Source organism: Diadema setosum, chromosome 10 (assembly GCF_964275005.1).
Source record: "Diadema setosum chromosome 10, eeDiaSeto1, whole genome shotgun sequence".
In the NCBI taxonomy this organism is placed as follows: Eukaryota; Metazoa; Echinodermata; class Echinoidea; order Diadematoida; family Diadematidae; genus Diadema; species Diadema setosum.
This window is the reverse complement of record NC_092694.1, coordinates 17800891-17852476: the sequence shown is the minus strand read 5'-3', so window position 1 is coordinate 17852476 and position 51586 is coordinate 17800891. Positions and strand designations below refer to the sequence as shown.

General features: G+C 40.4%; 1 protein-coding gene across 1 annotated transcript; it reads left to right on the top strand.

The window, feature by feature from the left end:
- The first annotated feature begins 21645 nt into the window (after positions 1-21645).
- Positions 21646-51113, top strand: LOC140233603 (tudor domain-containing 6-like). The gene is made up of 7 exons (XM_072313702.1): positions 21646-28433; positions 29000-29122; positions 33729-33970; positions 36235-36345; positions 38540-38785; positions 39237-39491; positions 44708-51113. Exons 1-7 carry the CDS (start codon positions 21923-21925, stop codon positions 45560-45562), a joined length of 8343 nt encoding a protein of 2780 aa, XP_072169803.1. The 5' UTR covers positions 21646-21922; the 3' UTR covers positions 45563-51113.
- Positions 51114-51586: the final 473 nt, after the last annotated feature.

Sequence of the window (51586 nt, the reverse complement as noted above, 5' to 3'; positions counted from 1 at the left end):
GTGCCTCATTTTGGCAACTCGCCTTAACTCGCCATAGCTCGCCATGTCAACTCGCCAAAGTGTAAACGCTGCTTAAAATTGCGTGTTGTCGTAGAGCTGATTGCGTTTGAGTGAGAAAATTAATGACACCTAATTTCAACTCGAAAGGTACCAATGTAAAATTTTCACAAAACTCTACAAATGAGGTATGTAGAGCAAGCTTGAAATCTAGATTTTCATAAAAACAGGTGCATTTAAGCAAAAAAGACATATTCTGGGAAATATGAGTTCGTAAAATCGAGAGTCCGTGTAATAAAATAATGTCCTATACCTGATTGTGCGCTAGCTCTGCGCGATGCCTTTAAAAACGCTCGTTTCTTATGGAGAATGTCACCGCACTTTTTGTAAAAGAATTGAGGCTGGGCTCGGCCGCGACTCGGCCGCGGCTCGGCCCAGTCTCGCACTGTAAACGGTGTCACTACTAGAAAAGGCCGGGCTCGGCCGCGGCCGAGCCGCGACCGAGACCACCTCCAGAGCGTGGCCAAATGCGCGGCCAATTTTGGCCCCGCATTTCGCCTTTTGCGCGTGTACACCGAAACGGGGCTCGGCCGCGGCCGAGCCGCGGCCCAGCCCCGCACTGTAAACGGGGTCTTCGTCGTCTCATACGAACCAACATGACACGTTCAGCATGTATCGAAATCTTATTTCTAAGAACATCTCTGAGTACAATGTGTATTAATAACTAAGCTGGTGTGACTGCGTACCTATACATTATATAATGTGTCTGTGTGTTTGTGTATGTGTGTGTGCGTGTGTGTGTGTGTGTGTATGTGTGGGTGTATGCATCATTGTGATTCTATACGATGTACCTCCGCATACGCACATGGGTTGTAATTTTTCTAGGTGTGTGATACCATATTCTGAAGAAAAAGCGCTTCAGCGCATATACTAGGTGTTTCAAAAAACATTTCCTACTTTTGATTCTTAATAATTCAAAAACTATATATCAGATAACACTGTCATTAGCCAGGGGGGGGGGGGGGCGATGGGGGCGGTCGCCCCCCCCTAAGATTTGGACCGGGAATTTGGGAGGCGGAAAAAAAAATGCGTGTATACTATATGCATGCACATGAAGCTGGTCTCCTTTGCAACCTTTCATCAAATAAGATATTTTTGTGAATATTTCACTCAAAGTGTGCACCAGATCGTTGAATTTCAATTCAAAATATGCAAAATCTCTCGTGCTTGGGAGGGGGTATCCCCCTCCCAAACCCTCCCCCTTTGTGCCTCTTTCCCTAGCTTAGTACACTTTTTAGATTTACAAAAAAAAAAATTATGAATAATTCTGAGTGAAAAAGACTTATCACTTATATTCCGAAAACTGAAGGTTCCCTCGTGTATACGGGGAATTTCCCCTTTTAATCGACCCTTTCCTCCCTCAGTCCCCCCCCCCATAAGTAGTTGTTTGTTTTGGGGGGTTTTCTTGAGTGTGTGTGTGTGTGTGATTTCCCAAATGTTGATTCCATCAAATATACGTATACGAGATATCTCAATTTCAACCTTAAAAAGGCAAAAGCTCCATCGGAAGGGAAGGGTGGAGATAACACTCGCCCACGCCTTCTCCCTGCTCGCCCGCCCTATCCCCCCCCCCCCCTTTCCGCCATGCATAGAAGTAGACTGTGGCTATACCCAGATCGCTTTACAAATATTTCAATCCTAAAAACGGGAATTTGGGAGGCGGAAAAAAAAATGCGTGTATACTATATGCATGCACATGAAGCTGGTCTCCTTTGCAACCTTTCATCAAATAAGATATTTTTGTGAATATTTCACTCAAAGTGTGCACCAGATCGTTGAATTTCAATTCAAAATATGCAAAATCTCTCGTGCTTGGGAGGGGGTATCCCCCTCCCAAACCCTCCCCCTTTGTGCCTCTTTCCCTAGCTTAGTACACTTTTTAGATTTACAAAAAAAAAAATTATGAATAATTCTGAGTGAAAAAGACTTATCACTTATATTCCGAAAACTGAAGGTTCCCTCGTGTATACGGGGAATTTCCCCTTTTAATCGACCCTTTCCTCCCTCAGTCCCCCCCCCCCATAAGTAGTTGTTTGTTTTGGGGGGTTTTCTTGAGTGTGTGTGTGTGTGTGATTTCCCAAATGTTGATTCCATCAAATATACGTATACGAGATATCTCAATTTCAACCTTAAAAAGGCAAAAGCTCCATCGGAAGGGAAGAGTGGAGATAACACTCGCCAACGCCTTCTTCCTGCCCCCCCCCCCCCCCGCCATGCAAAGAAGTAGACAGTGGCTATACCAAGATCGCTTTATTTCAATTCTAAAAACGCAAAAGCTCCGCGAGCGGGAGGGGGAATCCCCCTTCCCCTAAGCTCTACATCACTAGACCTTATACATACACACAGATGGTGCACATTCGGAACAAGAGCTAAATTCCGTGATTTTAACACTTCGATGAAAAAGTATTGCACCAAAAATTTGCACCAGATCGCTGAATTTCAGGTCTGAAAACGCAAAATCACCTTCGTGTGGGAGGGGATATGCCCCTATCTACACCCTCGCGTGAACAGACAGCCTTCATGACATTCAGTGTAAGAATAAATACAAGAAGATTATTTAAATGATACCATTTTATAGGCAAATTGTTCAATAATAATCTACACTAAAATATACTGCAACCTTAAACAAGTGGGACTGTTTCAACTCGTTAAAACACGCAAAAACATGCATCAAATATTATTGCACCATTTGCAACATCAAAATGCAAAAAGTTCTCACCCCCTCCCACACCCTCCCCTTCCCCTTAAATTCGCTCGCTCCGCTCGCTCGGGTTCAGTCGCGTTCATGATATTCAGTGAAAAGAATTAATACAAGAAGATTATCTAAATGATACCATTTTATAGGCAAATTGTTCAATGATAATCTACATCAAAATATACCGCTACCTTAAACAAGTGTTACTGTTTCACGTCGATAAAACGCGCAAAAACATGCATCAAATTGCACCATTTGCAAAAAGTTCTTACCGTGGGAGGGGGGACACCCCCTCCCACACCCTCCTCTCCCCCCTCGCTCGCTCCGCTCGCTCGGGTTCAGTCGCGTTCATGATATTCAGTGAAAAGAATTAATAAAAGAAGTGTATTTAAATTATACCATATTATAGGCAAATTGTTCAATGATAATCGACATCAAAAGATACTGCAACCTTAAACAAGTGGGACTGTTTCAACTCGTTAAAACACGCAAAAACATGTATCAAATTGCACCATTTGCAACATCAAAATGCAAAAAGTTCTCACCGTGGGATACCCCCCTCCCACACCCTCCCCTCCCCCTTCGCTCGCTCCGCTCGCTCGGGTTCAGTCGCGTTCCTGATATTCAGTGAAAAGAATTAACAAAAGAAGTGTATTTAGATTATACCATTTTATAGACAGATCGTTCAATAATAATCTACACTAAAATATACTGCTACCTTGAACAAGTGGGACTGTTTCACGTCGATAAAACGCGCAAAAACATGCATCAAAAATTGCACCATTTGCAACATCAAAATGCAAAAAGTTCTTACCGTGGGAGGTTGGACACCCCCCTCCCACACCCTCCCCTCCCCCCTCGCTCGCTCCTCTCGCTCGGGTTCAGTCGCGTTCAGTGAAAAGAATCAATACAAGAAGTGTATTTAAATTATACCATTATATAGGCAAATTGTTCAATAATGATCTACATCAAAATCAACTGCCACCTTAAACAAGTGGGACTGTTTCACGTCGATGAAACGCGCAAAAACATGCATCAAATTGCACCATATACAACTTCAAAATGCAAAAAGTTCTTACCGTGGGAGGGGGGACACCCCCCTCCCACACCCTCCCCTCCCCCTTCGCTCGCTCCGCTCGTTCGGGTTCAGTCGCGTTCATGATATTCATTGAAAAGAATTAATAAAAGAAGTGTATTTAAATTATACCATTTTATAGGCAGATTGTTCAATAATAATCTACACTACAGAACTGCTACCTTGAACAAGTGGGACTGTTTCACGTCGATAAAACGCGCAAAAACATGCATCAAATTGCACCATTTGCAACATCAAAATGCAAAAAGTTCTTACCGTGGGAGGGGGGACACCCCCCCCCCCCACACCCTCCCCTCCCCCCTCGCTCGCTCCGCTCGCTCGGGTTCAGTCGCGTTCAGTGAAAAGAATCAATACAAGAAGCGTATTTAAATTATACCATTTTATAGGCAAATTGTTCAATAATAATCTACATCAAAATAAACTGCCATACACCTTAAACAAGTGGGACTGTTTAGTTCACGTCGATGAAACGCGCAAAAACATGCATCAAATTGCACCATTTACAACATCAAAATGCAAAAAGTTCTCACCGTGGGAGGGGGGACACCCCCCTCCCACACCCTCCCCCACCCTCCCCCCCCCCCTCGCTCGCTCCGCTCGCTCGGGCTCGGTCGCTTCGCTCCCTCGCAGACTAACCCCCCCCCCCCAAGATGAAATCCTGGCTACGCCGTTGAGTGATAGCTGAATAGTGTACAGTTTTGTTGGAGGTGGTTTAAATATGAAAGCATAAATTACACAGTTATCAGGTTCTAGATTTTGCTCTATTTTCAACCCCCTCTACAAAACTTTCACTTTGCAGGGAGATTGGTTCCTGTGCAAAGTTCAATTTTTGTACAGCGGGTTAAAATTTGACCAAAATCTGAAACCTTACTTAAAAATCAATCCCTGAGTCAATGAAACTGATTTATGCTTTCACATTCAAATCACCTCCAACAAAATATTGTACACTATTCAGCTATAACTCATATCAATGACAATTATATCGGATGAACAGTTTTTTAACAGATCGTTCAATAATAATCTACACTAAAATATACTGCTACCTTGAACAAGTGGGACTGTTTCACGTCGATAAAACGCGCAAAAACATGCATCAAAAATTGCACCATTTGCAACATCAAAATGCAAAAAGTTCTTACCGTGGGAGGTTGGACACCCCCCTCCCACACCCTCCCCTCCCCCCTCGCTCGCTCCTCTCGCTCGGGTTCAGTCGCGTTCAGTGAAAAGAATCAATACAAGAAGTGTATTTAAATTATACCATTCTATAGGCAAATTGTTCAATAATAATCTACATCAAAATCAACTGCCACCTTAAACAAGTGGGACTGTTTCACGTCGATGAAACGCGCAAAAACATGCATCAAATTGCACCATATACAACTTCAAAATGCAAAAAGTTCTTACCGTGGGAGGGGGGACACCCCCCTCCCACACCCTCCCCTCCCCCTTCGCTCGCTCCGCTCGTTCGGGTTCAGTCGCGTTCATGATATTCAGTGAAAAGAATTAATAAAAGAAGTGTATTTAAATTATACCATTTTATAGGCAGATTGTTCAATAATAATCTACACTACAGAACTGCTACCTTGAACAAGTGGGACTGTTTCACGTCGATAAAACGCGCAAAAACATGCATCAAATTGCACCATTTGCAACATCAAAATGCAAAAAGTTCTTACCGTGGGAGGGGAGACACCCCCCCCCCCTCCCACACCCTCCCCTCCCCCCTCGCTCGCTCCGCTCGCTCGGGTTCAGTCGCGTTCAGTGAAAAGAATCAATACAAGAAGCGTATTTAAATTATACCATTTTATAGGCAAATTGTTCAATAATAATCTACATCAAAATAAACTGCCATACACCTTAAACAAGTGGGACTGTTTAGTTCACGTCGATGAAACGCGCAAAAACATGCATCAAATTGCACCATTTACAACATCAAAATGCAAAAAGTTCTCACCGTGGGAGGGGGGACACCCCCCTCCCACACCCTCCCCCACCCTCCCCCCCCCCCCTCGCTCGCTCCGCTCGCTCCGCTCGCTCGGGCTCGGTCGCTTCGCTCCCTCGCAGACTAACCGCCCCCCCCCCCCTAAGATGAAATCCTGGCTACGCCGTTGAGTGATAGCTGAATAGTGTACAGTTTTGTTGGAGGTGGTTTAAATATGAAAGCATAAATTACACAGTTATCAGGTTCTAGATTTTGCTCTATTTTCAACCCCCTCTACAAAACTTTCACTTTGCAGGGAGATTGGTTCCTGTGCAAAGTTCAATTTTTGTACAGCGGGTTAAAATTTGACCAAAATCTGAAACCTTACTTAAAAATCAATCCCTGAGTCAATGAAACTGATTTATGCTTTCACATTCAAATCACCTCCAACAAAATATTGTACACTATTCAGCTATAACTCATATCAATGACAATTATATCGGATGAACAGTTTTTTAACTATTAATGATCAAAAGTGGGAAATGTCACTGAAACATGCAAGTTATGCATTCCAATGTCTTTTGTTAAATATTTCAGTATCTTAGCAATGATTTACAGATGTTGTCATCTCAAGAATACTGGTTTGGAAGGATTTTTTGTGGGTGTCACCGTGTTCCCAAGTAATCTGAAGAAAAATAGAAGAAAAAATCGTTAAAAATATATGGAATGTTTCTAGATATTCGTTTCACCGCAAAAGTGATGTTGAGGGTATCATAAATCAACACAAATCAACATGCATTTGAATTTCAAATCCTTCGGAATAACGAATCTTCGGAATAACGAAGCTTCGGAATAACGAATATTCGGAGTAAAGAATTTTTGGAATAACGAACCTTCGGAATAACGAACCTTCGGAATAACGAACTGTAACCTAATTATGGGATATTGCGACTACTCCGTTACCTTTCATCCCAGGCAGAACTGCCCCTGAGTAGTTGTCTTGGGCCAGGGGTTCGGGGTGCCCTATGGGGAATTGTCCTGGGGAATTGGTCTGGAGGGTAATAAGTTTGATCTCAGATCCGGAGGTTTGATAGGCTATCAGGACTATGAGTAATCTACCGATTGATGGTTATTTGGTTGGTAATTGCCCTGGGGAAATTGTCCAGGTGATATTTATCGGGGGGGTGGTTGTCGGGGAACGTTTTTTTTTTTTTTTTTTTTTTTTTTTTTTTTTTTTTTTTTTAGACGGCACAGATTGGGGCATGGCGCGTATTAAACCTATGGGAAACACGTTGGGTTAGGGTTAGGGTTTAAGGTTAGGGTAATAGGCTTAGGCTTAGGCTTAGGGTTAGGGTTAGGGTTAGGGTTAGGGTTAGGGTTAGGGTTTGATGGTTAGGGTTAGAGTTAGGGATAGGGTTAGGGTTAGGGTCCCCAATCTGTGCCGTCTAATCATATTTGCCCTACTACTGGGAATAACCCTGGAGGTAAGTTCTCGGGGCTAGCCCTGGGATTGCCCTGGAGGGTAATTGCACTGGGAAAGGTGAAGATTGCAGTCGTAATTCCCCAGGGTAATATTGATTATCAAGTAGGGCCTAGTAGTTGGTATGCCAAGGGTACTAATGCCGGTAGTATCCCGACTGCAGTTGTCCAATGGGTTATTGTTATTAGGGAGCTTTAGATTTTAGACGCGCGGACGTTCAAAGGGGAAAAAAAAACATGGTCTGAGCGTGCGCAGTAGCACACGTCAAGCTACTGCGCACGCTCAGACCATGTTTTTTTCCCTTTGAACTTCCGCGCGTCTAAAATCTAAAGCTCCCTATTTTTTCGGAAGGGGGGGGGGGACTTATCGGGGTGGGGGGTAGTTATCAAGGGGTTAGTTATCGGGGGGGGGGGTAGTTATCCGGGGGTAGTTGTCCGGGGGTAGTTTAGTTATGGAACCAGGGAGTAGTTACCCGGGGGGTACGAGGGTAGTATGGGGGGGGGGGGTGGGGGCGGTATGCGAGCGGAGCGAGTGGGGGGGGGAGGGTGTGGGAGGGGGGTGTCCCCCCTCCCACAGTAGGGAGAATTTTTGAAAATCTCTGTGTGAAAATGGCATTTTCTTGCATCTAAAACACCACTATTTTTGGTATAGAGGTCATTGCCATAAACAGAAAAAAATAAAATTACAAGTTTTAAAAAAAAAAAGATAAGATAAAAAAAATGGTCCCCGGATTTTTTTTTTTTTTTTTTTTTTTTGGGGGGGGGGGGTTGCAACCCCCCAACCCCCTCTAGATCCGCTTCTGCCATACAGGGGAACTATCCGGGGGTAGTTATCCTGGGGTAGTTATCCGTGGGGTAGTTATCCCGGGGGTAGTTACCCAGCCAGGGGGTAGCTATCCAGGGGGTAGTTATACCCAGGGGGTAGTTATCTTGGGGGTAGCTTCCAGGGGTGTTAATCCTGGGGGTGGTTATTCGTGGGGTACTTGTCCTAAGGGGGAATCGCCGGGGGTGATATTGCCCTGGGTAGGAGGGTATTTGTCCGGGAGGTAGTTGTCCTTGGGAGTTATTGCCACAGAGTTCTGTGGTTATTGCCCTGGAGGGTAATTGCCCTAGGGGAGTAGTTGTCCGGCGGGTAGTTGCTCTAGGGGAAATTGTCCTATCCTTGTGGTAGTTATCCGGAGGGTGGTTTTCCAGGGGGTAGTGTTCCTAGACCCCTTTGTAACACAACACTATAGTGTCTATTTAAAAGATTCATCTGAAGTTTCTGAATATGTAAATGAATCTGAATAAACAAGCACGGCCGAGCCAACCTTTCCATTTGACATGTTTACGTGGAAGTGATGACAAAGCAAAGCCCCCAGGCATGGCATGGCATTGTCTTGCCATGTCAAATCCTATATTCATATACAGTACATGTACACTGTCAAAGTGCTATTTCTTCGCGTGTCCGTGTGTGATTTTTACGGCCTCCATAGCTAGGAAGTCGGTCTGAACATACATGTACAGTTGAACCTCTCGTATCCGGACAAGTCGGGACCGGGGCTCGTCCAGATAAGGAATTTGGCCGGATACGGGAGACTCAATGCTTTATACATGCAGAGTCTACATATACATACACATGTACATGTACTGATGTAGCCCATGGTAGTACCACATGTAGTAATGTTTATACTGCAACCTTTTCATTGTTACACTCAGTAACAGACCCCAAAATAGAGGTTCGTGTTTGCAAGAATGAAATCATTTTCTTTCATTCTTGGGATGATTTACATAAATAATTATTAAGAAATGTATCCGTTGGGAATCCCCCTTTCCTCCCGTAATTATTACAAAAGATAAAAGAATCACGGCGAGATTGCGTCCGGATAATAGAGAGATCCGGATAAAGGGAGGCCGGATAATAGAGGTTCAACTGTATCTGCGATATTATTCAGTTTCTAAATGAGCTTTTTTTTTGTTTTTTGTTTTAAAGAATATTTTATTCTTCATCAATGGGAAACATAATATACAAACAAATTTATACAAGATTCTCTGGACCAATTTCATAATCCTTTACATCAATAAATACAAAATTTATACCAAAACTTTACATCAGTTTAAATGTTTTGATACACTCTGATCCATTTTGTTTTCACAATCCATACAGTACACAATCCATATATAAACGTCTCTTCTTTTCTAGTTTTACACAGCTACTAAAATTAATCCCTCATTCTCTTAACAATTTTATTTTTTCATTACATTATAAATTCTATTAACTAAATCACTTACCCAAAAAATAATTCCTTTTCAGCTTTCGTTCAATCCAACCTAAAATATCAATATCCATTGATTGAAGTTTATTGTTAAAAAAAAAAAACAAAACAAAACAACAACAACCCCCTCCCTCGCAACCCCCCCCCCCCCCGACCGCGTGTTTTTTTTAGACGGCACAGATTGGGGAAACTAAAAATCTATCGGGGACCCTATCCCTAAACCTGACCCTAATCCTAATCCTAACCCTAACCATCAAACCCTAACCCTAACCCTAACCCTAACCCTAACCATAATCATAACCAAAAACCCTAACCCAACGTTTTTCCCATAGGTTTAACACGCGCCATGCCCCAGTCTGTGCCGTCTTAAAAAAAAACGCCCCCCGACCCCTCTGCCTTCCGTACCGTCGCGAGCGAGGATCGATCATAGATTACTAAGTATTGCGTAGGACTAGGAGCACTGGCGAGGGAGCGCGGCAGGCGCAGAGCTAGCTACATGCATGCATGGCAGAAACCCGCACATTATGCGCTAAGTGATTCGCACCTGTACCAACCTACGTACTAGAACTACAGCTAGTCGCGCTTATCTCGATGGCACACGTGTGGCCAGCTAGCTTTACAACGTTTACGGAAGGCTCATCTTTACCTCGACCCGACTGCTATGTGAGCCGAGGGGGTCCATCAGAACGGAATGGCAGCTCACATGGGCTGTCAATGTGACAATGATGACTCTCTAGCAACTTGGTTAGACCGTTAGGTAATGAGATTGAGCGATGCTGTGCCAATGTTGTAATGCACCGCGGGAAAACTGTCAGGCATTTCATTGCTCGTGAGGTACCTTGCGGCTTGAGTGATAAAAGTGTAAGTTTCTTGTTCTTCTTACTGGTATCACCTGCTGCCTTCTCAACCTTGAAGATTCTCGCAGATCTTGGTGACGCTGACAGTGTGTATATGATTAAGTGGGGTAGGGTGCATGTGTCAATTTTACAAGGTGCAAGTAAAAACTGCCTCAAAACCAGTAACTAGCTGCTGCTGCCTTCCGTCGCGTTGTCAGCAGGAGCTCGAGATGAAAGGCATGAAATTGTGTCGGGGATTTGTGATAACTGAAGAGGGAGACCACCACAGTATTGCTGGTACTTTGTAGGAGGCGTGTAGATTCATGTTTCATTCAATCCAAAGACTGAACCCCGAGGCACTCCTTCATCGTGTAACTGTTCACACATTATTATTCAATATGACAGTCATAAATGTATTCATGCTGGTCGCAGTTAAGAGTTATTGTATATTAAAGTCAAAGACCTAAATTCTAGGCCCTACTAACCTTTCTAACATAACAATAACAGGCCCTCCTAGGATTTTGGAATAGGAAAGAATGAGTTTTGGTGGTGTAGAGTCTGGGATTGAGCATGATTGAGGAGGGATGAGGTAACCAGGTTGATTGGCTTGGGTAGGTGTTCACACATTGGGATGGTCATGTGGATTTGATCATTTGGTGATAGCCTTGCGGTTGAAAGAACTGCAGTGTAACGGTTAGAACTCTACAAGCTGGGTGCGGATCTTGTAGAATATCACAGGATGGAGTAACTGCGACCAGCCCCAACACGCAGTGTTGGGGCTGCGCATTGTAGCAGATATGATCATGACAGGCGAAGTATAGCGCCTAAATATCAATATGAAATCGCTAAAATTCTGTAATATGAAGACTTACAGGTGAAGTTACAATGTTGAAGACTGACTGCGTTCAACTTTTGGTCCTGCCAATATTCCATTTCTGCTCGAATTGATGAGTTAAATACGACTCGGTCGAAAGGAACTTGGGAGAACGACATCTTATACAGTCAATGGATTTGAAACTTGTGCGCATGCGCTGGCCGTCAGTTCATCTGTACAGCTGTAGCTTTATGGCAAGGCCGTATCATACTATTGTGGCAAACCCTCTCGCTGTATATTGCGTTGCTTTCCGGGTGGGTACGCGCGCGCAGGCCTTGTCAGAAGGCTAAAAGCATTGCGACTCCGCCCAGCACATGAATATTTACGTGCGCAGTGTACTGCATACTGATTTCGAAAATGGTGAATGGGATGGGGAGCTAGGAGATGGACCTGTAAAAAAAAAAACGTTATTTCAAGATCATTGGACCAGTGTGAACAAGAACAAGGTGAACGTATGGTAGGAATTAGATAAGAATCTTATGTATACTATAAAAGTAAGTTTTTTTCTAGTGAAATTCGAAACTTACGGAGGCGCGAAAATCTGTGACAGACTGTGTATGTTTTTCAAGCTTACCGATATAGCACTCTATTGACTCAGGACGCTCCCACAGTGTGTAACTGTGTACACGGAGCGTCCCGGGGTTAAGGATGGAGATGCTCATGTCACTGTTGTACTCAGTTTCTCTGTACTGGTAGGGGCCGGGGCCTATAGATTCTAGAATAGATCTAGAACACCTAACTGTTAATTAAAAAGTATAGTCTGATCTAATGTCCATCCCATATCCCAGCTCCTGTAGCGTTGAATTTAATGATAAATTTACACTTGATGGAGGTCTTAAAGGTAGGGAATCCCACTTGCATGCCTTAAATGAAGAGTTGTATAAATACAGTGGTATGTTGAAGAGAGTATCATTTTAGAAACTCCCATAAAGTATTGAAAGTGGAAGGTAACATTTAGTACATTTTTATTGACTGTTAGATTTTGAATTGAATTTTTTTCGTGGCTCACTGTAAATTCCAGTACATTACTAGGCTACCTTTGCAGACCCATGCACTGCATGTGTGTCCGTCATGTATATTTTGTGAAGAAAGTTCATCAAAACTTACAAACATTTTTATACATTTTTGTCACACACTATATGTTATTACATCAGCTCTTATACTTTTAGATTTGTGTTTATAGATAAAAAAATACAGAAGACTGCAACAAAAAGGCTTAAGTGTCGCTGACACACAGAACTACTGAGTAGTTGTGTTTTGTGCATTATTCAAATTGGTCTATAACTGTTGACTTCCAAATTTCTCAGCAGTGGCCTAAACAAGTCCCCTGAGGTTCATATTTAATGTTTTGCTGCATTTTGGGAGGTCTGTAAAAGGTATCCCCCACCTTTAATTGGCCTAGCTAGTTGTAGCCCATTTCCGGTACCGGTATTGTTCGAGATGTATCTGATTGCCCTCCGCTGGATCATCTCAATCTTGCTCAGTTGCTGATATTCCTTTGCAGTGTTGATGGATCCCATGTGTACATCATTTTCGTAGTTCCCACGTAAGGTTCGCTGATGCAAAAATGATATTCCGAAACACGCAAATTCCCTACACATTATAGATGTTCGTATACCTATAGTGTGAAAATGAATGATATGATTCATAATCCGAAAGAGCACGAATGTTGTGATTGCGTTAATCCGGACGTGAAATCAAGTTGGATAATCTGGAAACGGATTACAAAACTTATCATTATCATTATGATTATGATGATTATTATTATTATTGTCTGGAACCTGTTACTATTTGATTACCGAACATTTGTTTGTTTGTTTTTTCCGTTGTCGGATTAGCAAACCTTTAGAGTGCCAACCCTTGTTTTGTTTTCCGATAAACGAAATTTCAGAGTAACAAACTGTAATCATTTTATTTGGGCATTGGGGATAGTGCAGAAATATGTATAGACGGGAGGAAAATCTTAAGGCAAGATATACGTTGGATTCTTAGTTTGACAATGTTTAATCATTTTCGTAGTGTTCATTATTCAGGAAAAAAAAGTACATGGTTTGCTATTCCGATGGGTCGTTATTCCGTATACGAAACACACATATTCCATATGCCTACATGCTTTTTTTTTTTATTTGAAAATGTAATTATGAATTATCAATCTGATTTGTAGCATTATTCTGAAAGTTCGTCAATCTGAAACGAATTACGTGGCACACAACTAATTGGGCCTACTTATTTCACTTTCGGATAAATGAACATTCAGATTACCAAATCTTCTTAAATTGTTTTTGAGTGAAAAACCCTTCGAAAGAACAATTTTTTTTTTCATTTTCTTTTTTTTTTCTGATTTACGAACCTTCGGAATCGCGAATCTTCTTTTTGTCCTTTTTTTAACACACGAACATTCAGAGTATCGAACTTTAACGAACAGTACGTAATTTTTTCTCAGTCTGTGTCCATATAGAAGGGAGTGATTTTTTGAAAGGCAAGAAATAATTTAAATTCATGTTTTTACATCGTTTCCTCTTTTTTATCGGGAGAGAATGATATAGCATGGCCGGCGGAACAGGGGGCTCGGCCTTCTTTTTTTTTTGCACCCGCAGGCCTACATAGTGGGCTTCTGAAAACGTGGCGCCGGATATGTGATAGGCTACATCAGAAGGAGGTATTATTTAGTTCAAGAATGAGATTTATTAGTTAGTTTCGTTAATTTCTTGTGTGCACGGTATTCCCTAAAGAATTAAAAAAAAAGGGTTCGTATTCTGATAATTTGTTATTTCAAATTTGAAAAGAGCAAAATCCCTATGCCGATGTTTTTCTTCCAAAAATTTCATTTGCAGCATTCATATTCTTTAAAAAAAAAAAAGTTTCGTTAATCTGAAAACGAATTGTAATTCATTTTCAGATTAACTTTGTTATTTCTTTATTGGCTTAAACGAACTTTCAGAATAAAGAACTTTCAAAGAAACAAACAGTAGTAAACATCTTTTTTTTTTTCTCTTTCTACAATCGAGCAATGGGCGGACAATTCAGAATCCAGAAGTACTTCTGAAAATAAGTTATAGCTTACTTATTTCTTTTATTGGTTAGTACAGATAATTTTGATAATAAATGAAAAAAAAAATAGCCTTAATTGAGGCCAGATAAATGAAAGAAATAAAGAATCATAACGTTTGTAAGCCTGGCTGGGTCTTTGCCCTGGTGCTTCGACTTGACTCTGGTCTTCGTGTTTATGGGCAAGTCCAAGATGGGCGTTGCAAATTAAATTTCAGAAGCTTTTAATTTATGGCTTGGAAAAATGGTGTAGATGGCCGTTGATTATATTGATTTTCATCGTGGTGATTTATACAGTGCGCTCCCGTTATAACGAACACGGTTATGACGAAATACCGGTTACAACGAAGTAAAAATTTCGGTCGCTATGTTATCCACTCTTTGTATTGTTATTGTTTATTTGTTCCATTATAAAACAAAATTTCTATAGATAGCGAAAGAAAACTGCTGGTCCCGAGGACTTTGTTATAACGGGAGTGCACTGTAGGAGAAGAATAATCATGCAATAAATGGCAAGTAACCTTGACAATTATATTTTAGAAGATAAAATATGTGCTGTTACATATGTTACTCAGAAGAAAAAAAAATTGCTCTTTTTTTAAACATTTTTTCAACCTGAAAAATCTGAAAGTATCTAATTTTACAAAGTTCTTGTAATTCAGTGTGATAAATGTCACATTACTCATGACTATCAGAGACCAAAGTTTCATGTCGTGAGTCAATGAGGCAAAAAGCTGCAGGATCTAATTGAAGACAGACATGATGTGTTAAGTATGGGACAGTTCATATGGGATGTTTTGTCCCACATTCATATAGTGTGTGGAGAACAATGCTTGTGGGTATTTTGTTTAATTATTGAAGAAAAATCAGTTGCAATTCAAATATTGATCCAGATTGTCAAGAAAACAATATTCTCAAGATATTTACCATCATAATCATAATAGTTTATATTTTTATTTAGTATCCAACTTGAGTATGCATGCCCTTGATTTTTTTATCAGAATAGTTACTAGTAAAACATTAAGGGTTTACTTCCATCACCTAGAAAAACACTCGGAGAGCACAGACCTCCACCAAGCCAACAACTCATGTCCACCCAATTTCCTCAAATAAAAGTCTTTTGTTTATGTTATTGCACGGCGCCTTGCCTGAGCAGTGTGCACACTTAAGTGTGTCTTTCATTTAAACCTCCAGTATGTGCAGCTTGAACCCCAAGTTCATTGACCTTTATGCCAAAAGATGAAAAATCCATTAAAAAATCCATAAAAAATTAATGGATCTCAGGATCACTTCCGAAATTGAATGAGGTGTTCCATGTTGCAATATTGACTTTCCCTGCAAGTTTCATTTTAATCCGTACACAACTTTTTGCGTTATTTTGCAAACAGACAAACCAACGTGGATGATCACTTAACCACCTCCTTCTTCCTTGGCGGAGGTAATAAAGGGCATTTTGCCATAAATAGTTGCGATAAAAAACAACTTGATGCATTCAACATTATATAGTACCTGCTGCTCAGAATGTGATGTCTGTTTAACAATCAGGTTGTTGATTTGAGTCATATACACCTAAGTTATGCCCATGATTTTCATCAGGTGGCTAATACCAAAACACAGAATATATCTGTGTCTATTTTACATGATAAATAAAGGGCAATTTGTTTAATGAATTACTTGAAATGAAACAATCCGATGCAAGAAACAGTAATTTGAAGTAACATCTTCATTGTCATCACATACATGTGTTGTAGCTAGCTTGGGCTTAGCAATGTGTGGTTGATAGCACTCAATATATTAAGTGAAAGTGTGTATATCATGTTCTTTTTTGTTTTAAAGGACAAGTTCACCTTCATTAACATAAGGATTAAGAGAATGCAGCAATATTAGTAGAACACATCAGTGAAAGTTTGAAGAAAATTGGGCAATCAATGCAAAAGTTATGAATTTTTATGCCTCCGCCACGAAGTGGTGCCGGAGGCATTATGTTTTCGGGTTGTCCGTCCGTCCGTCCGTCCGTCCGTCCGTCCGTCCGTCCGTCCGTCCTTCCGTCCGTCCGTCCGTCCTTCCGTCCGTCCTTCCGTCCGTCCGTAATGAATTTTGTGGACAAGGTAACTATCAAAACCTGTTGAGGTATCCTAATGAAACTTGGCATGTATGTGTATTAGGGGGTGAAGTTGTGCCTATCAACTTTTGGGTGCACATGCTCAAGGTCAAAGGTCAAAAGGTCAAGGTCAAATACATAAAATTTCACTATTTCCACCATATCTATTGAATGCCTGAAGATATTTTCTTAAAACTTAGTGTATACATGTATTACCCAATTATAATTCTCTGGTGAAAGTTTGCGTCATGAGGTCAAAGGTCAAAGGTCAAAAGGTCAGGGTCAAATACATGAAATTTCACTATTTTCGCCATATCTATTGAATGCTTGAAGATATTTTCTTGAAACTTAGTGTATACATGTATTACCCAATTAAGATTCTCTGGTGAAAGTTTGGGTCATGAGGTCAAAGGTCAAAAGGTCAAGTAAAAATATCAAAACTTCTTTTTTTTCTCCGTGCCTTGGAAAATTGTTCAAGGTATCTACATGGAACATAGTATATACATGTACTGACTGGAAGTGATTATCTAGAGAATGTAGGGTTCATGGGGTCAAAGGTCAGGGGTCAAAGATCAAGTGCAACACTTCAAAATTTTACTATTTCCCTCATATTTATGCAATGCCAGCAGGGTTATTATTTTTTTTACACTTGGTGTATGCATGTGTAACCTAATAGAAATTCTCTGGAAAGTTTTTTTTTTTTCTTCTTTTTTTGCCTCAAAGGTCAAAAGGTCAAAGATCAAGTGAAAGTGCTGAACTAACTTTTTCCTCCATATCTCGAAGTGGCTCAAGTTATCTTGAAACTTAGTACATATTATGCATGTTCTACCTGAAAGTGATTATCTTATGAATTTTAGGGTCAAGGGCCAGATGAAAATGGTAACAATTTACTATTCAATTCAAAAATTGCACTTTTTCTCCACACCTGTACCTTGAAAATTACTCAATGCCTAAATGTATGAATGGGTCAAAGTCAAGTTAAAGTCCTTAAATCCCTAGATACATGCTCTCCTATTCATCCAATTAAACCTAGGTCAAGGAAGGTGAACATTCAAGACATTTGTGACAAACTTGTCATTTCAATATTTTGCCAATTTTGTGAAAATGTAATCACACATTGTCCACATGTACTATCTAGACCTATTGGGAAAATCATGCATTATGGCGGAGGCATACCAGTCGCCAAAGCGACATTTCTAGTTTAAACTTTTGTGTTGGAACTGCTGGATGAGGAGACTACTAAGGCTCGTGATGTCATATGAGTACAACAGTATAGTATAAAGAAAATGTAAAGAAAATTCAACATATTTTCACTTTTTTCGCATAATAAAAGAGCACTTGACTTGCCTCTTTCTAAAGGCAATGGGAATTATATTACCCATAACATATGTCAGTAACGAGTCAAGGGAATGTGTACTTTTTTCAAAAGATGAAATTTTGTGAAATTCTCTTTATATTTTCCTTATATTGTTGTACGCATGTGACATCATACACTGCAGTAGTCTTCTCATCCAGCGGTGACTGCACAAAAGCTTCAAAAATTCATAACTTTTGAACGGATTGTCCGATTTTCCTCAAACTTTCAATGATGTGTTCCACTAATTTTGCTGCATTCTCTCAATCCTTATGTTAATGAAGGTAAACTTGTCCTTTAAGGATAACTAGAAAAGCACTCTGAGAGCGCAGACCTCCGCCAAGCAGCTACTATCCACCAATGATCTTGCTCTTCCCAAAGAGATTTTTCTCCTCTTCACCACTGGGGAAAAGCTCTTTGGGCTCTTCCATAGAGATCAGTAATTTCCACCCATAGGTATACAGACTGTACATGCTGAAAAATTGCCCGATTTCCCAATATAGAAGCCTTTGTTTACGTCATAAACCCTCAGCTGCGCGGGGCGCCTCGCCCTAGCAGAAACTAGAGCACGCACTTCAGTGTGCATTTGAAAACCTCAAAAATGCGCAGCTTGAACTTGTTCGTTAACCCTACCTATCAAAATATCAAAAATTCTTCATAAATTCCAAAATAATTCTCGGATCACTACCAAAATTTGATTACTTGTTACTTGTGTCATTCTCAAACTTTCCTGTAAGTTTCATCCAAATCCGTTCACTACTTTTCGAGTCATTTTGCACACGGACAAACAAACAAACTAACAAACCAACAAACCGACGGTAACAAAAACATAACCTCCTCCCTTGGCGGAGGTAATAAAACCCAATTATATTGTGTGAATTTATGGAATGCACGAATGTTAGTGGAACCTAACAGTGAAAGTTTGAAGAAATGTTATTGATTCATAATAATTTTTGGTGCAGCCATCACTGTGCAAATGGAGAGACTATCAACAGTTCATGATATTATGTAGATGATGACTGGCGGGGGAGGGAACATACTGAATGTTCCACCCGAAGGGTCTGAAATGACATTGAGGGAGGTTATAAGTCCCGAGACGAAGTGGAGGGACTTATAGCCTCCCGAAATAGCATTTCAAACCCTGAGGATGGAACGTTTGGTACATGTTCCTGACAATAAAAGTCATCATCTGTTATATCACATGTATGGGTTAGTCAAATCACACTGTGCGCGGGTCCTTCAAATCACACTTTCGTATACATTACAATAATCGGTCATCCTATTGATTGCGTGAAAAATATGATTGTTCAATCGTTTGGTGCCGTTTGTCATTTGTTACGTGAAAATGTTTTCCCATGGGAGAACATTACAAAAATGTTCTGCCCATGGGCAAACATAACCAATGTGCCTCCATCAGGTGACTGTGTTTAGCCAATCACTAACCGGTATTTGACTAACCCATTTAATATTATACATTATGTGCACTACATAAAGGAAATTCTATATGTTTTCCCTTTCTAGCATAGTGGTAGAGCACTTGACCTACATGTATGATGTAACTTAGAGAGCTTTCAAAGAGCAGGGAAAATATTACCCTTAAACATATGAATATGTCAATTTGAAGTAGAGGGAATGTTACTTTCATTAAAGAATCAAATTTTGCAGAATATGTTTATATTTGCTCTACATCATTGTCAATGAGTAGTGTGAGAATTTTCTTACATATATTTTTTTCTTTTTATATCATGGGTAATGTCATGAACTGTATGTAGTTTTCTTATTCAGCAATGTAGGCATTTTGAAACTTTAAGAATTTATAACTTTTGAGTGGCTTATCCAATTTTCCTCAAAATTTGCTTTATAGACACAATGTAAATTATGTATTCAGGGCAAGTCCAAGATAATGCACGCATTACGTATAGGACATTTATAAAAATTGCTATTTATTCAAAGGAAAGCAAATTATATTTTATTAATATGTGGACATAAGAAGTTCATCAAATAGTTTAACTTAGTATGAAAATTTAGGGATTATGCGAATGATTATGCAAATTAGCTCGTGTCCTGTTATGAGATGTCCCAGACGTAACAAATTGAGGTCATTTTTTTAGGTTTTTTCTAAAATTTCTAAGGTTATTTGAATGCCCTTTTTGGAAGTTGAATACCACAGAAAGAAGAAAAAATAGTAATTTAAGAAAATTTTATGCAAATGAAGCCCTTGAAATTTGCATAAATTTACATAACATATTTTCCTCCCTGGAAATCAAAACTTCAACTCATAAGCTTCAAAATGATACCAAACATGTCAATATTCAGCAAAGATGAAATTTTGCCTTCTGAGGGGACCTTATCTTGGACTTGCCCTTCAACTAATATTGCTGCTGTCTTTCAATTTGCATGTTACAAATTATGAACATTTGTGCACTGAGAGACCTTCCTAGCTACTGTATTCACATACTATGTTCTTTAAGTAACGCATTTGTCCCATACGTAACATTATTTATTTGCCTAATTAAAAGGATAGATTTCTATTTTTTAGCTCACCTGAGCCGAAGGCTCAAGTGAGCTATTGCGATCGCCCTTCGTCCGTCGTGCGTCGTGCGTCGTCCGTCGTGCGTCGTGCGTAAACTTTTTACATTTTCATCTTCTTCTTGAGAACCGATTTTCACCAAACTTGGCAGGTAGCATCCCTAGGGGGATAGGATCTCAATTTGTTCAAATGGGCACCATGACCCACCTGGGGGGCCCCAGGGGGGCCCAAACCCCCTAGAATTAAGGAATCTTTAAAAATCTTCTTCTCTAGAACCAGAAGTGATAGGGCTTAGTTAATACTATGAGTTAGTACATTGATGACTGTAGTTTCAAGTTTGTTCATGGGGGAATCAGGGGTGCCCCCCTTGGGACCCAGGGGAGGGGGCTTGGGAGGGGTCCTAATGGGGCCTAAATTGTACTTTTTCATCTTCACTTTGAGATCCCCATGTCTGATTTTCACCAAACGTGGTAGGTAGCATCCCTAGGGGGATAGGATCTCAATTTGTTCAAATGGGTACCATGGCCCACCTGGGGGCCCAAACCCCCTAAAACTAAGGAATCTTTAAAAATCTTCTCTAGAACCAGAAGTGACAGGGCTTTGATAATGCTATGAGTTAGTACATTGATGACTGTAGTTTGTTCATGGGATTGGCGGAATCAGGGGTGCCCCCCCCCCCCCCCCTTTGGGACCCAGGAGAGGGATGGGGATGGGTCCTAATGGGACCTGAATTGTACATGTTCATCTTCTTTTTGAAAACCTCATGATGAATTTTGACCAAACTTAGCAGGTAGCATCCCTAGGGGGATAGAATCTCAATTCCTTCAAATGGGCACCATGTCCCTCTTGGGGGCCCCTAGCCCCCCCCCCCCCCCCCACATTAAGGAATATTTAAAATCTACTACTCTAGAACCAGAAATGGTAAAGCAAAGTTGTTACCATGAGTTTGTACATTGATGACTTTAGTTCCAAGTTTGTTCATTGCAGATCCAGCAGGGCTGCCTGACCCCCCCCCCCCCCCACCCTGGAGTTGAGGAGGGGGGATCCAGTTATATGCAGACCTAAGTTTCCAATGTTCTCAGGTATGAGTGTGTAAGAATGCATGGAAGGTGAAATTGCGATACACAGGTGAGCGCGTGACCCCCGGGTCTCTTGTTCTCTTTCTAGATGGTATTTATCTTCTGTAAACAATAAATTGGAAATTCCCAGAATAGCACTCCAATAACTGTACAGTAATTTGAGAAAAAAACCTAAAAATGTCCTCAATCTTTACCTATGGGACATCTCATAATAGGAGTTTAAGATGTGATCGAAAGTTTGCCAAGGTGGTTGAAAACATGTCAAAATTACCCACACTAACATGCTGTACTCTATGGTTTCATTCCCCTTACAGTGAGTGACAGGACAGTGGCAGTGCCTGAACTTGCGGATAGATCCATCGTGGCTCTTGCAGAGAAGACAGTGATATTTAAATGGATTGCACTGCGGTATGACAAATTAATCCACAAAACTACAAAGTGCAGGCAAATGGATGACAACTTTGGTAAACAAAATTAAACTTGGGTCAAAACTATGATAGTTCAACAGATGGGTGATCGATAAGATTTTGAAATCTGCCAGCAAGTTGTTTGTGAATTGGCACAGTTTTATCTGAGGCATTTTCCCGAGTTATCATCATGATGAGTCGCCCTAGAGGAGCTCAGCCTGCATTGCTGAATGTGGGAGACCAGAGGGAGGTGTTTGTGACAGCTTTTGAGGTGGATAAGCAGGAGAATGCATTCAGGTTTTGGGGACAGTTTGACAATGAAGCAGTTGAAATGCTGGAAAACTACATGTTGGAGGCTCAAATGGAGGCTGAAGCAAGCTCGCACCCACAGCCTGGAAGTTTGTCACCAGGTGATGTGTGCCTGGCCCAGTTCATGGAGGACGGACAGTGGTATCGCGCACGTGTCGAGAGTGTCACTGGCAATGATGTCATCGCATACTTCATCGATTATGGCAACACGGAGATAATTCCCAGGGGGCGGGTTAGACTCATGCAGGAAAAGGTGCTGGATTTACCACCCCAGGCGACAAATTGCAAGCTAGCAAACACTGAGCCAATTATTGACAATTCTTCGCTGAAAGCAGGTACACACAACTACTTACGCAAGCAACTTGAATATCAGACATTTTGGGCTGAAGTGATTGCATGTATTGGTGGCAACCTGGAAGTCAAGTTGTCAGATGTCAGGAGTAGAGTAGATGTGGCAAAGCAAATCATAGCAGATGGATTTGGCCGCACTGCAACTGGAGAGAGCAGCCCCTCAAAGAAACACGGATACAAACTCATGTCACTCAATGTGGGCAATCGAGAGCGAGTGTATGTGAGCACTGTGAACTCGCCAAATCAGTTTTGGGTGCAGCAGGAGAAGCTAACCAAGGACTTGGATGATCTTATGAATGATATGCTCTCTCATTACTCCAAGACACATAGCACAACTAAGCGAGGACATTTTTCACGAGGAGATCCATGCGTGACAACATTCTCAGATGACGGGAGCTTCTATCGTGCTCTTGTGACAAATACCATGGGATCAAAGAACTATGAGGTGTTTTTTGTAGACTATGGCAACTCTGACGTCAAGACAAAGGATGAGATACTTGAAATCACTCCAGAATTCTTGTCCCTGCCTGCAGTTGCTATCGAGTCGTGTCTTAGTGATGTTGATCCCAGCTCTTGTAACACAGATCAAGCTGCAGCCAGATTTGAAGAGCTTGTTGCAGAAAAGATTATCTGCTGCAAGGTGACACGCAAGATGGGAGACAAGTGTTCGCTGCTCATGATTGATCCCACTGGTGGTGAAAATGCAGACATTGCTAGTGTGTTGGTGAAAGAGGAGCTAGCAGGAAGACCCAACCAGATGAGTAGCCCACATTCAAAGACTAGCCCACCCTCAGGTCACAGCGCCAAAAGTGGATCACCTCAAGCCCAGTCAGCTGCCAGAGAGCTAGACTTTCATTCTCCTAAGTTCAAGAAACCGCAGATCAGAGTTGGCGACAGACTGGATGTGCAGTTGACTTCAGTTGCCAGTGGAGCAGAGTTTTCATGCCATCTTGTGAAAGATGCAGACAAATTTCAGGCATTGATGGACAAGCTGGGCAAGACTTACTCAAGCAAATCCCTCGGTGAGCACAGTGTTCGACAAGTTGCAGCAGGTTTACCATGTTGTGTGCAGTTCTCTGAAGACCAGATGTGGTACCGAGCAGAAGTGACGCATGTCAGAGGCCAGGATGTCGAAGTGTGCTATGTCGACTATGGAAACAACGAGATAGTGACGGCAGCCCAGCTAAAGAGCCTCAAACCAGAGTTCTTCAATCTCCCTGTGCAATCCATCAAGTGCAGCCTTCATGGTGTGCCGCAAAAGAGTGCAGCAAAGTCACAAGAGGTGAAAGACTTTCTTGATTCAACAGTGGCAGAGCTGGATCTGTGTGCCAATGTTGAAGGGGAATACAATGGGGTATTCAGCATTCAGTTAAGTGATCCAGCGACTGGTGATAACATCAATGACATGGTCAAATCCATGGTGACTGAAAGGAGCTCTAGAGTGCCGTCGCCAAAAGAAAAAGTGCAAGCAGAATACCGCAACCAGTCTTTGAAAGAGGGAGAAGTTTTGCAGGTCTTTATTGGTCATGTGGATGATGATGCCCAGTTGTACTGCCAAAAGTCAGCCACGGTAGAAGAGCTAGAGGAACTCATGGACCAGATGGCTCAGCACTTCACAAACCAGCATGGACGTGCTCCTTCCCTTACACCAGGCATGCCATGTGCAGCAAAATATCCAGCAGATGAAGCATGGTATAGAGCCAGAGTCACCCAAGTAGAGAGAGGTGGCAAGGTGACCGTCACATTTGTAGACTATGGCAACTCAGAGGTCATTGATGCTTCCCAGATTCAACTTCTGACATCAGACATGCTCCAACTACCAGCTCAGGCCATTCCATGTATTCTAGACGGTCTCGTTGGAGGCCACCTTTCAAGTACAGATGTTGCAAAACTTCAGGAACTCATTGAAAGTGAGTGCTCAATAGAAGTGACTTCAAAAGACAGGAAAAGCGGCTGCTTTGTTGTGAAGATGACAGGACCAGAAGGGAACTGCATCAATGACATGTTCAGGAAAGCTCAAAAGGTAGAAAGGAAGCACAAGTCAAGTGACGAGAATATGATGTCACCCCCTCGAAATGATGGTTATGCTTCTGACAGAAGGAAGCGCAAGTCAAGTGACGAGAATATGATGTCACCTCCTCGAAATGATGGTTATGCTTCTGACAGCAGACATGGATCTAGATCTCATTCTCAAATGCAAAGAAAAACGGATGGTATTAGTTCGAATGCTAACTTCAAGGGAAAGCTATCTCCTCGAAATGATAGATTTCTGCAAAGTGAGAAATCACCCAAGGGCAAGAGTGATGCATTTAACAGGGGAGGCAGTGGTGATGCCACTACCAATAATCTGAGAATGTCAAAGTCACGTTCTGATAGAGGATCTATTTCTTCCAGTACTTCTGACAGATCTGATCGAAGCAATCGTTCCAGCAAATCTGGTGGAAACAGCTATCGTTCTGATGATGATAGACGTAAAGGATTCCGAGAACGTCCTGCCACAAAACGTCCTGACCCAAACCTGCTTTCTGCCACTCCGCTGCAATTCACTGAAATCAAGTTTCCAGCAAGGGGTGCTGTAGATGTCTACATCTCCCATGTCAGCAATCCTAGCGAGTTCTGGTGTCAAACAGCAGAGTCTACTCCACAGCTGCAAAGAGTGATGTCTGAGTTGCACGCTAGGTACGGAAGTCTAGGACCAAGTGACCGCAGGTTGAAAAACACAACAGTGGGGACGCCGTGTGTTGCTCAGTTTTCCGAAGACAAATGCTGGTATCGTGGTGTTGTAGTCAACAAGCATGTGAAAATGTTGGAGGTATTGTTTGTAGACTATGGGAATAGTGAGAAAGTTTCTCTGGCAGGGATCAAAGAGATAACTCCAGAGTTGATGAAGCTTCCTGTGCTTGCAGTGAAGTGTAGCTTGGAAGGTGAGAGGGAGTGGCAAAATGCACACACAGAGGCAATGAAAGAGACAGCGGACAGGACAGAGCCATTCAAATGTGAGGTCAAGAAGACAGACTGTGGAGTCTATGTGGTGGATCTCCTGTGGGAAGGGAAAAGGATGACAGATGTGTTGACCAAGATGAAGTTGCCATCACCCGCTGTTGCTCCTGTCTTAACACCAGCTCCCAAGCAGGCCGAGTCTGAGATTTCCAAGTTGACAACACCAACTGTGTCCACACAGAATTCGACTACCACATCAACCCTTCAGCTTACGTATACCATAGCAACAGAGCTCGAGTGCCTCCAAGTTGACCAAGTTGAGGATGTAGTGATCAGCTATTGGGAAGGCCCATCCAGATTCTGGTGTCAACTCGCCAAAAAGTGCGCCAGCTTAGATGAGCTGATGGACAGCTTGCATGGAGACAGGTCAGGTGGGAAGATTGATGCTTCTGTCATTAAGCCAGGGCTTGTGTGCTGTGCAAAGTATGCTGAAGACGGAGCCTGGTATCGAGCACAGATTACACAGGCAGAACCTGTTACACAGCCAGAAGTCCTCTTCGTCGACTATGGCAACAAAAGCAAGGTGACATTAGCTGACCTCAGGGTATTACCACAAGCAATGACATCACTGCCAGCCCAAGCTATGCAATGCTCTCTATCAGACCTCACTCCAGCCCAGGCAGCATCACCTGCTGCTGTGGATAAGTTCACACAACTGATAACAGACAAGCAGCTTGTTGCTAAAGTCATTCAGAAGGAGGCCGCAAAGGTAACGGTCGATCTGCATGACACAAGCACTCCAGAGGATGTGAACATCACCGACGAAATCAAGAAAGTTGTGGCAGATGTGGAAGAGCCACCAAGCTACCCACCTCCAAGGATTACTGAGAATTCTGACGCAGTGTATGTAACTAACATTGATGCTGAGACAGGTACTGTTTACATACAGCTTGCATCATCAACGGAACAGTTAGACTCAGTTACCTCCATCATGCAATCTACATATGAATCCTGTGGTTCTGATGAGTACCAGTTACCAAATCCTGTTGTGTCTCAAGCATGCTGCACTAAGTTCTCAGAAGATGAGCAGTGGTACAGAGGAGTCGTTATGGCAACAACGGCTACCACGGCAACTGTTCACTTTATTGACTATGGGAATCGTGAAGAAAAACTCTTCAGTGACCTCAAAGCACCAACAGAAGAGCTGCTTAACATACCACACATTGCCCTAGAGTGCCATATGGATGGACTCCCACTGCTACCATGGCAACAGGAAGCTGCTGATCACTTGCTGAACATCACAGCAGAGAAAGAACTTGCCTGCAACTTCACAAGTACCAGTCACCCACACTCCATTAGGTTGAGGGATGAAGCAGTGGATGTAAATGCAGAAATGGAAAAGTTCTTTGGAGAGAGTAAAGGAGGTGCATTGAGACAGCCAGCTGTGTATCCACCCCCTTCTGTCAGTGAACTAACTCAAACAGGGTATGTAGTCAATGTTGATGCTGCATCTGGTACAGTCTACCTCCAACTATCTTCTGCAACTGAGCAACTGGACACAATCACTGCACAGCTGGAAACAACCTACCAGTCAAGTGGAAATGAACTTTTGCTCAGTGACGTCTGTGAGAACCAGGCATGCTGCACAAAATTCTCAGAAGACGACCAGTGGTATAGAGGAGTGGTCAGATCAAAGACTGCAACCAAAGCTCATATCTTCTTCGTCGATTATGGGAACAGCGAGGAAAAGCAGCTGACTGATCTAAGGGCACCACCATCTGAACTTTTGAAGATACCTCAAATTGCACTTGAGTGCAAGTTGCAAGGAATCCCCCAGTCACCATGGCAGCAAGAAGCAGTGGACTACCTCCTTGAGGTCACTGCAGACAAGGAATTGACTTGCTCTTTCACCACTGTCAGTCCACCTTATCTTGTCTCACTGGAAGATGGTTCCAGAAACATCAATGAATCTATGCTGAAACTAAGTGGAGGTTTACAAGAAGAAGCACAGGTGCAGTCAAGATCGTTTCCACTGCAAGAGGTATGTGCAGGGACAGAGCCTGTCTATGCAGTGAATGTTGATGCAGCAACTGGTACTGTATTTGTTCAGCTAGCCTCATCTACCGAGAAGCTCGACAACATTGCCTCCCTCCTTGAGACAGCATATGGCTCATGTGGCTCACAGCAACAACTCGTGAAGCCTTCATCCGGCCAGGCATGCTGCACAAAATTTTCTGAAGATGCTCAGTGGTATCGTGGTATCGTTCGACAAATCATGTCTTCAACAGCAGAGATATTCTTTGTCGACTATGGAAACAGTGAGGAGAAGCGAGTGGAGGACTTAAAAACACCCACAGAAGAACTGCTCAAAATTCCTCAAATTGCCATCCAGTGCCAGCTAGATGGTGTGGCTCAGTTGCCATGGAAACAGGAGGCTGTTGATCACTTCTTAAACATCACTGCAGAAAAGGAGCTCCAGTGCACGTTTAACACCAGTTCAGAACCACCATCAATCATCCTCCGTGATGGTTCCTGTGATGTAAATGCAGAGATGATCCCTCTCCTGGCAGAGAAGGAGGGAGCAGCACCCACAGAAGGTCAGGATTCCAAGTTCAAGTCATTAGCACCCACTCTGCTCCACCAGAGGAAAGCAGAGGTATACATCACAGCAACAACCTCGCCAGGTGAGTTCTGGCTCCAGCCGTTGGCTGGCGAGGAGGCGTTGTCACTTCTGATGGATGAACTGCAAGCCCATGGAGAGGATTCATCTACTCAACTCCTGAAGAATCCTGCCATCGGAACTCCCTGTGTAGCAAAGTACTCCAGTGATGAGGGATGGTACCGGGGCACTGTTACAAGCCTAGATGGAGATGCCGCCACGGTCCGGTTCGTTGACTACGGCAACACAGATGCAGTTACGTCTGCACACTTGAAGGTAATTAGCCCTCCGCTCTTGCAGCTTGAAGCTCAGGCAATCTGTGGTGCTCTTTCTGGACTCTCTCCTGTGGATGGTCAAGCCTGGTCAGCAGAGGCTGCTGAATTCTTCGAAACTGTAGTTGCTGACAAACTACTGCTAATGGAAGTTGTGGCTGAATCTGATGGTAGGTCTACAATCATTTCTTTTTATCTAGCACAGTTTTGTCATCCAAATAAAGTATAGCTTGCAAAAGGAATGATTTTTTTTTCTAAAATTTGAGATAGTATTCTTAATGCATGCTAATTCTCTCTTTTTTTTTAAATACATTTGTTTATTTATCCTTTACAAAAAAAAATCAATGGCTAACTGAAGTTCTTTGTGTGAGGCAAACTTTTTTTTCTTGAGATTTTAGGATGCATCTTTTGCATGAAAGACAAGATTTAGGGACATCCATGACCAACCAGTATAATACCACATTGAACAGCATGTGTGCTTTTCATAATATTTAGATCAAGCAGAAAGAATCTCTTGCCATTTTTTTTTTCTTTTTGAAAATGCCTAATATACAATAGTAATGATAGTGAATTATCATTAAAGCAGCCACAGTTTGCTGAGTAGCATTTCTAATGTATAATTTCCCCAGTGTTCAATTTCAATGCCATTGGTGAAATTTGATTTCCATTTAATTTCCAGTCTTGAATAATGTTGATCTCCCCCTCCTTTGACATGTTAAATACTTCTTCCCATCAGGCAAGCTGGAGGTTAAACTGCTTGACATGGGTATGAACGTCGGTGAGAAGCTTGTGATGGAAGGTCATGCAGTGTCAACTGTAGAGGGCGTCAGACAATTCCCCTCTGTCACCAGTGAGCCAGGTAAGAATCCTCCTAAGCTTCTCTTGTCTTGTAAAGATGTAGTGGAAGAGATAGTTTGTACATAGTCTTGAAATTACAATGCATGTCAAAATGGATCAGGGCCTCGTTTTATCAAAAGATATTTATAAGCAATTATACATTTCCTTTCCACGCATCATGCCATAGACTTATGATAGAAATCAACTATATAATCAGTTATAACTCTTCATAAAACAGGGCCCAGGGTTGAAACTTTACCAGCGCAGTTCTACACAAAAAATTCCTGAATTATGCAAATAATATAATGAAATAATTGGAATTCTAATAATAATGAAGCAAAGGGTGCGTTCGAGCGCTCTAAAGCGAACCAAAGCGAACTGAACCAAAGCGTACCGTACCGAACTGTGCCAGATTTGAAGCGTTTGAGCGCTCTGTCGAGAAAGCGTACCTCACAAGTTATTTTTAGAAAAGGTCACACATTTTTTAGGAAGAATTTCATCCACCTGGTGCTTGAACCACTTACAGCTGTCAAGAACAAAGAGAATGATGTTTTTGCATTGTGACGTATGCGCATGATAGTCGCATGCTTTACAGCAAACTTTTGGTACGCTTTTGGAGCACATCGGGAAGTGGTCCACTTTTGGCTCGGTACAGTACGGTACGGTACACTTTAGGAGCGTTCGAGCACTCCTCTGGCGCGGGTACAGTACGGTACAGTTCGCTTTAGGAGAGCGCTCAAACGCACCCAAAGATTAAGAGGATTAGCATATCCTGCATCCTTTGGCAGAGAGATCACACAAAGGAAATGCAAAGTCTACTATTATGAGTTTGGAGTCCTACCCCTCATAAATAGCAAGCCTTCCCAAATAGTTGCCATCTTTTTAAAGTATCCAAGGCTAAACCAAATGCTTGTCGCAACTAATATTACATGGAATAGAACATACATAAAACAATTGTTCATCTTTCAACTGCATGCATCTGCATCTAGGCATGAAGCAGGATTCTTCCAAGTATTAGATCATGCAAATGATTTTACAGGTTCTGTGACCAGAAGAAAAATGGGAAGGTTACCAAAACAAGTTATAAACCAATTGATGCATTTGGTTGGACCCTTTTTATCTTGTACCTCATTATTATTAATAGAATTCAAATTAAATTTGATAACAGTTTTTGCATAATTTAAGAATTTTATTACATAACACTTCATACAAGCCTTCAGAGGTTAGCAGCTTCAAAGTCAATCACAAATTCTGTCAAGTGAGATTCATGTCAGGCACCAAAACAACTTGTGAACATGAATATTTATGATATGTCATATTCTTATCATCAGCAATTTGAGCTGCCACCACGACCATTGTATCAAAGTTAAAGCCTAAACAGGTTAGTGATGTTGTAGGGGCAGTATGTGACTTCCCAAAGTTAATGACAAACCCCAACGATGTCAACAAATTAATAGCATAATTTGTGTTAGCAATGCTCTCCTCTTTAAAGCGGGCAAAAATTATTATGTCATTAAAATCTACATTGTAGAACTACTTCTCAGATAGGCAATGACGAGCTTCATGACTTCAATAAATACCATTGGAGCTGAACTTAACCCAAGGGCTAAGCAGTTTAAGCAATGAATATGACCATTCTACATGAAACATAAATACTTAAAAACTTTATGAATCGGAAAAGAAAAATATGTATCCTTGATATCCAGTGATGTTTAGTAGTCAGATTGCATTCATATTTCTTTAACATTCCGAAATGTTTCCTTCTTGAAATGCTCATACCTGACAAACAAGTTCAGATTTTTCAAATTAATGATGGGTCTAAGATCCCCGGTTTTCATTGGAATTGAAAATATATCATGGACAGAAATATAACCTCCCCTAAGGAAATTTCTGGAATTGCTCTCTTCTGGAGCAACAAAAGAACTTCCAGATTAATTTGCTGCTTTTTCTCTCTCCAAAACTGGTAATTGAAGAGGGAACAAATTTTGATAAGGATAATCGTCAAATAAAATTCTTGAAGTACAAATTGTGTCTAAAATCATGGAAGCAGATGTAATAAGAGACCCACGCCTCTATGAAAAATCTGGGTCGTCCCACATGTGAAGAGAAGCTTACTAGTTTTCTGCAGATGCAGGGTGCTGCGCTGCGGAGGGTGCCCAAATCTTTGAGGGAGGTCCTTGAGGTGTTGATGCAGCCACAGATGGGGGAGAAGTATGACAGTTAGACCCATGTCAATCTGCTGAGTGATCCCAGAACCTTTCCTTTGCTGGTAATTATGACAGTATGGTTCCATCTGCCTGTTGCCGAACGACCAATGACGCAACCAGTCAGAGAAGTTTACTCTCTGGCTCATGATTTGTCAACACTCTTCAGTATCGCTTGCAAGTCCTTCCCAAACAGCATTCTTCTACGGGAATTGACCTGCTGCATCTGCTCCTGTACTTCTGCTTGAATGGTAGCTTGAGCTGACTGGCCGTTGCTCTCTAGACACTGTTTGTATAGGATCTCTCAAATGATCTCAGCTTGAGGGAGCATTCCCTGAATCACCATCTTTTGCAGCTTCTGTGCCCTGCTGTCTGCTGAATGGATTTTTATTTGTTTTTTATTTTTTATTTTTTTAGATGTGGGACAGAATTCCTCCAGGCCTTCATAAAGGTTGTCTGTTTCCAGCTCTACGAGCTGTTGGCACTGCATCTCGTGTGCTGCACTGCCTACACCAGTTTCTCTTACTCTGCCTCTGGGTCATAGCTGGGAAGATGACTAGGGGAAGAATTCTGGTCAGTTAACTCTGTAAAAATGCTTGGTAAATTGTCTTCATGGTCACACTACGAAGGACCCTGAAATTTTCCCGTATGCAGCGCATGATGGGCTGATTCACAGGCTTTGAAGACAGACACCTGTCCATCTCAAAACCGAGAAAGTTGGGCCAAAAATTGTTGGATCTCACTCTCCTGCACTGTGAGTTTGGCCCACAGCTCAGCCTGATCTGTAAACCCCTGGTGCCGGCTGCGGCTTTGAGCCATTGTCTTCCATATCTGACTTCTGCCGCTGTCAAAGCATGCAGGACATTCTAACCCTCTGAAAGCGTGAACAATGTGATTATGTAATAGAATTAAAGCTCGCTGTAATGTAAAGAGTAAAATAGGGGGAAAAAAAGAATGGAAAAGGTTTCAGCTAAATAGGGCATAGAATTAAAAAGTTATAGAATGTGTTCACAAAAGAGTGACAATATCAGTACAAAACACAAATGCAAATTGATTTAAAGATGAAAATAAGGCTTTGTGAGTCTCCCATAGACCAACACCCAAATCTTCACTGGATTCCCTGTGTTGACATGAATTCAAAAAGGTAAACTGATCATTTGCATCATAACATTAAGTGTTTTTCATATACCTAGCTGCATTGATTTCCAAGGGCAAGTGGTTTTGAGTGCTAGTCTATCAACTGAAAGTAAGATTTTAGTGATGCCAGTGTGCACAGAACAATGAGAGATTTATAAGTTGATGACAGTAGTGCCTCATTTAATTTGCAAACATGAATGCAACTGATCACCATTACCTTGTGAAATTATGTGAATTTCAATGTTGCAAAACCTTCTCATCTCATCTCATCTCATCTCATCTCATCCAATTTTGATAAAGCTTAAACCATTATTATTGATTGATTGTATATAATAGAAAGGTTTATTTATTAGTGTCATACTTCATAGCCCAGGGGCTAAATTGCATATAACATTATAAGTACATACAAATTCAAACCTTTAGACAGTTACAAAATGAAGTATACCCATATGATAAAAATAAGTGAGAAGATGTCGTAATTATACAAATCTAATATCCAATATAAGCATACATGGTAAGAACATATTACACACTTTCAAAAACAAACAGAACTGAAAAGTTACTGTGGTGACTGGTTTGCCTCTGCCATATCTCATTATTCCTCCAATGAATGTGCAGTGCATCTTACTTTAGACAACAATATCACATGATTGATTAAAAAAAATAATAATAATAAAGAACTAACATGTTTAGAAATTTGATTGCACAACTGCCAAATATGTTAGATATTTATATATTTCTTAACCAGATTTCATTCATATGGCCAATATTGTCTCATAAAGCAAATACTCAGGAACCGAAGCTCTCTCACCCGACCCCTGACCCATACTTCTAGACCCTGTGAGCTACATTCTTACAATCCTCAACTAACAACATCAAATTTACATAACAATACCTCTAACTGTCCCCAAAACATGCATATTAAGTTTCATAAAACTCCATTTGGAATTGCAGCTCGTAGATACAGGGAAAATAATGAAGTAATAAGCATAATTCACAAAAAAAAATAAGTATCAGTACAGAAAAGAAGGCATGGGTTCTGCATTCTATCTATGTTATCTCTTCAAACCACAGTACCCAGAAAAGCAAACAATTATTAAAGCTGTATGTGTTAGACTGTATGTGGAGACTTCTTTTTCAGCACGTATACAGTCATGTGTACACAGAGCAACTACCCATAGCATAGACATTCGTGTTTGTCATCTGTGTGGTCCAACACATGCTTTCTTTGTTCTGTTCTAAGCAAAATGTTGACATCCATCTCACACTCTTACCCTGTTCCTATAGAGGATACTCTTGAGCAGGTGTCCAGAGATCTCGTGGAGAGAGTTCTGGTGTCAAGCCTACATGATCTTGGTCTGGAGGAGGATGGAGAAGAGGTGGAGATGGAAGATGTTGGTACCAAGGGCGTGGCAGAAGCAGATATGGAGGATGAAGGGAAGGCTGACGTGGAGACGGTTGCTAGGGTAGAGGCAGTGGAGGAGGAAGAGAAGCAGGAGGAGGGGGCACAGTCTATTGAAGGGTTACAGGTCAGTTTCACACCATTCATTCATTCATTTATTTACAAATAGTAAATTTGTTCCAAACAGAGGTGTTTGTGAACTCTGCAAGGTAAGAAGTATAGAACACCATTTGCAGCATGACCAAAGTTGACCATTATTATTATGCAATTAGTGATATTTGATGGTCTGTAGTCCCATGTTCAAATGCTATTTTAACCTGCACATATCACTGTACTTCTTATGTCCGGCTAAACCAGCATATGAGAATCCTTGACCCTGTTTACAGTGCGGGGCTGGGCCGAGCCACGGCCGAGCCGCGGCCGAGCCCAGCCTCAATTGCGGGGCCGAGCCCCGCAATTTTGTCCGTTTACACTGTCGGGCTCGTCCGTTTACACTGCCGGGCTCGGCCGCGCTTTTGATTCAAACCTTTCAATATTTCGTCGTAGTGGCGCTCTGCTTGTAAACCAACGCAATTTGGTATAGTCTGGTTTTCAGACTCTTTGCCAACTGGATTCCGTGGCGACGAAGTCGCCATTCGGGCAAAGGCCTTTGCCGAAGGAAAAATCCTTTGCAGGACAAAACCACCTTAAACTATACTAGTTTTCGACGTTGAGGGGGTTAATATCCTGAATAGCGAAATAGTACGGGCACAGGGTTTGGAAGCCAGACTAAAATTGGCCGCGCATTTGGCCCAGTTTGCGTTTACACTGAGAAAAGGCTGGGCTCGGCTGCGACCACCTCCAGAGCGTGGCCAAATGCGCGGCCAATTTTGGCCCCGCATTCGGCCTTTGCACGTTTACACTGAAATGAAGGCGGGCCGAGGCGGCCGAGCCTCGCACTGTATTTAAAACAGGGTCCTTGATAACACTCCAGATTTTTGTTCAAAGTCTCTTGCATTCAAGGAACATTCTGTAACTTCAGATGATTACAGTATATGTTGTTACTGTTTAAGATTCACCCAGGTTTTACAATCCTTGGTGTGATATGTTCCCCTTGTATTTTGTTTGTGTACAGCAACAGTTAGTCACATTTTTAGATTGACTGTTTGATTTATGTAACATGGCCTTCTGCTGGGTTTAGAATATCTACAGTACTTGTGTTAAAAGTTGAAAAAAAAAAAATCATTTCCTCTTCCTAAACTTGTATGTCTCCCTCTGTCATCCATACATGTATATCATCATTTGAAAAGCAAGGTGGGGGCTTTTAACTCTGTACTAAAGCCATGAAGTGTTTGCCTTTCTGCTTGTAGAACTGTCAATATTCTCTTTGTACAAGCAAAATCGTACTGTGGCAGTATTTACTGTGATGTCAGGATAGTGGCCCTCTGCTTCTTAGTCCAGCAATATTTTGACCCAATGCCTTCCATCACTACATTATCCAGCTTTCTTCTACTCCATTGCTATCTATCCCAGTATGAGGTTTTCTCTCCCCCCCCCCCCTTGTCTCTTGTATTTACCACAATGCACTTCATTTCTTTCATTTTTTTTTTTTGTAATGAGGTTATCATCTTTTACCTTACAAATGCATGTATTTCATGTGTGTTTCTGTGTGCATGTGTGTTAAAACTTTATTGTGATCTTTACCATTCTTTCTGCCATGCACTTGTACCCAAATGACCCCTCTGGCATAATGCTCAATGTACTCCTTTCATTCCTGAAATCTTCTTTTTCTGCCATTCTCCCCTCCCCATCTATCTCTTTCCTCTACTCCTTCCTTCCCTTTTTCACATCTATCTGTCTGTCTGTCTGTCTATTTATCTATCCATCTATCCATCCATCTATCTATCTATATATCTACCTACCTACCTACCTACCTACCTACCTACCTACCAACCTATCTATCTATCTACCTACCTACCTACCTACCTACCAACCTATCTATCTATCTATCTATCTATCTGTCTATCTATCTATCCATCAATCCATCTATCAATCTATCTATCTACCTATCTATCCATCTGTCTGTCTATCTATCTATCTATCTATCTATCTATCTATCTACCTATCTATCTATCTATCCGTCTGTCTGTCTATCTACCTACCTATCTATCTATCTATCTATCTATCCGTCTGTCTGTCTATCTATCTACCTACCTACCTATCTATCTATCTATCTATCTATCTATCTATCTATCTATCTATCTATCTACATATCTGTCTATCTATCTATCTATCTATCTATCTATCTATCTACATGTTGTATCTATATCTCTCCATTATCCATCATATCTTTCACAAACCTGCTCTCTGTTGCTCCGTATCATACTGTCTTTGAATGTCACCCTTCCGTAGCCGGAGGATGTTGCTCATGTCATCCTTGACAAGCTGGTAGAGGATGTGTCCATAAGGCTGGAAGAGGGAAAGCATCCCTCTATCAATATTAGTGATGCTGAAGGCAAACAGGTGGGTATCAATGATCCATCAGCTTCTGACTTATTTCCTTTTTAAAGGACTTTGCCTACAGCTGTAGAATAATGTGCTTGCTCTTGATTTTGTTTTCCATGGGAAGTTGTTTCTTCTTTGTTCGTTTGTTTTGTGTTTGTGTGTGTGTGTTTGTTATATTTGTTTGGTTTACTTTATGTTTTACTTTGTTTTGTTTTGGTTCTTTTTTTATGCCTCCGCCACGAAGTGGTGTCGGAGGCATTATGTTTTTGGGTTGTCCGTCCGTCTGTCCTTCCGTCCGTCTGTAATGAATTTTGTGGACAGCGTAACTAAAAAAACTTTTGAGGTATCCTAATGAAACTTGGCATGTATGTGTATTAGGGGGTTAAGTTGTGCCTATCAAATTTTGGGTGCACATGCTCAAGGTCAAATGTCAAAAGGTCAAGGTCAAATATGTAGAATTTCACTATTTCCACCATATCTATGCAATGCCTGAAGATATTTTCTTGAAACTTAGTATATACATGTATTACCCAATTAAGATTCTCTGGTGAAAGTTTGGGGTCATGAGGTCAAAGGTCAAAAGGTCAAGTAAAAATATTAAAACTTCACTTTTTTCTCCGTACCTTGGATATTGTTCAAAGTATCTTCATGGAACATAGTATATATACATGTACTGACTGGCAGTGATTATTTAGAGAATTTAGGGTTCATGGGGTCAGGGGTCAAAGGTCAAGGGCAACACTTAAAAATTTTACTATTTCTCTCATATTTATGCAGTGCCAACAGGATTATTTTTTTTTTTTACACTTGGTGTATGCATGTATAACCTAATAGAGATTCTCTGGAAACTTTTTTTTTTCCTTTTTTTTTTTTTGCCTCAAAGGTCAAAAGGTCAAAGATCAAGGGAAAGTGCTGAACTAACTTTTTCCTCCATATCTCGGAAGTGGCTCAAAACTTTATACATATTTATGCATGTTCTGCCTGACAGTGATTATCCTATGAATTTTAGGGTCAAAGGCCAGATGAAAATGGTAACAATGTACTTTTCAATACAGAAATTGCACTTTTTCTCCATACCTTGAAAATTACTCAATGCATAAACTTATGAATGGGTCAAAGTCAAGTTAAAGTCCTTAAATCCCCAAATACATGCTCTCCTATTCATCCAATTAAAACCTAGGTCAAGGAAGGTGAACATTCAACACATTTGTGACAAACTTGTCATTTTAATATTTTGCCAATTTTGTGAAAATGTAATCACACATTGTCCACATGTACTATAGACCTATTAGGAGAATCATGCATTATGGCGGAGGCATACCAGTCACCTTAGCGACATTTCTAGTTTCAGATTGTTCTGTTCTTGCTGATTTGTTTTTGCTCACGACATATCTTCAAAATGTATTTATTTGTTTGTTTGTTTGAGGGGTTCACCCTTTATAATATATGAATCTTCTTGGGTCAGCTCCCTTTTCACAAATATCACTGGGCCTTCACCCTACTCATCACATTACACTGTATTGTAAAAGAAATGAGAACTTGCACATATGCATTGAATGTATTCTTTACACCCACACCCATACACTCACACACACACACACACACACACACACACACATACAAATACTTGTCCTTCATTTGGTGTTTCATCTGCGGGGCATCTATATTCCAGCATCTTTACAGGACATTCAGGAATGATTACATATAATGGTATCCATAGTACTGTTGCCATTTTAGCCTTACATAGAGTCGCTGCATACCGGTATTCTAGAACCAGAACTTTTCAAAATGCTGCTAGCCTGCTTTACTTTTGCTTCAGTCAATTTCCTCTCCAGCTTTTTCATGTTTTCATAATTCCATCCCTTTCCACACTCAATACTCTTCACTAGAGTCATGTTGTATGTTACATTGGATCTTGAACCTCAGTCAGAGGGTTCTTAATTCAGATCTCACCTGATTCTTCTATCTCTGAACAAGATGTTTCTATACCCCACTGTCCTTGTTGACCCAGGTGTAGTCATGAGTGCCTGGTAATGCTGGGATAAAAGTAAATAATAGCAGGATCTGGTGGAAGGAGCATTGTGGGCATTTCAAGGAGCCACCATGTGCCTGCCAATTTTCAGTTTAGTCAATGTGCCAGTCACTTCCTTGAAAGTGAAATATTGACCACTTGCTTTTTGACACCCCATTGGTGCTCTGTGTGTCACTGTAGGATGGAGAGAAGGTGGAAACATTATCATCAGAGAACATTCCAGTGGAGGAGAGTGCGGTGGAGGAGGACCAGATAGGTGCCGTGAAAGAGGACCAGAATGCTGTAGTTGGGGGAGAGCTGTCTGAGGGTGGTGGAGCTGCTTCACAGGAGGAGTCCTCAATGGGGGATGTTGGTGGAGAGACAGTGGAAGATGATGAAGCAGAAAGGGCTGAGAGTGAGATGGACATGTGCCTGGATGGACAGAAGGTGAGATCTGTAAAATAATTGATTTTGCCTAGTTATTGAGATGGCCTTAACATTTACAAGGATTGAAAGGCACTCACAATGAAATATGCACAATGTTTAGACAATATGCCTCTCATTTTTGCAAGGATGTATAAATTCTAGTGTACGATAAAGATATTACATTGTAATAAAAAACGAATATGTAAATCGAAACATCAACATGTTGTTGTTGTTGTTGGTTTTTTTTGTTTGTTTTTTTTTTGGGGGGGGGGGCCTTTTCTCTGTAATTCATCGTATGTACGTATTTTATCTTTTAGTCTCAGGTATATGTTAATCTATTTTTGATTGATAGATTATGCTTTGAGCTGATCATGATCCATTTCCCTTCACTTAACAAGCAGTGCATTTTGGGATGAATTAAAGTTTAAGTCTGTGGGTAAGATTTTCTGTTTGTTCATCATCATCTCAATAGCATGTAGCAGCTGCTGCTCGGGATGCAGCCGAGATAGGCGAGGCTGAAGGGAGCGCCATGCACCAAGGGGAGGAAGAAGGGCTGGAGGAGAACGAAAATGAGGAGGAGGAGGATGCAGCTGAAGCGGATGCAGGAACAGGACCAATGGTGAAGGAAGATTCCATGGCAGAAGAAGAGACTTTTCAGTCCAGAGAGGATGATGATGAGGAGGAGTTTGAGGATGCAGTTGCCACGGAAGCAGACCAGAACAAAAAGGTGATGAGGGGTATCCCTTCTGCAAGTATAATGCTGAATATGAGTAATGGGGTTTAGTTTGTGGTGGACTTTTTCTTGTTATATTTTCCCCATAAACTTGAAAGGCATTGCATGAATGGATTGAGTGCATCAAACTTCTAATCATTCTCTTCCCATATTGTTGGCATGGAGTTAGTTTTGTACACCAATTGACAGAATGATGTGGCACGCAGTAATTCAGGTTACCGTCATACCCAGGGTTACAGCATTGTGTAACATCATCTTGTGTTCGTAAAGTGTACAGTTACACAATGCTGTAGTATGACTGTCGAAAATTTAGGTAATTGGTGATAATGATCCCAATGCCAATTTGGCACTGTTATGACATGGTTAAAGTTATTACAATACAAGTTGATAAAAATGCTTTTTACAATCACTGAGGGCATAATTGGGGAAAAAGTTAAGCCGACACTTATAATCTTTCAAGAAGTGGTAGGTAATTCTGATCTTTTCCTCCAATATCTTTGATTATGATGATAAAAACATCTTGCCAAAGTCAACTTGATTTTGCAAGTACGCAAAGGGAGTGCACACACTTCATTCATACCATTTCTTTCCTAAAAGAGTTTATAAAGTAATTCAGCACAATGGCAGATTTTATTTGATACCCAGGGGTATCAAAGGTACCAAAAACTGCGTGTTAAAAGTGCATAACTTTATGCATAAGATGCTAAATACAGGTACAGAATAACAAAATGCAGAAGTCAAACTCAACAGTACTGGATCATCTAACAGACGAGTTGACACTGTCTTGATGGTAAAGAGATAAATTTGGCTTTACCAAACTAGAAATACTGGTACATAGGAAATGTTAAAGTTAAGTCCTGTTCATCAAGCTGTGTCCTATTATATCATTGCTATTTGAATTCAAATTTCTCCTCAGTAAAAAGTACCGTTTTTGTAACTTCCTACAACCTACGGTTTGCTTTGTATGGAATCTAAACTGTGTATTCATAAAAGCGTTTTTATTAATTTTTGTGTATTTCTTTGCCTTGATAAACCTTTAGTCACTTTGATGGTGCTTTAACTGAAGGTAAGGACATGTAATAACACCAGTAGATTAAGATGAAATACATTATGTAGCTTCTTTTCTGAACCTCTTTTCAGTTGTAATGTTTTCTTTTTCATCTTGTCCAGCCCAAAATACGACATATGCTTAGTATTCACTATCATATGCAGGGCTCAACACTAACGGTGGCCCGGTAGCCCGGGGCCACCAAAAACGCACATCGGGCCACCAAAATTTCAGAAATGAAGAATTTGGTGGCCTGATCGGGCCACCAAAAAAGGTCGGATGTTTGCCTTCGGGCCACCAAAAATAAAAGTTATTGTGGAGCCCTGTCATATGTCACATCATACACCACAACATCAGCATCACATAAAGACATGATGGCACTGTGTGGGCAGTAGAGGGCCATAGGACAATCACTAGTAGGACAATTATTACACTAGTATTATCCATTTGATTCATGCCCCATTCTCACTTTATTGGGAACACAGAGCTGCCTTTGAGTAAATAGTATTCCAGAAGTCTACTCCATTTGTGCACTTGAATTGTCTTCACATATTTCTTCACTCATTTACATTGGTACTTGCAGTTATCACAGCTGTCAACAAGGGAATGCATCCTAATGAAGTGTACTCAAGAAGAGGATGTCTTGCGCTTTCATATGTAATTGGATGATATAGTTTTGGTTGAGATGGGGCATCAGGTTTCCAACATTTTTTTGTGAGATATAAGAAATCTCTTATGAAATATGGAAGAGCATACAATTCTAAGAGGAATTCAAAGGTTATTTGTTGAAAATTGGTTTTGAAGTGCGTGTGATGTCCAGAAAAAAAAAGCGATCCCAATAAAAAGTGGGACCCACCTTTCATTAGGATCGCTTCGTTTTACTTTGTTTTTGGATACAAAGTTTAAAGTTCAAAGTTGAATCCCCATCTCACCCAAAAACTGTACATCCCTTTAACCCGATGGCATTCTCATCAAAGACAATGTTTAGACAAGATTTATTTGATGCATTTTATTGGGGGCCACATTAGAAATAATGATCAACCTACTATGACACAGGAAATATGCCAGCACCATGTGTCTTGTTCACAACAGAAACATTCATGAATCACTTTCTTGGTTTGATTACACAAATTGTCCAAAATTGTCCTAGATTGACATTTGCAATATTATTTCATGATAAAAAAAGGGTAAAAAATTATAAAGCACAATCATATAACTCTGCTTTGATATTTTGCTGAAATATGAAAACCTTCCCATTTTTTTCCACCAACATTGCAGTGACTAAGGTGTGTAAGTGCTTTTAAATGAGACTGAAATTAATATTTTCACTGAATCCAAACCTGATGGTACTGTTTTATTTGGTCCTGTTAGAAATATGAATAAGACTGATACATTCCTAAAGGTTATGTAATATTCTACACTACAAAGGAATCCTGATTATTATTTATTTAGCATTTCAGTATCAAATACAAACAGAAAAATCATATTACATGATACATGGATTGTGGTGATTCTAGGTGCATACCACTGGTTGCCTGAGGAGGAAAAGGTAAAAACACCAAGGCATGAGGCCTTCCTCCCCCGAATCCTGATATGATGAGTCATTCCATAACTATGCAGTCATAAGTCACTAAATAAATGTCTTTATGCTTTCATCTCACCCTTCTTTATCCACTCTTTGCATGGAACAGAAGAATGTATGTAGGCCCATGTAACCTGTCGTACCAATACACATTCAAAGGTATTCAAGTGAATCCTACCACATTTGCCCAGTTTTTCCTGTGAATTTTGTTTTAATTTGTTTGTTTTGTTTGCAAGTTTTTTCTCATTGAGCAAATTAAGTCTTGGGAAATTTGTGATATAAGATTGAATGGGATGAACAGAATCATTGAGTGCGGAATTTAGCAGGTGGAGATACACAAACAATGACAAATAAAGCTAGAATATTGCAACTGAGCTGCTAATGCACTTAACACCATTATATTAGATCACCTATGGTAAATAAGATTTGGTTTCTTGCACAGAAATAATGCACGATCAGTAAATGATAAAACTGATGGGATCTGAGCCACTGCTTTTGATACAAACATTCTGAAATGCGTAATATAATGCTTCTTTAAGACCATTTAAGTGTAAAAGGGATTTTAAGCACACACTTCATATTTTCTGTCACTGTTATGTTGCTTCCATTGTCACTAATACAGAGAAAGTTATAGCTTGTTGTGAGGTCTGATGATAGAATAACAGTAAGTGTATATTACTGACCAGCTAACAATGTTTGAAGCCTAAATGTATTCTTTGAATCCCACCCTCAAAAAAGTGATTACAAAGTTACCTCTTATTGCAATGGTCTGGACAGCAAAATGTAAGAAAATGCAGAAAGGTGTATTTCATCTGCATAGCATTAAATGGAGATTTACATTTTGGTAATTAGAAAAGAAGAAATCAAATTCAGTTTAAAAATGATTGCATAGGCACTGTCCCATCCATATGCTGTCTGTCTTTGTGGATAGCATTTGGAATATACATCGTGTTTAATCACGGTTTTGTTGTCGTTTTTTGTTTTGTTCTCGTGTGCAGTTGGTTCACCATACCCATATTATACAAAAATTGCAAGCACTCCTAGATCTGACATAAAATTGAGGACAGTTTCTCCTGGTGTTGAATGATGTTTTTCCAGCTTTGTTGAAGTCTGGTTTTCATTTATGTGTATCAGATTCATGTCCACTATGTGACATAGATGTGTCTCCAGCCAGTCTTGTTGGCTTCATCTGACTCTGTACATTTTCCAGCCTCAAATTATAATTAACATTCTGCTGTCTTTTGCTGTGACATAACATACTGTTTGAAGTTTTGCATAGTTTTAGTACTAAACATTTGGTTTTGATAGATGCAGGCCAGATTTTCCTGTACATAGTTATATCCACAACTGGTTATTAATATCAGTCCAGTGAAATGCTGATTGTACAGCATTGCTAAAGAGTGTGGATGCTTCAAAGTTACCAACTATTATACAGTAGCAAGTTGGAGCAGCAGAATCACTTCCAGTGATGCAAGATATATATTGTGTGGGTGTGGGTGTGGTCTCATGGCTGTGCTATTGAGTAAACAGTAGTGTTAACAGTCTCTGAAACGGTTATAGAAAGAGTACATGTAGCATCTTTTGTAGGAATCAAAATTGATGAGACCTTGATGTGGAAGGATCAGATTCAGTGTATCAAGAAATGCATTGGGCGCAAAATTGGCTTAATTTTTAAGTTAAGATACTTTGTTCCAAGGCATGTTCTCATGCTTTTATATAAATTCTTTATACAATCACGTATACTTTATGGAATTGAAGTATGGGGAAGTACCTACAGAAGCCACTATCTGAGCCTTACCTCAGAGAAAATTTTGTATCAAATCCAACAAATCATGACAACAACCACAAAAAAAAAAAAAAATTCTTTTCCCACCAACATGGTAGTGCTTTTCTGCAAATCACTCTTGAATAATTTTTTTTTTTGACAGTTGCTGTTTTATTTTACTTAACCTTACAAGCACAAGAATTCAACATTTTGCTGCAGATGACATTGTTTTTGCACGTTTCTCTCTTTTTTCTTGGATGATTTAGAATACCCTAAACTGTACCCATGCTTTGCATGAGCCACGTATTACTTTTAAAGCTGAGAGAGCAACTTAAACGAGTTGGTTGTAGGAGTGCTTCCCTCACACTAGACCTAATCACAGAGACCATCATGTCACATGTATTTCATCTCCTGATTGATATCCTCTCTTTGACACTAGTTTTAAAGGTAACAGTCCTCCGTGGTATACAAATCCTCAAAACTGCCATGGAATCTGAAAGTGTCATGATGTGGTTAGTTCCTAATTCAAGAACAACTTGTCATTTCTTTGATGCAAACTCTGTCAGTTGTTATGTAATCAATCCCAGTTTGATACTGATAACAAAAGTTCCTTGTTTGTTCCTCATTGTCTCTTAGAAGCAAGACAGAAAAATATGAGAATTGTAACGCTAGATGATTGAAGTATGAGATAAAGTGAAGAGAAGCTTTCTTCATGCTCCTACAGAAACTCTCAGTGTACTGATCTATTTTGAGACCCTCATTGTTGGCCATGCTTTCATGATTTATTACTTCTGTTTGTGTGCTCTCCTATTCAGGCCACGCCCACTGACAATGAGCAGCCAATAGATGACAAGAATGAAGAGAATGGTTTCCAAGATGCAGTTGAGAATGAAGCACCTGATGAAGCAGGAAGCCAGGAGCAGAATGCTAACCCTGAAGCAGATCAGGCTGAGATTTTACCCGAGGCTGGTGGTGAGGACGCCAACAGAAGTGGTGGTATTGATGCCAAAGAATGTGAACACTCAGAACTTGAAGCCAAAGACAATCAGTTAGATGTGGCTACTCTCCCAGAAGATGACATCGCCATGGCAGCAGATGATACTCTAGGTGGAGCCAAGATGGAAAATGGTGGTGGTGCCAGCGTAGGAATGAGTTCTGTGGTCCAAGATGCTCATGTACAGGAGTGCAAAGAGAGCGAGATGTCAGAATCGGAGAAATTGGACAGTAAGGCATCAGACACAGAAACTTTTGATGAGCCTGGCACCCTTGGAGACCAGGAATTGGAGGTGGCAGGTAGTGGAGATGCTAATGAGAGCTTTGAGACTGCTCGCGGGGACGTTTCTGTCTCCGGTCCCCTTGGCAACGGCTCCCTCTGTGAAAGCTTCAGCACCGTCTCCGTTGCCAGCGGCGACCTGGACAGCACGTTGGAATGCGACAAGACCCTGGATGACACCCCGTCTCCGAGCGCTCCCGACGATAATGGGGCGCCCTCTCTTCCACCCTCCGCCGCGTCTCCTCCTCGCTGCGACAGTGGCATCGTTGCGGAGACAGACGAGATGGCTGATGACCCCATATCTCCATCCATCTCCAAGGGAAATGAGGAGAGTGCCAGTGGAGATGTGATTGGTGGCCAGGATAACGGAACAACCATCTTGAATGGCCAGGAATAGTTGGCAGTGTTGTTATTGTTGTATGTTTGCTGCTTATGAGAAGGCTTCCATGTAAATATGACTTTCCTATAGCAAGTTTATTAATATTGATGTCTGTTTAATTAATAAGTCCAAAGGCTGTATATTTCCTCTTTTATTTTCCCCTTACTGTTTGCAACAAACGTCACACACTCAGATAATTGTCTAGGAAGACTAGGAAGAATGGTACTTATGAAAAAATGTATTACAAATGCAATCAGTGTATTTACAACAGTAGCAGTATAGGCAAAACAGGTTTTTGTTTTGTTTTATTTTGCTTTGTTTTATCAAAAAAACGTGATGTTCTTGTCGTTACAAGAATTTGAGAAAAATAATCGAAGAGTACAAATTTAGACAAAGTAAAAGAAGAAAAGTATGTATGATTTATAATCGAAGCTTTATGGTCTGTGTGTGAGTAATAATTGATGTCGCACTAAAACATCAGATGTGTTGATCATGATGGGCTTTCGGTTATCAGTTTCTCCATCTGCCTTTTTTTTCTTTTTTTTTCTTTTTTTTAAAGTGGAAGTAAAGTTGCAATGTTGTGAACTACCATCTTGTGTTTGTATGTTTTTGTCAGGAAGAGGCATGATTGTAAAACACATTTCATTTCTTGCCAGCCTTTTTCACTAACATTGTATGTTCGTTATCATTATTTCTTGAAAAAGTTTGAAAAAAAAGTGAAAAAATGTTCAGGAGAGCTATAACGACTTGTATTAGATTGCAAGTATTTGATCGCAAGTTCCATGCGTATTAATGTGCCTTCATCCAGCTCTACATATTTGATTCATCAGCTAGATAGATACCAAGCTATAAGATTTTCTTGTCTATGACATTCCATTGTATATAGAGTGGAAAGCGATAAGAAGGAATGTTAGCATTTTCTCCTTTTCAATTCATAAAACAGGTTTAGAAATTTTTGCTGAAAATAATGAGCATGTGATGTCCTGTCCAGTGACAAACTTATATGACTATATGACTATATGAGAGTTGACCAAACTCATGATTAAGTGAGTTTTTCACAACTGCATGGAGGATATAAGATTAGAGTGCTTGCTGTGTATCTTGATGTTCTTCTGCAGTTGGAGCGAGATTGCCAGTTTCGAATACCTTCCTGCCAAATTAAGCTGCAACTTGTGTGTACTTTCCAACCACATTAAGCTCAAACTCTACAATTTATCTATCTGGCCATGGTCTAAAGGAAGAAAGGGAGAAGGGAGAAGGTCGAACGTAGAAAAATAATATGAAGAAAGTCGCCTGTGCATCCCTCCAAAAGTTTATCACAGACGTGATGTTTGATTGGTTTGCTCAAATTATGTAATCTGATAATCTGTGTTCTTCCTAAAGAGAGAGCGAGAGTCAAAATTTGCTGTGTTCATGTTCTCAGCCTCGGTACTTTGGCTTCTTTGAATAGAATCTTTTCCAAAAGCCAGCTGCTTGATAATTTTGGTTACATTTATTTTTAATATGAAACACTGTTCAGCGTGGCAAATTGACATCTGATATTTGTGCATTCATTTACTGTATTTTGCTCATTACTTCAATACTTTGTGCCATATTGTGGAAGGATTTTGAGTACTGTTGTGTGTGTAAACCTTCAGATTATGTAAGACATATTCTCATGTTTATTTAAACAGTTATGTATACATTGTATTTAGGTTGTTAGTCTAGTATTTAGTAGTAATATTTCATCTACATGAAGAAATATATTGCTTTATGTTTATAGTAGTCCTCCTCATAATTTCATCCTCTAATATCCTGATAGTGACAATGATTATCAAAGTGAGAAGCACACTGGAATTTGCAACGAAAGTATGGATTATCAATGCAGTGATAATGAAGAATTGTACCATCTTTTGCACATGAATATACACTGCAAGTGACACATCGTGGCAGCAGCTTATGCATGGTGGGTAATAATGGTAATCACAACAATCTCTTTGGCCATAAATATCAAATATAAGAGATGACAAAATGATGCAAAAAATCCATCCTAATTTAGCCATAAGACAGCTGGATTTACAGCAAGGCATAAAATGATGTTACATAGACAATATCATGTTATTGTCACGCAAAACCTGGAAAGAGTTTATTAGAGCAGAACTACTTTTTGCAGTAGAAATCAGTATTATCAAAGGTATATCCACTGTATTGTTACTATTATCTCTGTGTTAACTCTTATGCTTCATTTGTGAATAGTTCATTTAGAATATTAGATTTAGATGTTGAATGTGGTAGTATCTACATAGAGTAATGTAAGTTTTGTGTGTGTATGCTAAACAATGCTGCCCTTTGTGCATGTCTCATCTACATCGAAGATAGAATTTTCATACCACAAGTGGCTAGTTCATCAGCCAGTCGTACAGGGAAATCTCATTAAAGCAGCGTCTGATGTAACAAGAATCCACTGTTAACAAGACATATTGTGGGTACGCACTGTAAACCTTTATGTGTTAACCTGTGGAAATTTGAAGTTGATTTTATTGCAAGATAAATTTCAGGCCAAAATGAAAAGAACACAAAACAAAACAAAGAATATGAGCGAATATAGCAAGGAAATTTGTGTTTGTCCCAAACCAAACAGTGGGCCAAATCATGCACTGCATCAAAACCAGGAAACTACTGTTGCTGTGCGGACCAACTTTAGGCATATCAGAGACTTTGTAACCTCCACTCTTTTATACAAGGTTTAGAGCTAACATTGCTTACAGATTTCAAGCAAAATATGAATAACCACTGCAACGTCTACACTGCAATTTTCATCTCTTAAACTGTCATGCACATTGATACTGCTTAATTCACTGCAAACAAAGAAAGAAATTACCGTAAAATATCTTTAAACACCCCCTCTGAGAAAGTGGAATGCCCTCATTGTTTCTTCAAATTAAAGCTTTGTGTCTAGGATGCCAATGGCAAAATACAGAGCATGTGTAACTGTTTTTACTCAATCCACTGTGTTCTCAAACTCTTTTATCCCTTAATTAAGATACTCTGGTAGCCCCTCGATTTCTCTTCCGTCCGAGTGCCGTAGAGAGGGTATTATCTCTGTAATCTTGTTTGTTTTTCCCATTTTCTTGCTCATCAATATTGTGTCATACTATGTATGTAACCCTATCATTACAGGACAGGACATGTTCATACAGTGTAACTTTATGGATGAGTTCATGTGTACCGATGCAATGAGGATTGGCACAGAACAGGGTACAAATGTGATAGACCCAAAGATCTCACTATGAAGGGATTCCCGATAATTTCTATATTTCCAAATTACCAGCATGCCTCACTAGAAACATACAAACAAAGAAACAAAAACGTGAAGGGTGAAGTCTGATTGCTTGAAAAGTATACTTTTCTCAATTCGAGTAAATGTGACTGCCAAAAGCTATGAGCAAGATACTCTGTGGTGTAAGAATAACACATGTGATTTGTATTTTCATACCACTAGTCTCCAAAGTTGGATGCTTTGAGTAGATAAACTCAGTGCAAACCAAGTTAAGAGGTCTACCCCAAACACACATAGAAAAATGGGAGGGATGTGTTGACTCCTGTGGTCCGTCCCAGGTGACTGGTGAAGGAAACTTCAGGCTACCGACTAAGCCACACAAAAAGAAGAGGAAGATAAACTCTATTAACCTTATCCAAGCATCAGGAGCCGGTAAATTTGCCCCACTTGAATTACACTCGCCCACTTGTGAAATTATAATTTGGATTCTATGTACACTGTACGTTATGGTCTCTAGTGTTATAAGGCCATGGGAATTGTTTGCTGAAGTAAATAATTGCCCCACCAAGGGCTTTGTGCTTTCTAGTTGTAATCTAATGTGAGCTAAAGAAAGAGAACATCAAACAGAGCTGCCAATTCTCCCTAATGCTACAGGTAGCTCCCTGGAAAATTACCATGGTAGATATCTATGAATGTCTTGACAAGAAACCTCCCAAATTTTTGATTTATTTCTGCACAATGAGATGCATGTTGCACCCAAGTCTCCCCATTTGCTCTTTGGAAACTCCCTGGTTTTGATACACATATGTTTATGCTACCATGGAACACAGTTGGAAGTGCAGAAGCCCTCAGTTATTCTTGATTTGCAAGACATTGTGGGGGGGGGGGGGGGTTAGACTGACATACGTCCTTATGCCATGACTCTGTCTTTGATGTTGTAGTGTACAGATATCCCAAGTCAGTGAAACAAAGTAACTGTATGTACTATACTCTGTAACAAAGTGTTTTCAGAAGACTCCATGGATCCATCGGTGGATTGAGATTATGGAATTAAGCTACAGATGAGAGACGGTCTACAAACTTGAACAAGTATTGAGAAAGTTTTAGTGTTTTGAATTTCAGTAATCTGGCTAGCATGGTGCAGTGTGGAGACGATAAAAAAAAAAGAAGTGCTCAGCTAAATATGGAATGAGCTAGGTCATGTGATCAGTTAATCTAGGCAACAGGAGTGGCCCATTGCTAGATCAGAAGTTGTAAGAAAGTGTATTCATCAACATGTTTTAGGTGTTCTCTCAAGTGTCCAAAAGAATCTATTAATTCTTTTGTAGAGGAGGTGATGCGTTTGGTATATCTTGTGCAGTAATGGCAGAGATATTGTGATTAAAAAAAAAAAAAAAATCTTGATGAGTGACTGGCTTTTTGTGCACAATGCAAAATGATTGTTACACAGATGATATCAATGTATTAGGACATTGATGACATCTTAAGGGGCTTAGCGAAAGCATCGTTCAGGTGGTTATAGCACATTCGCTGTTTTGCGTTGTTTTGATGCAATATGTGCATGCAACAAATGATTGTCACAAAAACCATGTGACAGTTGGAGACCAAGATAAAAATTGATTTTAAGGTCCTATCTTGCTCTGGTATATCATTTGCAATATTTCACTGATCTGTTTGGGTTTGTTGCATTGTTCATGAGGTACATTTTCCTCTAAACCAGTCAAAATTTGACGTAAGCTGGTGCATAGGCGTCTGTACGGAGACGATACAATTTGTTCTTTTTGAAAAAAAGTGATGATGAAATACCCTTGCATAAGTTTCTTCTATTATATCTCGTACAGATAGCATAATCCCAACTCGGAAGTAGAACTTGCAGGATTCATACCTCACTGAAGTCAAGTTATGTATTTTTAGCACTTTGTGTCTGATTAATCATAGACTTGTGGATGCTTTCAATTCACTGATTCACTTTCTTTTTCAGCTCTCTCTCAAAAAAAGTGATGAAATAGAAGACATGTTTAGAGGAGAACTCATATGAGCCAAGGTTGGCTGTTTGTCTGACTTCTAGACTTCTCTGTGTTTGTGGTATAAACAGTGTTGCCATGGTGTTCTTTCTTATTTGCCATTTGCATAAGATATTCAGAATGTTTAAATCTTCATATTGTTGAGAGGTAAATATGCAGGAAAAAAATACAGGGATTATTGCGATATTCCCAGAGAAATTTTTTTTTTTTCAGAAGTTTTTGTTAGTTTGTGTTACTTTGCACTCAGTTTTCTAGACTGATGCTCAATAAAGTTTGTTAAACTGAATCTTTATCATGTCTTGTATTCATTGATGAATTTGCATTACAGTGTACAATGGAATTAAACATAAACCCACCAAGCCAGTCATTTATTGGAACATAGCCATACAACAATGAATATTTGATCAAAATTGGATAAAAAAATTAGGAAGTTCTGAAATAATGAAGTTTCCCCAATTTATGCAGAATACATTGTAGTTCTTGAACAGTTGACATGAATATGCAAATGGTGAGATGATGGTGTCATTACCTCAGTTTTCCATTGAGCATGTACCAAAAAAAAAAAAAAACGAGAAAGATCCAATGTTTCTGTTATCAAACTGTTAAAAAAAAAAAAGAAAGAAAGAAAAGGAGAAGTTATTCCTGGCTGAAAAAAAAAAAAATACTCATCAGTAAAATATGTCAGGATTTGAGACTGGGGCGTAATTGCATATGAATGAAAAACTGGTAATTTCAAAATTTTATGTAAAAACTACGTAC

Bases quoted from the DNA above. Each gene is read 5' to 3' on its own strand.
- LOC140233603 (XM_072313702.1), top strand. From the start codon at position 21,923: ATGATGAGTCGCCCTAGAGGAGCTCAGCCTGCATTGCTGAATGTGGGA. The intron at 29,123-33,728 runs GTAAGAATCCTC...CTGTTCCTATAG, and splicing joins CTCTGTCACCAGTGAGCCAG to AGGATACTCTTGAGCAGGTG. The intron at 39,492-44,707 runs GTGATGAGGGGT...TCTCCTATTCAG, and splicing joins AAGCAGACCAGAACAAAAAG to GCCACGCCCACTGACAATGA.